General features: G+C 51.0%; 6 protein-coding genes across 7 annotated transcripts; 1 reads left to right on the plus strand and 5 right to left on the minus strand.

Annotated features, from left to right (window-relative positions):
* Positions 1-5,076: 5,076 nt before the first annotated feature.
* Positions 5,077-19,871, plus strand: Iglon5 (IgLON family member 5). The gene is made up of 8 exons (XM_057756564.1): positions 5,077-5,224; positions 14,131-14,209; positions 14,881-15,113; positions 15,789-15,908; positions 17,050-17,184; positions 17,354-17,474; positions 17,988-18,142; positions 19,576-19,871. The coding sequence occupies exons 1-8, from the start codon at positions 5,146-5,148 to the stop codon at positions 19,662-19,664; spliced, it is 1,011 nt and encodes a 336-aa protein (XP_057612547.1). The 5' UTR covers positions 5,077-5,145; the 3' UTR covers positions 19,665-19,871.
* A 2,645-nt stretch (positions 19,872-22,516) lies between these two features.
* Vsig10l (V-set and immunoglobulin domain containing 10 like) lies at positions 22,517-30,348 on the minus strand. 2 transcript variants are annotated; one of them, XM_057756253.1, is made up of 10 exons: positions 30,221-30,348; positions 29,320-30,138; positions 28,541-28,834; positions 28,128-28,412; positions 26,999-27,253; positions 25,946-26,224; positions 25,492-25,788; positions 25,004-25,117; positions 24,648-24,742; positions 22,517-23,152 (listed from the first exon to the last, which is right to left on the minus strand). In XM_057756253.1, the coding sequence occupies exons 1-10, from the start codon at positions 30,258-30,260 to the stop codon at positions 23,081-23,083; spliced, it is 2,550 nt and encodes an 849-aa protein (XP_057612236.1). In that variant the 5' UTR covers positions 30,261-30,348; the 3' UTR covers positions 22,517-23,080. The 2 variants fall into 2 exon arrangements, with proteins under 2 accessions (XP_057612236.1, XP_057612235.1); XM_057756252.1 differs by having other exon boundaries at positions 24,648-24,802.
* An 8,568-nt stretch (positions 30,349-38,916) lies between these two features.
* Positions 38,917-52,355, minus strand: Etfb (electron transfer flavoprotein subunit beta). Its single transcript, XM_057756392.1, has 6 exons — positions 52,236-52,355; positions 44,061-44,219; positions 43,666-43,824; positions 41,925-41,987; positions 39,957-40,115; positions 38,917-39,124 (listed from the first exon to the last, which is right to left on the minus strand). Exons 1-6 carry the CDS (start codon positions 52,290-52,292, stop codon positions 38,954-38,956), a joined length of 768 nt encoding a protein of 255 aa, XP_057612375.1. The 5' UTR covers positions 52,293-52,355; the 3' UTR covers positions 38,917-38,953.
* A 676-nt stretch (positions 52,356-53,031) lies between these two features.
* Positions 53,032-54,732, minus strand: Cldnd2 (claudin domain containing 2). Its single transcript, XM_057756654.1, has 4 exons — positions 54,564-54,732; positions 54,161-54,301; positions 53,357-53,476; positions 53,032-53,105 (listed from the first exon to the last, which is right to left on the minus strand). The coding sequence occupies exons 1-4, from the start codon at positions 54,730-54,732 to the stop codon at positions 53,032-53,034; spliced, it is 504 nt and encodes a 167-aa protein (XP_057612637.1).
* A 4,885-nt stretch (positions 54,733-59,617) lies between these two features.
* On the minus strand, positions 59,618-60,570 carry Nkg7 (natural killer cell granule protein 7). The gene is made up of 4 exons (XM_057756558.1): positions 60,320-60,570; positions 60,097-60,243; positions 59,874-60,008; positions 59,618-59,764 (listed from the first exon to the last, which is right to left on the minus strand). The coding sequence occupies exons 1-4, from the start codon at positions 60,474-60,476 to the stop codon at positions 59,706-59,708; spliced, it is 498 nt and encodes a 165-aa protein (XP_057612541.1). The 5' UTR covers positions 60,477-60,570; the 3' UTR covers positions 59,618-59,705.
* A 1,431-nt stretch (positions 60,571-62,001) lies between these two features.
* Positions 62,002-67,141, minus strand: Lim2 (lens intrinsic membrane protein 2). The gene is made up of 4 exons (XM_057756594.1): positions 66,967-67,141; positions 64,100-64,249; positions 62,259-62,393; positions 62,002-62,063 (listed from the first exon to the last, which is right to left on the minus strand). The coding sequence occupies exons 1-4, from the start codon at positions 67,139-67,141 to the stop codon at positions 62,002-62,004; spliced, it is 522 nt and encodes a 173-aa protein (XP_057612577.1).
* Positions 67,142-67,329: the final 188 nt, after the last annotated feature.

The following is a 67,329-nucleotide window of genomic DNA, read 5'->3' on the forward strand; positions in this document are numbered from 1 at the left end:
CCAGTCCACCCCTGCATGAGTGGGACACTCAGAACAGGCAGTGGACTTTCCACCACCAAGGAGAGGCAGCCTCTGTTTGCTCTGTAGTCCAGGGCCATGGAGAGAGCAAGCAGAGAGTCCATGTGGGAACTGGAGATGGATCATGGCACGTGCCAGACCCCTCTGGCCCCAACAGACCTGCAGAGGAACAAGGCCATCTCCACCTAAGACTCCAGAGCCAGATACCTACAGCCCGGCTCTCACTGTGGCTGGGAAAACCCGCTCCTCTCCAGGCCTCCCCCTTCTTCTCCCCTTATCCCACAGTCTTCCCTTTCTTTCCCCTCTCCTCCTTTTCTCTTCCTCTTCCCTCCCTCTTCCTTCTCTTCTCTCTCCTCCCTCTCCTCCTCCTCCTTTCTTCCCTCCTCTTCTCTTACCCCCAAGTAGTTCCATCCCAGGCGGGTGGTCTGGTCCTTGCTTATGGCAGGTATCAGAGGAGGGAGGGTCTTGGCTGCTGCACCAGAAAGTCGTGTGGGGTTCAGAGTACTCAATCACAGAGACAGCAGCAAGGAATCAGCCAGCTACCTTTGCTGTGTGTGGTGAGACTTCCTAAGGAGAGAACAGTCATGAATACAGCGCCACAGTGGTGGCTACACGCACCTGCTGCGGGTGGGTCCCTTTACCTTACTCCGTTTTTATATCTGTTTTTCTCTTCATTCCCTTTGCCCCCCCACACCCACATTCTGCCCTCTAGTCATAGTCATGCTTTATTATGTTCCCGATACTTAACATTACTTTGGTTGCTTTGTAGGGCCCATGCATTTTGGGTGCACATGGAGCTCTTTTCTGCAGCCCCTCCTCTCTTTGAGATAGGGTTTCATACAGACCAGGCTGGCCTTCAACTTCATCTGTAGCCAAGGATGACCTTAAACTCTTTATTTTCCTACTTTGGCCTGCCTTGTGCAGGGATTGCAAGCATGCATCCCCACGCCTGGGTTATTGGTGCTGGAAAAGATGCCAGGGCCTCATGAGCACCAGGCACACACTCTGCTGACTGAGCACCAGGCACACACTCTGCTGACTGAGCCACACGCCCAGCTGTCTTTCGCCATGTCTCACTTTTCCCTCCCTTCTTCCTCGTTCTCTCATTTATCAAACATTTCCCCAGGGACCCAGGTGACACTCTGCACTGAATGCTGTGAGAGATATTGGGGTTCAGTCTGGAGACCAGAAAAGCAAAGCAATCAAGCCACTAGAGAAGGCTTACCTCTACTGAGGTTGAGCGACCGCAGACTAGGCAGACTAGGCAGACTAAGCAGTCCGAGCCTCTTCTCCCATTTTATATTCCCTCTGGTGCTGGGACTAAAGGCTGTGATTCCCCAGGCCTGGGATTAAAGGTTGTGGGCCACCACCACTTGGGTTTGTTTCTGCATTGATCTTGTATAGCCCAGGGTGGCTCTGAACCCACAAAGATCCATCTGCCTCTGCCTTCCAAATCCTGGGACTAAAGGTGTGTATCACCATTGCCAGACCTCTAGTGGCTTAGCTTTGCCCTTCTGATCTTTAGGCAAGCTTTATTTATTAAAACATAAATAAAAATATCACTGTACACAACAGTCTGATGACCGCCCAGACCAAGATGCAAATTTACCCCATAGGGGTAAAGCAAGGCCAGATACCCATAAAGAAAGATACTTCTGTCCCCATTGAGGCTTGGTCACCTCAGGCTCTTCTGAACTGTCTTTGTGGATCAAAGGATGACTAAGCCCCCAAGGGAATGTCATAGTTCAGGCAGCAGTTGGTGGGTCGATCCTGGAGAGGAGATGACAAGATGTACAAGGAGAAGCGAGTCAGGCAGACAGTTGTGTGTGATTGCCTATTCTTACAGATGCAGGGAGCGGCTGAGGCTGTGGTCTGAGACTTCCTCAGTCCAGCGACCCCCGGGACGTGGTGGGGTCAGCATACCCACTGACGGAGTGGGAAACGGACACAGGCATGGTGAAGGAGTCTTTGGGAAGTAGGGAAGGAAGAAACAGCCTGTGTCTCCTTGCAGAGTTCCTCCAGGTCCTTCTGCTGCCCACAGCAAAGCAGAACTATTTAAAGACTGTGGCTCTGTTTCTGCAGTGCAGGCAATAAAGGGTGATATCTTAGTTACTTTTCGATTGCTGTCATAAAACATCATGGCAACTTACAAAAGGAAGAGTTTGTTGGGGGGCTCACAGTTGCAGAGGTTAGAGCCCAAGGCTGTCACGGTGGGGAGCGGGGCTCACAGTTGCAGAGCCCACGGTGGGGAGCACAACAGCAGGCAGGCGGGCAGGCATAGCACTGGTGTAGTAGGGAGCTCCCATCTTATCACAAGCACAGGCAAAGTCCGTTTATGCACACTAACTGATAATGTCCTAGGCTTTTGAAGCCTCAAAGTCGTCCCCCTCTCCCCGTGACATGACACACCTTCTCCAACATAGCCATATCTACCAATCCTTTCCAGTCTCACCCACTGCAGACCAAACGTTCAGATATATGAACCAGTGCAGGCCATTCTCATCCAAACCACCCAAAGGTAGTTTCTATGGTGGTATATTATTTGCATTTTTATAAATAAATCTTGCCAGATGCAAAAAGACCAGATGCAAACCTAGAGCCACTAGAGGTCAGGCAGAGGTGGCACACACCTTTAATCCCAGGATTTGGGAGACAGAGAGAGGCAGATGGATCTCTGTGAGTTCAAGGCCACCCTGGGCTACACAAAATCAATGCAGAAACAAATCCAGGTGGTGGTGGCTCACACCTTTAATCCTAGTCCTAGGGAATCACCGCCTTTAATCCCAGCACTAGAGGGAATATAAAATGGGAGGAGAGAGGTTTAGCTTGTTTAGTCTGCGGGTGCCCAGCCTTGGTAGAGGTAAGACTTCTCTAGTGACTTGGCTGCTTTGCTTTTCTGGTGTTCGGGTTGAACCCCAATATCTGACTCTGGATTTTTATTATTTGTGCTACAAGCTTCACAGACTCAAGAGGCAAAATCCAAGCACTATGACAGGGTAAGCTTCTCTAATCCAAAAATATGAAATCCAAAATGCATCAGAACCTGAAACATTTTATTTTGTGAAAGGATCTCATGTAGCTCAGGCTAGCCTTGAACTTGACATATAGCCAAGGGTGACCTTGAACCCATGATGCCCCTGCCTTCACTGCTCTAGTGCTGGGATTAGAGGTGGTCAAAACCACAGCAAAATGAATAAAATGTTATTAAAAACTTCAGAATTTAGAGTGATTTGATTTCAGTTTCTCAGATTAGGATGCTGAACTAAAATTGAACCCTTGCTTCCTAAATTGCCAGTGCCAGGCATTTTGTCGTAGCAGTGAAAACAGTATTTAATAAACAGCAAGCCTGAAATACTTGAAGAAACAGGAAATGGTCCACTGTATCACCTGGTGTGTGTGTGTGTGTGTGTGTGTGTGTGTGTGTGTGTGCGCGTGCTGTACCTCTCCTGTCCCTTGCCATTCTGTCACACAGAAGTGGTTGCTGCCCTTTGCTGGGTTTCCAACTCCTTCACCTGCCTACATTGATCCATTAAGGCTGGGGCTGCAGGTCAACAGTAGACTGCCCCCTAGAATCCCCAAGTGAAGAGATGGGGTGTGACCCAGTGAGAGCCTCTGCCTAGAACCCAGTGAGGGGCTTGGGTGTGACTCAGAGGTAGAACATCTGCCTAGAGTCCCCCATTGATTGGGTTTGCTCAGGGGTAATTCTTTTGCCTGGCAAGCCGAAGGCCTTGGGTTCAATTAGGGACTCAGCGAAATCTCCTACAACTTATGCCAGCTGTCCTGAGCCCAAGCAGTGTTACTCCCCCATCACAAACATGAAAAGAGAACATCTATTTCCCCACTGTATAGCTTAGATGACTTAGGCTCAGAGCTGTGGCTCTTACAATAAAAAAAAAAATTATATTTACTTACTTTGTATGGGGAGGGAGATTGGATTCCTGGGTCTGAGGAAGGAAGCTGAGATTGGACCTTGTCTAAGGAGGAGGACTGGGGTCTGGACATCTGGGTGTGAGGGAGGAGGCTGGACACAGGACTCCTAGGGTCTGATGGAGGAGGTTGGAGTTTGTGTATCTGGGCCTGAGGAAGGAGGCTGTGGCTTTGGCACCAGGGTCTTGAGAAGGTTGGGGATGGGCGGGGGGAGGGGGGCAGACCAGGCTCTCATAGTAGCCTGAGAGAGACTAGGCCTTAGTTTTGGTTCACTAAAATGGGACAGAGCTGTTTACAGACAGCCCTCAAGAAAACCACAACTTAGGAGCAACCAATCAGCAGGCGCCCCACAGCCTTCTGCACGCTCAGCAGGCCCCCAAAGCCCCTTTACTGGCTCAGCAGGAGCCCCCCAGTCTCCTGATAACTAATGAGTTTTCCCTACCCTGCTCCTGGAAGGTCTCTAACCACTAGGACCTCCCACCAATCAGCCCCCAGACTAATCTTTCCTCCACCAATCAGCCCCAGATTAATTCCTGCTCCCTGGAATTCCCCCAACTCTGCTTAAAAGGAGCTTGCGACCTTCTTGGGGGGCGGGGGTCACCATGTGCCATCCCAACGTTAGAATTAATAAAGTGTTCTTGTTATTGCATACATGGCTGCTGGTCTTTCCTTGGGGGCTTCTCTCGGACTCTAAGTCTAGGGGAGGAAGACTGGGTCTAGACTCCTGTGACTAAGGGAGGAGGATCTGGGGTCTGCACACCTTGAGTCTGGGAGAGGAGGGACAGGACCTGGTTCTGGGGAGGAGGTTTTGGCTCCTGCAGAAGGAGGTAGCTGGATGAAGTGCATCTCCGGCCAGGATTCTGGAGACCTGGAGGACGCCTGTGGCCCGGGGGAGGGCGGGGGAAGGGCCGGGCCACAGTAACAAAGGCCTCTCCCTCCAACGAGCAATCCCCCCCCGGCCCCGCCTCCGCGGCCCCCCGCTTGCCCTGATTGGCCGGTCTCCCTGCCCGTCAGCGCCACCCCCCCTCCCCGGGTCTGCAGCAGCTCAGGCCGCCTCGTCGCGCCCCCCCAGCCCCCTCCCCCCGCCCCCGCCGCCCCCTGGGCCGGTGCAGCCGCAGGCGGGGTCCCCCTCCCCCTCCCCCTCTCCCCCAGGCTCGCGCGCCCCGACCGCCCCCTCCCCTCCCCTTCCGCGCCGCCGCGATGCCCCCCCCTGCGCCCGGGGCCCGGCTCCGGCTCCTCGCCGCCGCCGCCCTGGCCGGTCTGGCCGTCATCAGCCGAGGTACCGCAGCGCCGGGGGCGGGGGACTCGGCGGGAACGCCGGGGTCCCGGAAGGGGGTACAGGGCCGGGGCGGAGGCGGGCAGGGAGGGACCCCTCGGGGTTGAGGGTATGCGGAGGTCTGGAGCCGGGTACCCGGAGGCAGTCCTTGGCTGGGCAGGGGTCCTTGGGTGCATGGATGCGCGGGGTTTCAGGGGTGCACGTTCCCATCGTCAGCTGTTCCATCACTAGCAAGAGGGTCGCCGACACCTGCTGCCGGCCTGGGGCGGCAGGGATGTACGGCTTTAGGTCAGGGAGGGGCTCAGACATTGGGGTGACAGTTTCCGTCTGGGCAGAGTCTCCAAACTGAGTTGGGGTGCCAGGCTGGAATGATGCCCCGTGTGTGGAGGGGGTCTTGTCTTGCGTTTTGGAGAGGGTCCCCTGCGCAGTCTTTGCCTGGGGACAGGGCACTGCCTCTGCGTCTTTAGGCAGAGGTAGAGGAGGGAGTGTCTTCCAGGGTCAGCAAGCAATGAGGACAGAATGTCCACAGACTGAAAACCCAGACCCAGGGAAATCAGGGAAGGGGCTGGAACTCACTCGCACTGAAAGTGTAGGCATTTGGGGTGCTGCAGTTTATTGGGAGATGATCTTGGGAAGCCAGGAAGTTGGGGTACTGGGCTAAGGATTCTGATCTAGTCTTGGATTGAATGAAATTTGGATGGAGAAATGGACAGGTGAAGGGCGACAGTGGGCTGGAGAAGGTAGGACAGGAGAGCTAATGCCAGTCACAATGGTCTCAACCGGTCCAGTGGGCCTAAAGACCCTCTAACAGCAGCTGTGAGCCGTGCCTTGAGAATGGATGTCTGAACTGCTTTCCCTGCCGGGCCTGTCAAGGAGAGTATGGTCAAGGAAAAGGCTCTGAGGGCACAGAAGGGAGAGGGATGGGGTGAAGACTGAGCTTTCGGTACCTAGGAAGCCAAGAAAGTGTTAACCAGGCGGTTCCACATCACTTCCTCCAGGCTCTGTCCAATCAAGCATCACAGAATCAGGGACACGTTATGCCACCAGGGACCCAACATTGTACCCCAGCAGCCCCCAGGGAAACAGTTACTCTGGGTCTCCAATCAAGTCACCCACAGTCACATAAACATCACAGTATCCTAGCCAAGCCACACCTGCAGACTACAGAGTCACATAAACAACCCTGCCCACGCAGGACGCCCCCACGCAGATCCATCTGGGGAGGGCATTTGTGGACCCCCTTTGACCGTCTCCTTCCATCCCTGCTGTGCTCAGCACAGTGGCACATCTGCCTCTCAGACTGATCTCTGTTGACTGAGTCCCTCTTTGCTTACTCCCTCACTCAGACTGCATCCCTTGCATCCCTTGCTCACTCTGCATCTGTTTCTGCCTCCCCTTCACTGTACCTCCTTGACCCCTGGCCTCCACCCAACTCTCATCTTAAGGTACAGTCCCATTTGCCTCTCAGAAATCATTATGTGCCTCTCTTGGGGTCCTCCCCTGGGGGCGGGGGTGGTGACTCTGGCAAAGCCATATGACCTTGATCAATGAAACCTGAGAGTGAGAGAAAGTGGGACCCAGTGGGTTGGACCAAGATAAATCTACCTGTTAGACAGGTGCCTCATTCATATTCTACTGCTACTTGGGGGTGGGGACACACCTTGTTTTGTAAAGTATGAAAAATAATACCTTCTTTTTTTTTTAACTCAAGTTTTTCATGAAGAGCATGGAAGAACCAAGCCCCCAACCCCAGCTTTCTCACGTGTAGTCACGGATTTTTCTAGTCAGAGTCTCACTATGTAGTACAAGCTGGCCTTGAATTCAAGGTGATTCTCCTGTCTCAGTCTTCCAAGTGCTCAAATGCTGTGATTACAGGCGTGGGCGTCTACCTTCTCCGACAGTTCTCCTCCTCCTCCTCCTCCTCCTCCTCCTCCTCCTCCTCCTCCTCCTCCTCCTCCTCCTCCTCCTCTTCTTCTTCTTCTTCTTCTTCTTCTTCTTTTTTCTTTGAGCAGGGTCTTAATATGTAGCCATGATTGGCCTGGAATATGTAGACCAGGCTGGCTTTGAACTGAAGGCAATCCTCCTGCCTCTTTTTCATAGACTCTGGGATGTGAATGTGGGCTGGCATGCCCAGGTCTCATGCACACCCGAGAGAAGCTGGTGGATCAAGAGCCAGGCAGCAGAGGAGCAAAGTCCCCCAGCTTTCTCTGTCTTTCAGGACAAATTCATTCCACACAACTTTCTTCAATCCAAAGCAAAGAAGGCCTGGTTTGTTCTTGGCAGTGTTTTCTTCTTAAAACAGAAATTAAGTCAGCCTATTTCTTTGGCTTACTTACACTTAGCTATGTATTATATTCCTGGCTATGTAACTATGAATGCACATTTAGTTCCCCACCCCCAAATCCTTTATGCCAACACTGTCCACACATTTATATATTCATTCACAAAGTGAAGCTATACTGGCTGGGGATGTGGCTCAGTTGGTACTGCTTGACTAGCATGCAGGAGGCCCTGGGTTCGATCCCCAGAGCTGTGTAAGCTGAGCGTGGTGGTATGCACCTGTCTCTCTGCATTGGGAGGCAGAGGCAGGAAGATCAGAGGTTCAAGGTGAGTCTTTACTACTGAGCTAGCCTGGGCTATCTGAGACCCTGTCTCAAAACTAACTCCATCAAAAAACTCAACAGTGAGCGAATTGGTGGAGAAAGGGGGATGCCCTTTGCTCCTGGGGGCAGCTGCAGGGGAGAGGGCATGCACACTGCAGCACTGCAGTCAGGACTGAAGCCCATTCCACAGCCTTTGCACCCTGTACCATACTCTGACTCTTGATCCTTTGTTTCCTTGTCATTGTTTTTTTATATATTACATATTTTATGTTGCATTTACTTAATTTTTAGTGGGGGTCAGAGGACAATTTGTGGGAGTCAGTTCTCTGCTTCCACTGTGTGGGTCCAGGGGCTTGTACCAGGTTGTCAGAACTCAGAAGGTATTGTTCTGCCTTGTGGGTAGCGCAGGCTGGCCTCACACACGTCCTCAGCGCCAGGATCACAGCTGTGTCCCGCCACACCTGAGTGTTGTGTACACTGCCATTCTGACACCCGAGAAATGTGCTGTGGGCTGGGATACGGAGCAAGCCACACTAAGCACTCCCTCACAGAGCTTACAATGAAAAGACAAAGATCAAGAATCAGCTGAGAAACAAACCCTGGCAAACAATTCGATAGATCACCTCAGAGAGGGAGGGAAGACGCCCTGGAGGACATGGTGTCCATTTTGGAGGAGGCCGATCCAGGAAGCCACTCCTAGGAAGTTGAGAAGGGGTTAAGGCCTGAAGGAAGAGAGAAGCCAGCCTTGGTTTTCCAGGTCCCAAGAAAAGCAGTGGGCGTAAAGGCCCTGAGCTGTCGACCGCAGAAGGGGCTGCCTGGTGTGCAGCTTGCAGGCCTCACGTGAGTTCAGCAGAGAGGTGGGCTTTCGGTGCCAGTCAAGCCAGAGATTATCACCTCTGCGGCCCTCCTGGGGCAGTCCTCATCCCAGGTTTGCCTGGGGTTCATCCAGGATCCCTAAAGACTCTCACTTCTAATTTCTGAACATAGAGCTTGTTAGAAACCTCTTCCTCCCATGACCTCTGTTTATTGATTTATTCTGTTAGTCTAGACTGGAAATCTCACAAGGGCAGTGGCCTGAGAGAACCCTGTTCTCACAGGATTCAGCTCTCCTCCTCAGCTTGTTATTATATATTTATATAACATATTACACATAAATGAATGAATGAATGTTATTACATAGAACGCCCAGTCTTACTATATTTTTGAAACTGGCCTGAAACTCACTCTAGTCCAGGCTGGCTTGGAACTCTGTAGTCAAGCTGGCCTCAGATTTGGGGAACTCTTCCTGCCTCACCTTCCAAGTGCCAGGGTTCCAGGCATGAGCTACCAGGTCTGATTTTCACGATGTCTCTCTAATCTACCCTATCTCCAGTAAGAGAGGGAGGCTAATCATCGTTTTCATTTGTCAATGGGGAAACTGAGTCCCAGAAAGATGGAGAGACTTTTGTACCTGAGGGACAGAGGTGAGCGTTGATGCTGGGACTCTGCCTTTTCTCGTAGGGGAAACTGAGACAGGGTTGCTAGAACATATATTGAGAAGATGTCAATATTGACAGGAGTGACAGATCTCAGAAATGTCGGCTGACCAGACAGTCCTCTCCTCGCCCCAGTCAGCGAGGCTGACACCAGGCTAGCAAGAGAAGCATGCAGTTCTTTAGAAGGATGCGCTCTGGACACACTCTCAGCCCGTGTTACACGTCAGCTGCTGAGCTCAGCGTGCCGTCTGCTTGTGTCCTCTCAAGGCAGTGTTCAGAAGAAGTTGCACTGAATTCTTATTCTTTGTTTTCTCCAGAAGGGGAAACCGAGGCTCAACCCACGGGAATGTGTAGTCAAGACATGAAAGGGTAGACTCTGGGCTTCCTAGCCTTTGAGGTCTGTTACATGGCTTTAGAACCCTATATTTCCTCTCCAGACCCCTCCCTGACCTAAGCAAGGCACATTTCTGGGTCAGACAGATAAAAATCAAACATGTGGACTGAAGAGACAGCTCAGTAGGAAAGAGCATTTGCTGCTCTTGCAGAAGACCTGGGTTTGGCTCCCAGCACTCTATGGCAGCTCACAGTCCCAGGAAATCCAATACCCTCTTCTGGTTTCTGTGGAGGCTTCTGCATGTACATGGTGCAATAGACTTACACAGGTACACACATGTACACATAAAGTACAAATAAGTGGGTGTTCTTAATCACAGCATCCAGAAATTCCAGATCAGGTGAGGGAGGTGCTATAGACGGCCAAACTGGCCGCCTAGAACAGGGCATGGGGTCTCTTCCCTGAGCAGTCACAGAGCTCTTCCTGAATGGGGTCTTGAGGAAGGAGAAAGAGTTCAAGAGTCAGACGCATCCATTTTTATTTGGACAACAACTGTTTCCAAGAAGACTCCCGGGGGAGCTGGGGGACACTAGGGACATAGATCTGAGTCACAATGAGGCTCTGCCCCCAGAACGCGTCCAGTCTGTAGGAGAGCTGCAGTGTCATGTGTGAGTTTAGTGATAATGGAGAATGCCCAGACTCTGGGAAGGAAGAGCAGGCCTGACAGAATGTGGGAGTGCTCCTAGCTGGGTTTCCACATTGATAATTCAACATCTTCTGAGGCTTTCTGTGGGCCAGGCACTGCACTGTATCATGCTGTAGCCCCAGAGGAGTCCCACACATGGCCACAATCGAGAAACTCAGGCAATATGGAGAGGAATCAGGTTGTGGAGTTTGACTTTGGGGTCAGGTGTGGATTCACGCCTTTAATCCCAGTACTCAGGAGACAGAGGCAGGCAGATCTCTGTGAGTTCAAGACCATGCTGGTCCACATAGTGAATTCCAGGACAGCCAGGACTATGTCTCAAAAAAAAATCTCGAGGCCAGCCTGGGCTACAAGAGCTAGTTCCAGGACGGGCACCAAAGCTACAGAGAAACCCTGTCTCGAAAAACAAAAAAAAAAAAAAAAACTCTCAAACATAGAACCTGTTTCAAAATAGGAAAAAGAAAAGAAAAAGTGAAAAGAAAAAGGGAAGAAAAGAAAGACTTTTTTAAAAAAGATTGTCTTTGGGTAAATGAATGCCTGCCTGCTATGCTCTTTAAATGAAGCCCAGATTGCACAGCACCTGATTCCAGGGTCAGTTTTTAAAAATACATGTATAAAGGTCTGTGGTCTGTGGTATCCATATTCATAGGCAAGGAGCTAAAGGCTCATTAAGGGACAGGCTCATTTATCATGTCTCCTAGGACCGTCCACAAGACCACCTTGATTCAAGATTATGACCTGAGCACAGAGGCTGGAGTTCACGTGTGCTAGAAGAAGGGTTTGAGGTTTAGTGAATGGAGGGCTACACATAGCCCGGGGGCCGGAGGCAGAGAGTGACGCTGACTCTAGGACTTGACCGGAAGCCTTGGTCCCAGGGCTGCTCAGAGCTTCAGAAGTGGCGTGCCAGTCTTGGGAAGAGTTCCATGGCAAGGGGTGCCTCTGTGCGTCCCTCTGTCTGAGAACCTGTGGCTGAGGGCTCCCCTGTGACATGGGCCTCCACTGTTCGCACACTGAGCCTGTGTGAGTGGACATACCAGCTCTGAAGTCTTCCTCTCTTCAGAGCGCTGGGATACCAGCAGTCTCTGTGGGTGTCCTGTGTTGTCACTACCATAGGGTGGGGTATCTAGGTACCCTACAATGCCCCAGAAACTTCAGCCCTTGATGGCCAAGGTTGAGGGCCGTGTCTAGGACACTACAGGAGTTCGGCACGCTGCGGGGTGTATCTGTGTGGGTGAGCTTATGAAGAGATCGTGGTACCAAACATGGCTGTGCTCCTGAACTGGTTTGTCACATTCCCTCACTTCCTTTGGTCTAGGGGTGTGTGTGTGTGTGTGCGCACACTCATGTGCGTGTATGTGTGCATGCATGCGTGTGTCAGAGGTGACAGCATGATTTACTATGTAAGAATTACAGACTCTTAGACAGGGCAGCACCTGTCTGTTGAAGGGGATGTGAGAGTGCAGTGGTCTGTCCCCTTGGACAAGTGGTAGCTTTGTGCAAGAAGGACCCAGAACCTTCCTAAGTGGGTGCAGGGACTGTGCTCTACAACCTGAGAGGACCTTACAGCTGCGTATGGTGTGCAAGGCTGTTGTCAGTGGAACCGTGAAGGAACAGCTGGGTGATTTGATGCACCAGTGTGGTTTGGCCTTTGGCGTTCTGAGTGTGTCTGCTCCTGATTCTGCAAGTGACCTTCTGCCAGACATGTGTCTGGGGCTGTGGGAGCACCTTTGACCTGGGCCATAACCGTGTCTATCACAAGGCTTAGCCTTGGCTTTGGGTTTTTCCTAGTCCCTGGTGGAGCCCATATGTGTGTACACATCCCATTGTTACCTGAGCATATGTGACAAGTTTCCTGCTTGGGCTTCTTACAGAACGACAATGGCTCTGGCCTGGATGACCCCAGGCTGAGAGGCTCCTGGGCTCAGACCCAAACCCCAGGCCTAACCAGCCTGCTACATTGTTTCTGTCCTAGCCCCATCCTGAGGGGCTGTTGATTGAGAGGCCCCCAGGGAGTCATTGGGATACCACGGGCAATTAATTCATTAGATTAATTAGCTCCTTTCCCCAGCTGGGGGCAGGGCAGCCCTCTCAGGGCCCTCCGGCTCCAATCATCCAAGGTCATCCAGCCAGACCTCCTCTTAGTGCAGTCTGCTTTGCCCCCACTCCCTGGCCCTGGTCCAGCTCTGCTGGCCCTAATTTACAGAGACTTGAATGGTGGTGTGACCAGGCCACACTGGTGCATGCAGGCAGGCCTGTGTGTGCCCTGTGAGCACTGGCATGCCAACTGTGTCTGGCAGCTGTGTGTGTATATGTGTGAAGGTCTGTGTTCAGCCACATGGGATATCTAAAGGTGTGGATGCAAGCCCATGTTTAGGATCTGTTACCCTCTGTGTGTCTGCACATGCATGTCTGAATTAATGTATGTTACGTGCATCTTGCTCAATGTACATGTGTATATTTGTTGCAAATATATTTGTTGTGTGCATGAGTGTCAGTGTACTGTATGCTCAACAGTCTGTGTGTGTGACTGTGAACAGTGTGTCTCTGTGTGTGCGTGTGTGTATGCATGTGAGTCTTGAGCACTTGTATGTATGCATGATACCTGTGTCTGTATATACCTCCATACTTGTTTATTATACATGATACCTGTGTCTGTATATACCTCCATACTTGTTTATTATACATGATACCTGTGTCTGTATATACCTCCATACTCGTTTATTATATTTATGCACTGTGTGACTTTACCTGAGGAGACTTGAATAAACATCTATCCATGGGCTGAAGAGATGGCTCAGTAGTGAAGGCAGTTGCTACTCCTGAGGAGGACTGATTCAGTGCCCAGCACCCACATCAAACAGCTAACAGTTGCCTGTAACTCCAACTCCAGGGGATCTGATGCCCTCTCCAAGGGCACCCCTGTGCACATGCACATACCACACAACAACAAAAGGAAATGTCTACTCACCCCAGACAGGGCACAGCAGTACACTGAGGAAATAATTCTGAAATGCAAGTCTAGCTTGGTGGACCAACGAGTTCAAATGGGCTTTCTCACAGGAGTGTGGGACAGAGTGACTCACAGGCATGAGGGGAACATGCAGGCAGCTCCACCGTCAAAGAGTTGCCCCCTGCACATCCGCAGCATAGCTAGCAAGGCTCCTGCTGTGGGGCTTCTCTGTGCTACCTCGTGAGCTGGTGTGACCAGTTCTAATGCTGCCTCCAGTGTTTTGAGAGCACCATTTCCACAAGTGCAGTCCTGCAATGCCTTGTGTGGTCCTCTGCTGTCAAGACAGCAGTCTTGTCATGACCAGGGGACAGTGTTCCATACTGTGTAACTGGGAGTCTCTGAACACTTTACTTTGCATGCGTATGTGGTCTATAGCTGAGTGCTTAGATGTGTCTGTATGTCTGTGGCACTGTGTTTGATATGTGCATACATATGTCTGGGTGTGTAGATGTGTCTGTGTGCACATGCACCAATGTGCATATATTTCTCTGCATGCACATTTGTCTGTATGTATGGATTGAGATTGGGCATCAGCTCTGTAAGTGAGCTGTTCCACAAGAGTTCCATTCTGTTTATGAGTCAGAGCAGACCCAGAGGATGGGACATGGCATATTGGTCTAGTCTGAGTATGTACCTGTGTGTGAATTTCTGAAAACAATACATTCTGTAGCAGTGAATGCAGGTGTCTGTGTAACCAAAACCACGTGTCTATGAACAGAGTATTTGTCACAGCTGGCCCCACTCCAGCTGCCAAGGCTGAACAATCCCCTCCCTTCTGCAGGGCTGCTGTCCCAGAGCCTGGAATTCAGCTCGCCTGCGGACAACTACACAGTGTGTGAAGGTGACAACGCCACCCTCAGGTATATCCCTGTTGGGGCTCCGCTCAGGCAGCCTGAAGCTCCACCCACCCTGTATGCACAAGCCCAGAGTGCCATCAGCTGCATCTGGAGCCAGCTGTGAGGGATGTGGACACTAAGCCCAGCTCCACCTGTGGACCTTACTGTCTTCTTAAAAGTGATGAGATGGGAACTGCTAGGATTCAGAACCCTGCAAACCATGAGTGCTAGGGAAGAGCGAGGATTATCAGTCTCTGGGGTCTTCTCCTCAGTGGGCTCTCTTCCCACCTGGGTCCCTGTCCCTTGCTCTCTCTCTCTCTCTCTCTCTCTCTCGCTCTCTCTCTCTCTCTCTCTCTCTCTCTCTCTCTCTCTCTCTCTCTCTCTCTCTCTCTCTTCTCCCTCCCTCCCTCCCTTCCTTCCTGTCTCCTTTTTTAGGATCTCTGCCCCATCTTTCTTGCTTTCTGTCTATCTCTCCCCACTTGTCTTTGTTTTTCTCTCTCAGGGTCTCTGTCCCCCACCCTTTTCCCACTTCTGAGTCAGTCCTCCCCTCCCTCCCTAACACACAGCAGTCCCTCAGAAGTCTTACTTCCAGGCCTCTTCCCTCTCTGAGGTCTGCCACCCAGGGTCCTGCAGGTGTACTGGCAGTTGATGGGGGAGCCCTTGCCTTCTCTTCTTATTGTCGGCTTCCTCCCCAGCTGCTTCATTGATGAGCATGTGACCAGAGTGGCCTGGCTGAACCGCTCCAACATCCTGTATGCAGGAAATGACCGCTGGACCAGTGACCCCCGGGTGCGGCTGCTCATCAACACCCCTGAAGAGTTCTCAATCCTCATCACCCAGGTGGGGCTTGGTGATGAGGGCCTCTATACCTGCTCCTTCCAGACCCGCCACCAGCCCTACACCACTCAGGTCTACCTCATCGTGCATGGTGAGCCCTGTGTGAAGATGAAGACAAGTGGGGAGGGACAGGAAGGCAGGCCTGCAGAATGGTCAGGGCTAGGAGCCCTGTGTGCACTCATCCCAGTGCTGATCACTGCCCTGGGATATAAGTGAGTGGAGCATGAGCTGCTTCACCCTGCACCACAGCGGCACCACAGCGGCTCTCCAACAAGGTGTGGGAGGGGTACTCAGCTACAGCCCAGAGCATTTGCTGAGCCGTGTGACCGAGACTGCCCATGAGTGGGCACTCTTCTGGAAACACACCAGCCTGCCTGTCTCTCCCTGTTTGCACTCATTTCCCCAAGACAAGAAGAAGGAGGGTTAGGGTGTGCACTCCTGGGTGTGAGGGAGGAGGGCTAAAGTCTGGAGTCCTGGATCAAGGGGGAGCTGAGGTCTGCACCTCAGAGTCTGAAGAAATGAGCTTGCGTCTGAGTATGACTCTTGGGTGGGAGGCAGGGCTGACATCTGGACCCTGGATCTGAGGGTGAAGGGCTGTAGTGTGCAGTCTACACCCATGGTGAGTGGGGAGGGTTTGAGCCCACACCCCTGGGTCTAATGGGGGTGGGATCTGTAATTCTGGGCCTGATCTTGGGTCTGAAACAGTGGAGCTTAGGTCTGGGTGGCTAGGGACGCACGATCACGCCAACTCTCCCTCTGTCTCCAGTCCCTGCCCGCATTGTGAACATCTCCTCACCCGTGGCAGTCAATGAAGGGGGCAATGTGAACCTTCTCTGCCTGGCTGTGGGAAGGCCAGAGCCCACTGTCACCTGGAGACAGCTCCGAGGTGAGGATCCTCCCCTCGTCGTGATCTGGGCCCCTCTATTCTCCCACATCCCTAGCTGGAGTCCCAGACTCCCTCACTCTGAAACCCTGGAGCCCTTCTGGTGACTTGACTCCATTCCACCCTGGCCCTCATGTCTCACCAGGCTAGGCTCTTGTTCCCAGGTCACCTGACACTCCCCGCCCGATTCCCTCCACCTGACAGATTTTTCCTAACTCAGGCCCCAGGCTGGGCTGCATCTAGTGTCCGGCCATTCCACCCCCCTGAAGCAGTTCTAGCCTCTCCTCTTCTGGATGTTTGAACAGTCCCCAGATCTCGGCATTAGCAGCTCCTGGGAATCTTCCAGAAATGCATGTTCTTAGACCCCTGCCATAGATCCAGAGCGACCAGGAGCTCCCCTTCCTACCCACAACATGCTTTATGAGTTCTGAGATCTAGTTTCCCCCGAAGGTGCAGCCAACTTGCCTGACATGTCAGGTCAGGACAACAGCACTTCATCCGCACGCCTAGATAGCCCAGTCCCTTGCTCTTCCTGACTTTATGCAAACCCATAATCACCATCACTGGATCCCATTCCTTCTATGCCCTGAGGGCAGGAAACCCATTCTAGCCTCCTGTTCTTTCATCCTGAACCTTGGTGACTTCGGAACCCTAGATCCTACTTGCCCTAAATTCTATCTAAACGGTCACTTGTGACTCAAGTCTGGTAAAAACAAACAAACAAACAACAAAACAAAAGATCCCAGGTATCTGGATTACCAATCCAATCAACAGGTCTGAATTTCTTGAATCCAAGAGAACTCTGACCCCTCCCTCACTGTCTCCTGTCCACTGCCTTTTCTGGATCCTTGAAAACCAAAAGCCAATATCCTGGCTTTACTCCTTACTCCCAAGTGGGTCCCCTGAGCATGACACAAGATTCCAGATCCCTAGATCTCTTGCGCAAAATTCTAGGTCCCTTCCTACTGGGTTTTGAGATTCCCAGCCCCCCACCTCAGTCCCACCCTGCCCCCATAGGACCTTCCCGGCTCCTACTGACCCGGGCACTCCAGGCCCTGCTGATGTGTGTCTGTGTTGTGCCCGTGTTGTCCCGTGTTAAGTGTTTGTGTCCGGCCCTGCACCCCCTTCCCCGCCTCCCCCACAGACGGCTTCACCTCAGAGGGCGAGATTCTGGAAATCTCCGACATCCAGCGGGGCCAGGCCGGGGAATACGAATGCATTACTCACAACGGGGTGAACTCCGCGCCTGACAGCCGCCGTGTGCTGGTCACAGTGAATTGTGAGCATCAAGGGGAAGAACTGGCCGACCCTGATGATGGGGAGGAGGAGTCTGCCGCATGAAGCTGGCAGCTGGGTGGGAATTCGGATCTGAAGGAGGAGGGTGCTGAAATGGGGCCCTGAAGTCCCCATGCAGCAAGGACGTGCCTCTGTCCCCTATTTCTCTAAAGATCCCCCGACTATCACCGACGTGACCAGCGCGCGAACCGCCCTGGGCCGGGCGGCCCTCCTGCGTTGCGAAGCCATGGCTGTGCCGCCTGCAGATTTCCAGTGGTACAAGGATGACAGGCTGTGAGGACTGCACTGGGCAAGGCCAAGGGAAGAGGGGAGGAGAGGGAGGTCCTAAGTCTCAGATCACAGAGCTAGGATGGAGAAACTGGCAGTGCAAAGGTGCGGAGACCTGGGTCCTGAGAGTCTAGGGTCCACTTTCTAGGTTACTGGGTCTGTAGGCTCCTGGAAGAAAGACTACTTCAGGCACCAGTATAATGGATGCTAGGATTACTCCTCACCTTTACCCCACGTAAGAAGGTCTGGGGTCGAGGGTCGATGCTAAATGTGTAGAAGAGAAATTTAAAGAGACCACCAGGGCTGAGTTTAAGAGCACTGGGGGTTAGGGACGCATGGTGGGAATGTACTAGTGGCCCTGGTGCTTGGAGAAGGGATCCGCGGGGAGGCGTGGGGGTACATGGGTTCCGTAGAGTTCTGAGTCTCTTGGGAGAAGAAAGGAGCCTGGATGTTTGTGGGGGAGCTGGGCACTGCACCCCAAGGGAGGCCGAAACCAACCCTGATTCGGATCCCCGGCAGGCTAAGCAGCGGCTCGGCGGAGGGTCTCAAAGTGCAGACGGAGCGCACCCGCTCCATGCTTCTCTTCGCCAACGTGAGCGCTAGGCACTATGGCAACTACACCTGTCGAGCAGCCAATCGACTTGGAGCGTCCAGCGCCTCCATGCGGCTCCTGCGTGCGTCTGTGCTGGGCGGCGGGGTGGGACAGGGCTGTGGGGGCTGGGCACCGGTGGGGCCCAGATATCAGTGGGTGGGGTAAGGAGGTGGATATATAGGAATAGCCCCAGAATTTAGGAAACCCCAGCGGTGCTGCAGAACGAACAAACTGATTCTCAGAGGGTAGGGTACTTACCTGGCATTCACAAAGTTCTAGACACAAATCCCATTACTATTTAAAGCCAGGACAGTGGTGCACACCTGTGATCCCAGCACCCAGGAAGAGAAGGCAGGAAGTTACATAGTGAGTTCAAGGTCTGGGGACTCACAGGGTCTAGTAGAAAAACACTGAACAAATGGACTGATAGATGCATATCAAAGAAACAGATATGTGCAAAAATATAGACAGAATTGGGGTGGTAGGTTTGAGATAGGATTGCTGGAGAAAGGGGAGCCCTGTGCAAGAAGGAGGGTAGTCTGACAAGGACAGCCTTCAGCTGCTCTTAGAGACAGGGAGCTCAGAGCTTCCCGGCATTGGTGAGAGGCTCTGGACTAACTGCACTACATGCCAAGGCCACTGAAGACTGTTAAACAGTGATTGACACATGACTGACAAGCACTTTTCTGCTTCAGGAATCCAATTCCTGCATCTGAAGCTGTTTGGGGGCACAGCCTGTAGGCTGTTATTGGCTGGGTGCAGAAGTGTGAGCAAAGAAATAAGCTGGGTCAAAAGTGACTCTGAGCCAGGGACTCGTATTGCAGGGTGTTATGGCAGGTGTTGAAGACGCTAAGGAAAGTGCAGGTCCAGCCTAACCAGCTTAGTGAGACCCTGTTGTAAAACAGAAAGTAAAGAGAGGTCTGGGCTATAGCTTAATATTTGCTTAGAATCCCCCAGCGAGGGGCTGGAGTGTGGCTCAGTGGCAGAACTCCTGCCTAGAATCCCCCAGTGAGGGACTGGGGGTAGCTCAGTGGTAGATCCCTGCCTAGAATCCCCCAGTGAGGGACTGGGGGTAGCTCAGTGGTAGATCCCTGCCTAGAATCCCCCAGTGAGGGGCTGGGGTACAGTTCAGCGGTAGAGCATTTCTTTGCATGTGCAAATCAGCACAGTTCATCCCCAGCAAAACAAAAGGTGACTTAAAAAAAAAAACAGTCAAACAAGCATAGGCTTCCTGAAGTTTCTGGTGGGTTTAGAAGGTAGAAATGCTGACAGAATTTTTAACAGGGAAAAACAAACCCCAAGGATCCAGACTAACCAGTAAAAAGGAAATGGGGAAAATCTGGGAGTCTATTGAGACCCAAAACAGTTCTAGAAGAGGCAGACACAGGGACCCCTAACCCTAGACAGTTCTGATCACAGCAGCCCTTGGAGACTGGAGGGAGAGGAGGCACCTAGGAGAGACCTGCAGGGCCTCCCCGTCTCAGCCTCCCTCTGTGACTGTTTCTTTCTTGCCAGGCCCAGGATCCCTGGAGAACTCAGCTCCGAGGCCCCCGGGGCCCCTGACCCTCCTCTCCGCCCTGGGCTGGCTGTGGTGGAGAATGTAGACGCCACCCAGTACAGCGCACCTCCCCCTGCAGGGGGCCTCAGGCCAGGAGCAAGAGAAAGGGGGTGAGCAAGCGCCCTGGGTCTCAAGTGGGACAGAAGAGCTCTCAGCCACAGAGGAAGAAAGAAGAGGAGGAAGGTCTTTTAGAGAACCCATCACTGTGAGGGATAACGCAAAATTATGCATCTTTCTACAGCCATTCTCGCCACCTGTTCACGATTCCAATTGTGACCCACCACCCCCAGCCACTCCACACCCCTCTTAGCTCAGGCTGTCAACTGGCTCGTGTGTGTGTGTGCGCACGTGTGCATGTATATGAGTGAGTCTGCATGTCATGTATGTGTGTATGTGTGTGAAGGTGTGCTGAGGGAGGGAACCACGAGGCCTCCCTCTCTGGACCCGACTCTCCCATGGCCCCTGCCCACTCCTGCTGCCTCTCTTCCTCTGGCTGGAGGTAGGTAAGGGGGCTTCAAGGTGGAAGCTTGGGCAAGAAGCCTGCCAGCTTCCCACCTTCCCATATATGCACGAACCCCTGCCCCTTTCCTCCCTACTCAAGGGGTGGGCGGGCAGGTGGCATCACTCAGCCTTTGTGAATAGGTGGGGATCTTTGTCATGGCTGTTTCTCCCTGCTCTGTCACCTGCAGCTGCCTGCAGCCAGAGGCCCTATCACCGACTCAGTGGCTTGAAACCTCCCTTGCCCTGTTCCTCCCCCACCCTGGACTTTCTGGCCCCCTTCCTGGGCCATTCGGTGCTTCCATTCAACTGACAGGCAGGCTGGTGGCACTTACCACCTGTCTGTCTCAGTGCTTTGTCCCACTCAGACCCCAGACTCCCCTTGGCCACAGTGGCACTCTCCAGTTGCCCTGCAACTGACTCACAAGCATGGGCTCCCTGGCCGCCTGCTTCCTTGCCTCTCAACCCCTAGTACCTCCAAAGGCTGCTGTGACACACACACACACACACACACACACACACACACACACATATACACACACACACACATGCACGCACACATGCACGCACGCACACACACACACCAGCGATTGACCAGCAATAGCTCCTGGCTTCAGCTGCCCCAGAGTTTGTGACTAGCAGTAATTCCCTCAGAGTAGGCCACTATTATCCACAGAGGAAGCTTCCAGGCTCTGTGTGTGGGAACACCCTGCCCTGATCCACCAGGCCTCACAGACTTGAGGAGAGAGGAGACTCGGGCATCCTGAACCCAGGCAGAGGCACCATGCCACCAGCCCTAACTTCAGTAACCACACACCCCAAACCATACCACTCAGAGCCTGGTGAAGACGAGGGCAGAGAGGGGCAAGGAGGCAAGGGGCAGTGACTGTACCTCAGACGGGGGCGTGGGCCCCATCCTACATTGTCTTCCATTCCCAGGGCCTGGGATGGGGTGGGGAGGGGGAGGGCAACTAGGGGAGGTGGGAGGGGGGCCCTGGGAGCCGTGTGTTCCAATTCATGGGGAGTGTTGAGACCACCACACCAATAAACGCCTTTTTCCAAAGTCCCTGCCTGTGGAAACCAATGTCACTGAGGATTTGGGCAAGTGGATGGCAAAGGAGGTGTGGTCATTTGGTAGAAAATCAACAGCACCATTCCGGCCTCTGCCTGTTAGGTAAATGCCAACTGACCTAAGCTGCTCTGAGCCCATTCATGTTTGGCTCAATGGGCACATGACCCAGTGATGCTCAGTAAGGAGAAGGTGCACTGTCTCCAGGAAGGGCCTGAGCATGCAGTGTGGCTTTGTTATGTGGACAGGAGGTTTGTAGGGGTAGCAGTGAGGAAGAGGTAGAGCAGCTGGACTAAAACCTTCCTGAGCACACTCTCCCACACACAAGCAATAAAGCCCATGTTTGTATAAGCTAACGTATCAGGCTTTCTGTTGGCAGTGAAAAATGGGCAGAAAATCTTGATTTTTCTCCTCTTTTGTAATATAGTATTCAGGATTGAAGCCCATATTCAGTCCTCACTGGGATCTAGACAGAAGCTCTACCCCTGAATCACATTCCCACCTCCTCGCTGGGGGATTCTAGGCAGCCGCTCTGCTACTGAGCCATATCCCAAGTCCTTGGTGTTCTGAGACAAGGTCTCCCTATGAAACACTGACTGGCCTCGAGCATGTGATCTTCCTATCTCAAGCTCCCAAGTGTTTGTGTCGCCCTGGACTGGGCTGCCGGACTGCATGCATTGCTACTTGTAGCCATAAGATCCTCACTGCTCAGTCTGGGTTTCCCATGAGAATTCTTGTTGAGAAAGGAAGCATGTCTGGCCAAGGCCAGCAGCGGCGGCGGCAGCCCTTCACAGGCGCTGGACCATCTCGTCAGTCCACACATGTTTACTGAGTGCCTGCTGGTGCCGGGCACTGTTTCTGCTGGGAGAATAGTGTGGTGTGTGCCTCACCGAGCTCTCAGTTCAGAGACACTCGTTGTTGTACACTTACAGGACCAGAGGGAAGCTGGGGACGATGGGACTTCACTCACACTCTAGAGGCAAAGGGCTGGAGAGGGGGAAAGATGGTCGGCAGAAGGCCTATGGAGGAGTCTTGGGAGGAGAAGTCACAGGGGTTGACAGAAGCCAAACCACAGACCTCAAAGGTTAGATAGCAGAGACTTAATGATGTCAAAACACTATGTGCAGTCATAGAAAAATTAGGAAAGAGCGGATAGAGAGAAGCCACGACAGTGTATAGCTGTCGTTTCAACACCCAGGAAGTTGAAGCAGGAAGACTGGGAAAGTGTGAGGCCAGTCAGGTCTGTGTTAGGAGAGAGCCTTGCTCAAACACACACACACACACACACACACACAAACAAAACAAAACAAAAAACAAACAGAAAGGAAGATATGTGAAGTGGCCCATGCCTGCAATTCCAGCACTTGGGAGACTGGGACAGAAGAGTCAGGAGTTCAGGGCCAGCCTGGGCTATCTAACAAGTCTGAAGCCAGCCTGGGCTACATGAGACTGAGTCAAATAAAACAAAGCACAAAGGAAGTCAAGAGATGGGGGAGGAAGTGGGGAATAGGGTATGTGGGAGATCTCCTATGTTGAATGACGGGAGTCTCTGGAAGCTGAAGGGGGTGACCTGGATGAGGCCGGAGAAGGTAGCAGACCTTTGCAGAAGCTGTAGCCAGGCTCCCCTTCTGCTTGGGTCTAAAGAGCAAGCCCTACATGTTAAAGGTTCTGAGTTTGTGCCAACCACATAGGTCCATCTGTAGGTGGCTCTCCTATCCCTAGAGCCACATTGATATTCTCAGATGCAGACGTACAAGTTGAGTCTTCTGAGACAAGAGGGAGATAGGATGTCCACCCTAGGGTCCAATCCTCAATCATAGTAGGCCCCATGTTGCTGGGCCAAAGAGGAAGCTGCACCCCAAAATGCTTCGTGGAGAGTGGGCCAGCAGCTTTTGTCATACCTGGGTGACTGCCCGAACAGTCCACGGGCTGCCACCTGGACAGAAAGCTGAACTGGGGCTGATGACCTGGAAGAGAGGCAGGGCAGGAGGTGACTTTAGGGGGTACCCTGCATACAAAATGACATACCCACCTAACCTTCCAGCTGGAGCCGGAGCCTTTCAGAAACTAGTGAGGGGCTGGAGAGATGGCTCGGTGGTTAAGGACACGTGCTACTTTTGCAAAGGACCTGAGTTTAATTCCTATCATCTATGTGGCAGCTCACAACTGTCTATAACTCCAGTTCTGGGGGATCTGATGCCCTCTCTGGCCTCTGTGAGCATTGCCTGCTTGTGATGCACAGACATACATAAAATAAAAAATAAATCTTAAGGAACCTAGCTGAGTTCCTTTTCCTTCGCCTCCTCATCCCCCTTCCTTCCTTCCTTCCTTTCTTCCTTTCTTCCTTCCTTTCTTTCTTTCTTATTTATTTTGTGTGCATTTTGTTGTTGTTTTTCTTTTCTGTCTGAGACAGGGTCCTGCTATATCACCCAGGATGACCTTGAATTTGCAACAATCCTCCTGCTCAACCTCCCAATTGCTATGATTACAGGTGTGGATCCTCTGTGCGCCAATAAAAACACTGCTCGGCTATCTGTGGGAGAGCTAAGGCACTCAACAGCTCAACTCTTACAGGGAAACACGGACATTCCATCTACCTCAGAGTTTAAAAGTAGAAGTCTGGAGTAATTTTTATGAGAAAAAGAAGTCTCATCTCACTCTCTTTGGAAGATAAACTGTAATTTATATTCTCTTCATATACATAAGAGCTGGGCAGGCAGTCTAATTACCAGTATTCAAAACAAAACAAAACAAAACAGAGAGGCTGAGGCTGTAGCTTAGTTGGTAGAGTGTTGCTGAGAATATATAGGTCCCAGGTCTCATCCTAGATCTACGTAAACAGGTGTGATGTCACTGAACATAAGCGGTAGAGGCAGGAGGATTCCTGGTCATATAGCTGTGATATAGAGCAAGGCCATGTTGCCAATCAATCAAGCAATCATAAATGAAATCAGCTTTGTCAACCTTTGTGTGCTGACTAGTTTTATGTCAACTCGACACAGCCTATAGTTGGTTGAGAGATGGGAACTTCAACTGAGAAAATGCCTCCATAAACTAGGGCTGCGGGCAAACCTATGGGGCAGATTCCCAATTCGTGATTAACTTGGGAAGGCCCAGTCCACTGTGGGTGGGGCCACCCCTGGGCTGGTGGTCCTGGGTTCTATAAGAAAGCAGGTTGAGCAAGCCAGTGAGCAGCATCTCTCTATGGCCGCCAGGTTCCTGCCTTGCTTGACTTCCTGTCCTGACTGACTTCCTGTGAAAGTGTGAGCCCAACAAACCCTTTCCTGTCCACGTTGCTTTGATCATGGTGTTTCATCACAGCAACTGCAACCCTAACTAGGGCCCTTTCTAAGTCGTGAATAAAAACTAGGAGGAAGACATTAGAAAATGGCATTAGAATACCCTCTTCTTTCAGGCAGCTACTTGACCCCCGTGGCAGAAGGAAACGATACCCACACTCACTTGTTGGGCCTTGACTGGGCGAGGGCTCTGCAGCTGGCTTTTGATGGGCAATGGCCGTGGTGTCTGAACGGGGGTCAAAGTCGGCATCTTTTTTCCTGGCGGGGTAAGCACAGGAGCCAAGGTCAGGGGGTGCGGCTTTTTCACAGAGGTTCTTCCTATAAGAAGATGTCAGGAAACACATGATTGATTGCTCCACCATGCCACCTGGTCAGTAGGAAGGGAAGCCGGTCCCAGAGGCTGTTAGGGAGATGGGACTGTTATTTAATGCACTGATTGCCATGTCTAGGCCATGGCTCAGCTTTTGCCTAGGGAAGCTCCCAGTTGGTCCCAATTGTCCCAGGTCCTACCCCCCTCACCTGGAAAATGCCTCAGGCAGCAGATACACAGGAGGAGAAGGCCAGCCAGCAGTGCCAAGCCCAACAGAGAGCCAAGGACAATGCCTGCAATGGCCCCTGGACTCAGGGAAGAATCTGGAAGACACACACCAAAGGGAGATGAGGAAGCAGGCCCCAAGGATGTACTTAAGTTTGTCTGAGCCCCCAACTCATTCTTCTCAGGAAGATCCATGAAATCTGAGTTCAACCCCTGGGACAGAACCAACTCACTCAAGTTCTTCTCTGAACTCCATATATACACATCATGACACATGTACATAAATAAACTAATAATCAAATGAATAAAATTTGAAATAGGTGCTTGTTTTTTCCAAGTCAACCAGGTAGTGGGACATTGTTAGAGGCGCCTCCACAACACTAACAGAAGAGGAGGGTCTGATGGAAAAACCTAAGAAAGACTGCTTAGGTGCTAAGAGGAAGGTAGGAGAAGGTACCACAGCCCAACTTACCTGCTTGATAGACTCGGCTTTGGGATGGGGTCCCTGGCAGAGACCCCAAGATAGGCAGGATGCGAAAGGCCCAGGTCCCAGGATTCCGAGGAGGGAGTGGAACTATGGCTGACCGCTCCTGGGGGCCCAGAATGAGCAGGGAAACCCATTCCCTACTCATGGTGAGTCGATCCAGGTCAGAGCCGTCTGTCCACGCCTGGATGTGAAAGCCAGTGAGGAGGCAGCCTCGCTCCACATCCCAGGTGAGCACCACCGCGTCTTGGGCTCTCTGCAGCCTCCATGAGGAAATGAAGGGCCCTAGGAAGAAAACATGCTAGATGCTGCGGTCTGGCAGGAGACAGTGAGGAGGGCTGGATCTGAAAAGGGGGGGAGGCGGGCGCTACGATCTGAACCCCTGAATCTGGGAAGAGGGAGGAGGGCTGGTTTCTGGTGTCTTGGTTTGGCCGGAGCTCACCAGCAAGGGTGATCTGGTTGCCTCCAGCGCCCAGTGCACCGCTGCATAGCACAGAGTAGTTCCCCAGGTCCCAATCCAGGCTGAAGTTTCTGATGAGGAGCTTTCGGCCGTCCTGGCTAAGCTGCAATCGACCCCCACCTCCTGGAGCCAGGGGCCGTCCTTCCCGAGCCCAGGATGCTCTTGAGGGTGGGGGACAGCCAGTGACCTCCAGTGCTACCAGCACATCCCCTGGCTGTGTCTCCTCTACTACTGGCTGGAGCAGCACTTCCTGGGGGGCTTCTGTTGGTGGAAGAAGCCCAGTTAAAAGAAACAAGACCTTGTGGGATGTGAACAACCAAGTTCTGTGCCCTTTGTTAGAGTAAAAGGTGGCAAATGGCTCCTCCTGCTCTGTACCAGATGAGGTCACATTCTGTGTTCACTTGTTCATTCATTCATTTTTGACAGGTTTTCTTTTACATTTATTTATAGTATGTGTGCCCACCATGGAAAGTATGCAGGTATCAGAGGACAATCGCTGGGACTTGTTCTAGCCTTTCACTCCCAGGCTTGGTGGCAGGTGCCTTTCCCCATTGTGTCATCTCACCCACCCACCCGTTCATTCTCCATTCTTCAGCACACGTTTGTTGAACACATACCTTAGGACCCTAAGCTGGGAAACTCATTGTTAGCTATCCGTTACTTTTTTCTCTCTCTAGGTACCTGGGAAGATGACAGCCCTTTTTCTGAGCCCAGGGGTTCTGGATGGAACACCCTGTTCCTATTGGCTTCCTGCCTTGAAGCGCAGGGTAAAACTTTGTTTCTCCTATAGGTTCAAAGAAAAATGAAGTTTGAGGTTTCAGGAGATGGCTTAGCAGATAAAGGCAACTGCCACCAAGCCTGACGACCTGAGTTCTATCCCTGAACCTTACATGATGAAAGGAGAGACCCAACTCCCAAAGAAAGTGAAGTTTGGTTTACGTAAAATAAGTAAAGTTCTCGCTGGCCCTTTCCTTAAACCCAAAAGGACCTAAGAAAAAGTCACCCACTTCCCTTAAAGAGCTCAGCTCCTCTCACCCGGGATGATTGTGCAGGTGCGGGTCGCCACCAGGTGGCGGGCCAGACAGGTGACTGCAACGCCGCTGAGTTCCGGGCGGGCGGGTACAGCTACCAGGAGCTCAGATGGCACCGGCCCAGCGCGGACGCCTTCTGGGAGACCCTGGAACTGCAGAGAGGCGGCAGGGACCCCGCCGGGCCAGGAGCAGCGAAAGCGGAGGCTTCGGTCCGCGGGACCCCCTTCCACTGAGCACTGTGGGGACTCGGGGGGCAGATCTGCCACGGAGAAGAGACCATCCAGCCTCTGTGCAGGATGCCCCACGCCTCCAGGTTCCTCTCCGCTTCTTTTCCTAGATAGTTCCATCCTCCCACGCGCATTGGACCCTTTATGACCCACCTCCCTCTGCCTTTGTAGGTAACTTCAGCCCTCCCTGATCCTACTTACCAGTTTAAGTGGCTAGTCCCTTCTCTTTCAAATCTAGCTCCATCATTTAACTTCGCAGCTCACTCGATTGAAAATCCTTCTTTCCCAGGACCGCCCACCCTCTCCTCCTGCAGGCTCTTCCCCTTCTCCTTGGCATCCTCACCCCTGCAATCTGCAAACCCATGGACCCCGCCCTAAGCACGGGTGTTCTTATGCACTTTGCCTGTCCCGCCCATTAGCAATTGGTGGGTGTTCTACTCTCAGATCTTCCTCCTCCTACATTCCACGCCCACCTAAATTGTCCCTCCTCCTCCCGCCTGGACTCTCCCTTTGTCCCGCCCCACCATTACGTTTCTGCTCCACCCTGATGATGTCTCTCTTCCGCTGGTGATCCCACCTCACTCACAAAAGTCCCTGTACCTTCCTGAATAACTTTACTTTTTCTCTGGTGGCCATGCTTACTTGAGGTTTTCTCAGAAACTGCTTGGTAGCGCCCCACCTTCCTGGAGGCCACGCCCTCAGCAGCTATTTCCCCATTCCTCTCTGCTAGCTGGGCTTCTTCTCTGGCAGTCGTGCCCACCTGTAACTATAGCTTCTTCTTGTTGGGTCTTCCCTCCCTGAAGGGCACAGTCCCCTTCCCTTTGCTGTCTCCTCACTCCCCTGTTACCCACACCTCCACGTGCTTCCGCTTTCCCTGCTCCTGCTGGATGAACCCATAGCTCTTACCCGCCACAGTGAGATTGAGCACCGAACGCCTGCGGCGGCCGGTGCGGGGATTCGCAGCGATGCAGGCGTAAGCGCCGGAGTGGCCTGGCCCCACGGACGGCAGCAGGAGGCGAGGACCCGCAGGCACTGCGGCTTCTGTGGGGTCCGCCAGACTCCATGCAATGTCTGCAGACGGACGCGAGGGGGCCGAGCAGTGCAAGGTGACATTGCTGCCCGCAGTAACATACAGCTCAGGAACGGCGTCGCGGTTCGAGGTGACCCTGATGATCGGGGCATCCGGGCCGTCTTAGGTGGAGGTGGGGGAGCGAGACAAGGTGGGGAGGATAGGACTGTAAAGGAGCCACAGACATTGGGCCCACCTCTCCCCTGGGACTCAAGACTCGAATCCTCACTGGAGACATTCCCCTACTCACAGAAGACACTGACGTCAGCTGCAGCCTCAGTGTGGCCAAAGGGGCTGCGCACGCGACAGGTGTACCGGGCGTGGTCGCTGCGTAGGGGATGTGAGATGAGCAGCTGGTCCCTTTCCGTGCGGATGTGAGGTGGCTCTGCGCCTTCAGGGTCTGGGGTCTCCAGGACACGTCCATCTCTGCTCCAGCTTAGCTCCCCACTAGCTGGAGTCCACCCTATGCAGCGCAGACTCAGCTCGGCTGCGCCTTCCTCTGTCTCTGGAGCCCTGGGCTGTACCGACAACTGGGGTAAGGGCTCTGGAGATCCAGAACAGGTTCTGGTGAGTCGGAGAGTCCATACACCAGAACTGCCCCCCTGTGCCCCAAGTCAGGAATCTGAACTCTCAGTCTTTCTTCCTCAGATCCAGAGATACAGAGCCCAGGCTTCCTCCCTCCTCCCTAGATATGTAGGCCTCAGACTTAGGTGTGCAAACCCCAATCCTATTCCATTAGTCCCAGGAGTCCAGACTCCAGCCCTCCTTCAGATTCAGAGGTCCAGACCCCAATCTTATTCCCTCAGTCCCAGCGATTCACACTCCAGGCCTGCTCCCTTAGACCCAAGTGTCCAGACCTCAGGCCTCCTCCCTCAGATGAGATGGGGGTCTGGTCCCTGCCTTGGCTCCTATCCCCACTCCCAGGCTCTTTCCTCTAGGAAGCAAGCATATTCACCCAGCACAGATTTGCCCAGATGTCTGTGAGGCGAGCAGACTACAGCTTGTGTTCTGCACACAGAGTCAACTTACCATACACACCTACTGTGAACTCCCGAATCTGTTGGGAGACGCCTCCCCTGATAACCTCAACTGTGTACACCCCTGCATCATCCAGTTGTGCAGAGGTGAGTTCCACACCCCCTCGAATCTGATCAAATCTCAAGCGGGCTTGATGCATGGGATCCAAACTGATCAATGGAGCCTGTGACCCCAGGCCCCCAGCTGCTAATACCTTGGAGCCCTTGCGCCAGACCACCAGAGGAGCAGGGGGCCTGGGGCTGGGGACCGGAGTCAGGGGGAGCTTGATGGTGGTTCCCACTAGCACAGCTAGGGGTCCCCCCATCTGCTGGGGGAAGCTTGCAGCCTGGCGACTCTCCGAAGAATTTTTGAATTCCGGGTTCTGGACGGAAAGTTCAAGATTGTGCTGATCCAGGGATAGCTTTGAACCTGGGGCCTTGCTGGGTACTTTGGTGTCTGGGACTTGAACAGAGAAGAAAGGCCCAGGGTCTTTAGCAGAATCATGAGAATGGAAACCATCAAAACCCATTTGTGAAGTAGGGATTTTAGAGACGGTGACATCAGGGTTCAGATATTGTCCCCCAGAAGACACAGTTGTCCAGAATGACCCAGAAGCATGGCTTGAATTCAGCCCTTGAGGAAACCAGTTGGAATCAGGGATTCTACCAGAGGCTTCTGAACCTGGAGGCTGATCTGCAAAGTGGTTGCTGGGGGGCTGGCTGGAGACTTTTGAAACAGAGCCCTGAGAAGAGCCCACTGAGTCTGAGGAGGAGGCAGAGGGTCGCCCAGGACGAGAAGCTGGCTGGAGGGCAAGGGGCCCTGCTCTGAAGGCTGCAGAGAGGAGGGAGGGGACAGCATTGAAAGAGATTGCCAGGGAGCAAGCTGCTGGGGAGGAGGGTGGCTGGGGACTTACCCAGGAGAAGGGAGAGCATCAGAGCTGACGAGAGGCCCATGATGATGGTCGCACTGTGGACAGGACACTACACTGTGATCCACAGCTTGCATCGTCCTACGTCTGACAAGTCCAGCAGGACTGGTGGCTTAGCTTCCTGGGTGGGGAAGGAGGACAGACCTGTGGGAGGGGCCAGGGTCCCTTGGCGTGATTTAGTGGCTAAGTGACCCACTCCACCCTTCTTGTCTTCATCAGAGGATGTATGGAGAGGCCGAGGCTGATCCTCCACTCCTCACCCCCAGGGGAAGGTGGACTCCCAGCAGGAACTGTGGGCACTGTGCAGGAAGGCTTCCTCCAGGAGTGTCTGAGAAATCAGAGCCCCTCCTGTGAACTCCCTGCCTGGCTTAGGTTTCTTGCTTCCCAGCCCTGATTGCCACTGTGTTTTACCCGCAGCTTCTTCTCTGACCCTGGCCCCTTCTGCAGATCCTTCTGTGACTCCCTGATGTCCCTAGAACCAAGTCTCCTGCTGATGTCTCTATTGAGGCCCTCTCCTCTGAGACCTAGAACTCAGTTTCCATTGGCCACCACCTGCTAAACTCGCATCTCCCGTCTGACCAATGCTTTCGGGATGGCTCCATCACCTATGCAAAGCCTGGGGAACCTTCCTACTCTCTTCCTCTCTGGCACTGTCAGCAATCTCCGATGCTACCTGGATCTCACTCCCAATTTTCTCCTCTTGGTATCTACTGCTCAGACCTTATCTTCTTCACCTGCATCCCCCACCTACTTTCTGCAAACTCCTCCTCTGGCTAAGACCCCACTCTGGCCAGCTGAACCTTCCCTTCATGTCACATCCCTGCCTCCTCCGCAGACACCCACAGGATTCACCAACTTCCCTGCCCTCCATCCTTACCCCCTGAACACGGTGCTTTTCTGATGCCATCTCACCTCCCAGCCTTTGCAGCAGTCTGTTCTCTACCTGGAATGCTCTTTCCCTCTCCAGTCTGGCCGCCTCGTAACTGGTCCTTCAGGTCTCACCTCATTAATAACCACAGTAATAATGACAACTTAAGCTCAGTCGGGAACTGTGCTAAATTCTATCTGTGCACTATCATCAGGCCGATTTCTTCTAAATGTCCTCTGAGCAGGATGTTTGGTCTTCACTTCACAGGCCAAGAGATGAGGATACAGAGAGGCCAAATTTCCTGTGGGAGGTTGCACAGCCAGGAGAAGAGGCTGGACTCGGGTCAAGGCTGGTCAGACTGCTTAGTCCTTCAGAAAACTTTCCTTATCACCCCTTGTAAGGCTTCAGGCCTCTGCTCAGCTCTGAACCCCCAAGACCTAGTATAGTGCTCACAGTGCCGGTGGGAGGCACGGTCTGAATGTACCAAGCACACTGTGTGTATCACATACAGCTCTTAAGTGCTAAGTCAGAAAACTGTTTGAAAAAAGTAATGTTTTGTTGGGCATGGTGGCACATGTCTTTAATCCCAGCACTTGGGAGGCAGAGGCAGGCAGGTCTCTGTGAGTTCAAAGTCATTCTGGTCTACAAAGGGAGTTCTAGGACAGCCAGGACAGTAGAGAGACCCTGCCTCAAAAAAAAAAAAAAACAAACAAACAAAAAAAAAAACAAAAAACAAAACCAAATAATGATAATAATGTTTTAATTTATTCTTTGAGAATATATGTATATGTATATATATATATATATATATATATATATATATATATATATATATATTGGATTTTTGAGACAGGGTTTCTCCGAAGCTTTTGGTTCCTGTCCTGGAACTAGCTCTTCTAGACCAGGCTGGACTCGAACTCACAGAGATCCGCCTGCCTCTGCCTCCCGAGTGCTGGGATTAAAGGCGTGCGCCATCACCGCCCGGCGAATTTAATATATTTTGATCATATCTTTTCCTGTCCCATAATTCCTTCCAGATCTTTTCCAGCCTCCCTACACCCCCATCTTCATATTCTTTTTCTCTCATAAAATAAAGTAAAATGAATAAAGCATGGAGTCCATTTGCGTGGACTGACTGTGCTTGACCACAGGGCCTGCCCGGGATGCAGTTGATCTACTAGCCAGTGTTGGACACTGAAGAACGAATTCCCTCTCCACGGAGTTCCCAGTTTTGAGTAGCTTGTTGACTAGGGCTGAGACTCTGCGTGCATTTCCTGTTGTCCACGCTGGGATTTTGTCTGACTCGAGCCTGGACAGGCTCTGTGCTGCTGCTCACAGTCTCTTGTGAGTTTGTAGTGAGTCAGTCCTGCTGTGTCTGGAAGATGTGTGTCCGTGGAGTCATCCACCACTTCTGACTCTCCCAGTCTTTGCACCCCCTCTTCTGATGGATCCTTGAGCACTAAGAGGAGAGGTGGGATATTCATAATCCCATTTAGGTAAGTGGATAATGAAAACACATTTACACACTGGATGATTGGAAGACAGTTCAGCAGCTTAGAAAAATGGAATTATGAAATTCGTAGGAAAATGAACGTAGCTAGAAACAGTCATCCTGGGTGAGGTAACCCAGAAAGACAAACGGTGCGTGCTTCCTGTCATATGTGGATGCCAGCTTCAGTTGTGTGCTTTTCCATGGGGGCTGCCACTCCACCCAGCACTCAAGAGTCTGAGACAAGAGAACATCCTGCTCCAAGTTCAAAATTCAAAGCCTGCCTGTGCTACAGTGAGTTCAAGGTCAGGATGAGACATTTTAGTGAAACACTCAGAAAGGGCTGGGGTGTGGCCGGGTGATGTAGTGCTGGTCTAGCATGACTTGTTCAGTGAAGGGCTGTGTGTGGCTCAGTGGTAGAGCCCTGCCTAGATTCCTCCAGTGAAGGGCAAGACTGTGGCTCAGTGGTGGAGCCCTGCCTAGAATCCCCCAGTGAGGGGCAGGGGTGTGGCTCAGTGGTGGAGCCCTGCCTAGAATCCCCCAGTGAAGGGCTGGGGCATGGCTGTTCCTAGCTAGTATGAGACTCTGAGTTCAATCCCCAGAACTAAACCCAAACAGATAAACACAATGAAGCTTGCCTGGTAGCACACACCTGAAATTCCAACATTTAGGAAGCAGAGGACAAATCTGGACTACATAGCAAGTTTCAAGTCAGCCTGAAATAATATCAAGGCCCTATCTCACCACCAACAATAATACAAATAAAGGAGGTAAAAGAAAAGAGAAAGAAAGTAGGGTCTCTACTGCATCCTCAGATCTAGTAAATTCTATGATAGCTATACCAAAAAGACTTAGAGAAAGTTCCCGGACCACTTTGTGTCCTCAGACTTGTTGCAGTGCACTTTGCTGTGTGGTAAAACAACCTTTGGAACACAGATGCTATTGCTGTGTGACTTCTGGAGCAGCCCCTTTGGAAGGAACCATAGCTCTTGGCCCACAGCTTGGCTGAGGCCCTAGGCAACGGCTAGCTTGGGTCACGAGCCCCAGCCTGCCAAGTATTTCACTGCATGCCTTTAACTCAGCATCAGAGGAAACTGAGGTAGGAGGAACTCGAGTCTGAAGCAAGCCTTGCTTATATAGGCAGATCCTGACTCCACATGCATGCAGTTTGTGTGTGTGCCGCTTACATGCATGTGTTTGTATGTGTGTCTGTGTGCTACTTACATACATGTGGTTATGTGTCTGTATCGGTGTGTCACGTATGTGTTTGTGCCACTTACATTCATGCAGTTGTATGTTTGTGTGCCACTTACATGTATGTGGTTGTGTGTTTGTATGCCACTTACATACATGAGGTTATATGTGTTTGTCTGTGTGCCACTTACATGCATGTGGTTGTGTGTGTGTGTCTGTGTGCCACATACATATATGAGGTTGTATGTGTGTCCATGTGCCATTTACATGCACGCGGTTGTATGTGTGTGTCTGTATGCTACTTACATGCATACGGTTAGCACAGGCTAGAAGAGAACACTGGATTCCCTGGAACTGGAGTTACAGATGGTTGTGAGCTACCATATGGGTATTGGGAATTGACCCTGGTTCTCTGGAAGAGCAGCCTGTGCTCTTAACCTCTGATTAATCTCTCCATTCCCACCCAACCCACACAGACACATACACACACAACCGCATGCATGTAAGTGGTACACAGACACATGTACACACATAAGATTTAAAAGTAAGGAATCACACTTTCCTTGAGACAGGGTCTCTCTATAGCCCTGGCTGTCCTGGAACTCAATATGCAGACCAGGTTGTGATATGGGATTCCCCTCTGTATGCTGAGAACACCATTGGTTGATAAAGAAATTGGCTTGGCCTGATAGGGTAGAGTAGAGCTAGGTGGGGAAAACTAAACTGAATGCTGGGAGAAAGGACATGGAGTCAGAGAGAGGCCATGTAGCCCTGCCGGAGACAGAAACCTGAACTTTATGTGGTAAATCACTGTCTTGTGGTGATACACAGATTACTAGAAATGGGTTAAAGTAAGATGTAAGAGTTAGCGAATAGAAGATAGGGCTAATGGGCCAAGCAGTGATTTAATTAGTACAGTTTCTGTGTGGTTATTTCAGTTCTGGGCAGCTGGAAACAAATAAGAGGGCCTCCTACAACAAGGCTGGCCTCAAAATCACAGAGATTCGTCTGACTCTGCCTCCTGAGTGCTGGGTTAAAGGTGTGCACCACCATGTCTAGTAATAAATCTGTTTTAGAAGAGCATTTGGCTAAGTTAATGTTGTTCTCACTTGGTCAGAGATGCCTTTGTGCGGTGAGCAGCAACTAAGGAAAAGACTCCTAACTGTCTAAAGTGCTTAGATTAAGTGACTTTTTTCTGACATAATATTTTTTATTATTTGGGAATTTCACACAATACGCCCTGATCACACTTGCTTCCCAATCTTCCCAGGTCCACCCCCAACTTGGACCCTCCCCCAAAAAAAGAAGAGAAAGAAGAAAGAAAAATATACCAAGTCCAATTTATGTTGCCATATACTCATTGGAACATGGTCAAACTCCCAGTTACCAGCCCCTTAATGAAAGCGGGGTCCTTCCACACCCCACCAGATGCCACCAACTGTGAAAAGATCTACTCTAGCATCCCCATCACAGTTTTAAGGGCTCTCTCCAATGGCTTTCTGTATGGACTGTTTCTTTGGGGGTGTCACATAAGCCTTCATTGTCTCTCATCTCAACTGTGTTCTGCAGTCATTAATTCCACTGCAAAAGGAGCGTTTGTTACTTTAGTTAGTTGTAGTTACTTCCACATGGTTTCTGACAACAGCGTGGACCACAGACATCAACATGGCTCTTGGAAAGAGCACAGACCTATTATAGAACATTATTTTAACTGGGGAAATATGTGTTACATTTGTTTATGTTTCATTTATTAATTACAGAAAGATGTGTTGCTGTTTCACCTTGCCTGCCTAAGGCACATGATTGCTCTAATAAAAAGCTGAATAGCTAGGCAGGAGAGGGACAGGCAGGGCTGGTGGGCAGAGAGAATAAGGAGGAGGAGCAATCTAAGGCTTAAGAGAGAAGAAAGAAGAGGAGAAAGAGGGACATACCCAGGGCCAGAAGTCAGGCAGCCACCAGCCAGCCAGACACGCAGGCAGCAGGAAAGTAAGATACACAAAAAGAAAGGTTTAAAAAAAAAGCTCAAGGCAAAATATAGATGAATATTTAATTTAAGTTAAAGGAAAAAAAGCGAGCCAGAAATGAGCATAAGCTAAGGCCGAGCATTTATAACTATTAATAAGTCTCCATGTCATGATTTGGGAGCTGGTGGGTGGCCCAAAAGAAAGCATGGTACACAGGCCTCATACATCACCATGGCCTTTGGACATCAACATGGTCCAGCAGCACACAGACCATGGTCATCGATAGGGCCTTCAGCAGCAACAGGCAACATGGCCTTTGGCAGCAGCATGGCCCACAGACATCAACACGGTACCAGGCAGCAGCACAGACCATGACAACATGGCATCCATGGTAACATGAATCACGGGCCTCCAGCGGCACACAGACCATGAAGGTCTTTCAAGAAGGTCCAATCCAGAAAATGACCTGTTCTCCATCTCTGACATCTTGTCCTTGCTCAGAGTCAGTGCACATTTGGGGCCAGAGCCTGCTGCATACCATCCTGCAGGTCCTACTTGGCAATGACATGCTTCCTGATCTGTAGCACGCTCCCACACCTGCCTCTAGTTCCACCTCTCTTCTGCACACATGCCTATCCATTCGGCCATATTTCCCACCGCTCCATCACACATTTGTTCACGGATGTGACATTGCCCAAACAGCTTTACATGCAAATATTTATCGCAACAAGTCACTGGTTTGGTTCAAGGTTTCTAGTTTCATCATAAACACTGAGAACCATCTCAGATCTCCTGTTGTTGCTCAGAGTCAGGGTGATCTTGGGAGTTTGCAGGGCATCTGGGGACAGGATCCTTAAGAACTTCAGGCTACCGCAGACCTCCCTGCCCTTGGTGCCAGCTACCCTGTGGCTCACTGGTATGACCTTCTGTGCTTATAACCTGTGGGTGATGCCTCAGCCCCGCCATCTCCTCTCCCCAGCAGGGTGAGCAGAATAGACTGCAGCAGCATTGTCTCGATGCTGCGGACCAGCCCACAGGCCTGTGAGCAGCCATATTCAGTAAGGACATGCTTCTGTACCGGTTCCAGGCTGCTGCACACAGTGGCTCCATGATGGCGGTCAGCCTGCTGGCCAAGGACCAGCTCTGTTCAGTAATACATTCTTTGTTCACTACATCCATGAGCCCGTACCATTCCTGCACCCTTCACAGCCGTGTGCACTGCATCTATGCGCCTGTACCATTCCTACACCCTTCACAGCCGTGTGCACTGCAAGCACAGCTCTGCTCCTCATCTTCCCTTCCAGTTTGTGAGAGCACGTTTTAAAAGTGTCTCCCCATAAGGCCTGCCTGTTTTCAGCTGTCTCAGAGATGCCATGGGCTCAGCAGACTACTCCTCTCCCCTCAGAGATGCCGTGGCTCAGCAGACTACTCGTCTCCCCTCAGAGTCTCCGTGGGTCTCTCAGAGGCTGCCAACCATCTTGGTGAGATTAAGTGACTTTTGAGTGCTCAGCCCTAAATGGACATCAGTACCATTCCCTCTGCCACCCGAACACCACAGAAGGGGCAGAAAGAATGTAACCGTTGGAGGAGGGCCAAAGTGCCGTAACACTAGTAACTGTGGTTATCTGCACAAGAATTAGCCAACAAGATCGATCCATATTATAGCGGGCAGGACTGACTGGAATTAGAGGGTTACAAACATTATTTAAAAATATGACGTTGCGAAGATAGGGTGGGGACATACTGGAGGAGACAGGGTCTCACTATGTGGTTCTGGCTGTCCTGGAACTTGGTATATAGACCAAGATGGCCTTGAACTCACAGAGACCTGCCTGCTTCTGCCTCTGACTCCCCAGGGCTGGAATTAAATGTCTGCATCATCATGCCTGACAAGATATATTGTATATATCTATGAAACCTTCAAAAATAAACCAAAGATATTCTAGGGCTGGCGGAAAGACTCAGGCTAAGTGGTCTCTTCCAGTTCCCGTCTGCTCTTGCCAGCACCCGTCGGCGGTTCACAGCCACCTGTGACCCTAACTCCAACAGACCCTTTGCCTCTGGCTCCCAGAGGTGCCTTTAATCATGCACACAAACCCTCCTGCCACACGCACACACACTATACACATAAATAAATAAAAAAATCTCCTCTTAAACAAAAAGCTTTGGGGGGGCTCACGCACCTCGATTACAGTGCAGAGGACCACAGCACAGGTCCAAACTACAGACTCGTGAGCAATCTAAGCCTAACGCGGTTTGAAGCCATGAAGTCATGTCACAAAAAGCAAACTGAATTCACAGCTATTATTATTCTAATCCCACCTGATGAGCTGCAGCCTTGACTCAAAGATCATCTGCCTCAGGATCCTGGAGCTAGAATCAGCCAGAGGTGGGGTCTCCTCACTGTGACACCACGCAGTGCCATGTGCTCTGGTCTGCCGGGGACAGCTTGGCAAGGACTAGTGTGGGCATCTAGAGTCTCTACATCTGATCATAGGGCCCTGGCCTCGTCATCTCACCTGAGAATTCGTCTGTTGTTTGCTCTGTGTGAGGCCCACACTGGCCTCACACTCACAGCATTCCTCCTGCCTCAGCCTGCCGCTGGGATTCTAGTCAACAGCCACCATCTTTGACTTGGCTTGAGTCTTCTGTTGCTGGAGTGGAATGCAGGTGTCTTAATGCTAGACAAGTGCTCTGCCACTGAACCACAGACCCAGGCCACAGGCTTTCAATGTCTTCCTGGCCTATGTGTCCCTCAGAAGACAACAGCCTCTAGCCTCATTCCTTTTTGTGCCAAGTCTCAGTAGGGATCTGTCTAGTCAGATGTCAGACTACCCAAACCCTCTGCAGCTATGAGCCCTTGTCTCCCCGATATTCTTCCAGCACTCATCTGAACACCATCTTCAAGAAGGTTCTGTGATCCCACCAGTCAGGCTAGGTATCCCGAGAAGACCCAAAGGTCAATGTGCATCTCTTGCCCAGCCCTCATCAGTCTGTACTACAGTGGCTTCCACCAGCTTCCATTCCATCACACTGAAGTCCATGGCAGGCTGTGACTCAAAGGCTCGCTCCTCAGCCTCACCCTGCACAGGGCCTGTCACGTTGTTGGATGACTGAATCAACGGATGGACATCCACAGAATGAGGAAACAGAGGCAGTGTCTTGGAAAGGCACAGTTTTATTGCAGAGTACCAGGGAGGGTCTCAGATCCGCCCCACCTCCTTCAACTTGGCCACCAGATCCTCTGTGGTCTCCACCTTGACTCCTGCCAAGCGTTGAGGGGGCTCCTCCACACTGATCACAGAGACCTTGGAGGTCAGGTCCACACCCAGGTCTCCAGGCTTCATCACTTCAATTTTCTTCTTCTTGGCTTTCTGCACACAGGAATTGGTGGCTTACAGGGCTAAGCCCATCCTGACCCTACCTCCTCTCGGTGAGTGGTGCAGACACAGAGGCTAGCTGTCGCCAGCATCCCTCAGGACCTCCCTGCTGGCCAGGGCTATACTTTCTCACAGTTACACTGGAAGTAGTCTATTCCTACAGGCTGGGACGCCCTGGGATGCTCCATTACAGCAGAAGATCTATCTCCCTTAGTGACTCATACTAAGCTTCTCATGGAGCACAGGGAGAAGAGGTTGCAGCTGAGCTGACCTACTGAAGCCTCCACATTGGCTGGCTTGACCCACTGAATCCTCCTAATAGACAAGGTGACCCACTCAACCTTCCGTATTGGCCAAGGTGACTCACCAAACACCATTCTGGTCAAGCAGACTGAAAGAACTTATCTTGTTTGCTGTGAGGACTTAGGATCAATTCCTTTTGACCAAGAGACCTTAGGTCCCACCAAGACACCCTATACAGTGACTGCCGGCTGGCAGATAACCATGAGCCTTCCCTCGTGAGCTAAGGTGACTGGACGAAGCCGTGCAATTTGTCCAGGCTTGTCTAGTGAACTCCCACTGGCTAGGATGACAGGAAGAAACCCCGCTGGGGTCTGCAGAGACCTCTACCAGCTGTGACCCTGACAGGTTCCCCTGTCGCTACGGTAGCCTGTTAACTTTACCACCGGCAGAGAAGAGCCTGGGAACCGTTAGCCAAGATGGCCAGGTGACCACTCCTTCGGATGTTATCCCTTGCGCCATCCAATACTGAGGAGGCACCAGTCCTTCCCATGATCGGCCCCAGCGGCTTGCCCCAACCACTCACCATGATGTTGGGCAGGGTGGCATAGCGAGGCTCATTGAGCCTCAGGTCGGCAGTCACCACAGATGGCAGCTTCAGGCGTATGGTCTCCAGACCCCCATCGATTTCCCGCTCCACTTTTATCTTGTCTCCCTCCAGTGTCAACTGAGAGGCGAATGTGCCCTGGAGGGGACAGCGTCAGAGAAAAGTCAATTCAAAACAGGCGCTGAGCATAAGCAAAGAGGGGCGAAACGAGCAGGTGAGCCTCGAAGACAAGAGTCCGTGTGACACGTAAAATCAGGGGTGACAGACAGCAAGCAAACACGGGTGCGGGCTCATCTCCATGTTTTTATTCAAATGTGGCAATGGGGCCGGAGAGGTGACTCGGTGGTTAAAAGCACTTGTTGATCTTGCAGAGGTCCTGAGTCTGCTTCCCAGCATCCATTTGGGTGCTTACAACTGCCTGTAACTACAGCTCCAGGAATCTGATGCCCTCTTCTGGCCTCTGTAGGCACCTGCACACATAGCACCCCTCCCCCACAACAAAATTAACAATAAAATAAATCTAGGAGCTAGAGAGAAGGTAAGTTAAGAACACTTAGTGCCCTTCCAGAGGATCCAAGTTCAATTCCCAGGCCCCAGTTGTAGGGGATCCAATGCCACCTCTGGTTTCTGAGGGCAACCACACACATTCAGACAGATACACACATATATGTAAATAAAAATAATAAAAAAGTCTTTAAGAGATAGAGGGAGAAAGGGTAGAACACACTAGACACGTCACTTCCTTGACTCTGCTTTGTTTACATTGTCTCAGCTACGGTCACCTTTGCTATTTTAACACTAGCCACATTCATGATTTTTATTATGTGTGTGCACACACATGTGCACATACACACACAGACACATACACAAGAACATTGCCTACAGTGCCCAGAAGGGGGTGTTGAATCCCCTGGAACTGGAGTCACAGGCAGTAAGCTTCCTGACACGGGTACTGGGAACCATGCCATTAACTTTCAAGCCATCTCTCCTGTCCTCAATACTAGCTAAAGATTTCAGCTCTGCTATAGAATCAGGAACTTGGAGGTGGGGGATGTAATTCAGTTGGTACAATGCTTGCCTGCTATGCACAAGGCCTTGCGTTCCATCCCCAGCACCACGTAAACTGGGGCAGGCCTATCACCCCCGTACTCAAGAGGTAGAGGAAGGAAATGAGCAGCTCCTTCTCAGGGATGGCAGTCAGGTGGTCAGACTTGCCACCAAGAGCCTTTACCTGTTGAGTCCTCTCACCATGTCCTCATTAGTTTAAATTTAAAACCTGATATTCGAGGTGCATTATGACTCTGGAAATGAATTCATGGGTAAACCCTGTGTCAAAATGTGCCAGATGGTGAACTTCGTGTGGCTTTGCACCTGTGTGGGTGTACAGGTGCGTGTGGAGTCCAGGGGACAACAGCTGATGTCTTCCTCAGCCATGCTCCATCTTATTACTCTTAAAATTTACATCTATTTTTTATTTAATTTTTTTAGTGTGTGTGTGTGTGTGTGTGTGTGTGTGTGTATGTTGGGGGAGTTTGTTTTTTTCCTACCGTGGGTCTAGGGGATCAAATTCAGCTCAGCAGGCTGGGTGGTAGGCACCTTTATCACTGAGTCCTCATGCCAGCCCTCCACCTTATATTTTGAGACAAAGTCTCTCATTGTAAATCATATGCTTTAGGTGCACAGCTTACTGTAGGTCCCTGATTTCTCAGTAAAGTTGTTACAAAAAATCCTGATAGTCTAGTAACTGGTAAAGTTGTCTCTTCAGAACATTGCCTCATCCAGTGAGGGCAAGAAAGATCCTCTGAGCAGAGATGTGAAGCAGGGCATTGAGAGAACCAGAAAGCCATGGAAGACAGCACAGCAGGAGGCGAAGACGGAAGGTGCAAAGGTCCCAGGGAGGGGTTGGGCTTGGAGGATGAGGTCAGGTGCTCCTTACCCCAGCCTCACCTGCGGCCAGTCCAGAAGTCCAGCTGTCATCTGACCTGTCTGGTTACAGTCGTCATCAATGGCCTGGTAGGCAGAGAGAGGAAGGACTTCATGATGATGCCTGGGCTTGTTCCAGCCCGTTTAGACTTCTTATCAGTAAGAGTGCTCAGCAGGCAAGGCGGGAAGTACTTAGGCTTTGCAAGCTGTACAAGCAGATCGCATAGCACCCTGGCTACAGGAAGTATGTAAATAAACAAGTATGGCTGTACCAATAAAACTTTATTGGCAAAGCAGATGTTTCCTGGAGCCATAGATTGTTAATTCCTATTCTACAATGACTTCTTCCCTGGGACCAAGGGAATAAGCAGTCACTTGTGCAGGGATATGGAGGCACTGGGCATCCCTTTTGACCTCTGTGCGGTCGGTCGTTCATTCACCTAACTTCCACAAGGCAGCCAGGATCTGTGCCTGCCACAGTGGAAACAGGAAGGAGCAAAGGCAGTAAGAATATTCTATCCACCCTTCCCTTCACACTCACTGATTGGTGGTGGTGGGGGCACAGGACTCAAGATGGATCATGAAATCGTGATATTCCTGGGGCTGCTAAATGCCAGCTGCCAACACCTAGTACCAGGGAGCCCTGGACGCCAACCCCACCAGGTCCTTGTCTTTTTGGTTTGTTCCCTGATTTAGCACTTGGCCTCAGTTTATGGATTCTGCTGTGATTCCCTAGCTTTTGGTAATGTCTTCCATTATCTGACTTTACCATGCTGGCAGGATTCCCATGACCTGCACTTATACCCTCTTCCCAAGGCTAGCCCTGGAGCCCCTTCTCCCATCCCTAGGACCCCAGCTGCCTCTTTGGCTTCCTGCATTCTCTGCGTCTATGCCTCATTGATCTCCCACATTCTCAGTACCCATTCATAACCTCATCATCCCCCTCCTCCCCACTGCCTGTGGCTGTTCCCACATCCCCCTTCTTCTGCCCTCCTCCCGTGACACCATGAAGTGTATCCTTTTTAAAAAGTATTTCCTTATTTTATGTATGAGTGCTTTATCTGTATGTATGACTTTACACCATAAGAGGCCATCAGATCCCACTATAGATGGTTGTGAGCCACCATGTGGTTGCTGGGACTGAACTCAGTGTTCTTAACTGCTGAGTCCTCTCTCTAGCCTGGAAGCTTATCTTTGTGAGACGGGTGGAGGAGGCAGCTCCCACAGGAAGGGCAGTGTCCCTGAGTCTCCAGAGGGGACAGGTGAAATAGGGACAAGACTGCCTCAGCAAGCCCAGTGCAGCTTTGGGCTACCTTCCCCCAACTCCGGCCATTCATCCTGGCCCCAGAGGAGACCCTGTCTCCTGCTCACAGACTGGCCAGTGCTCTACAACAAACACACTCAAGTCTGCTTCAAGGCCAGGCCAGTCTCCCGAATTCCTACCCACCCCCACCTCCCATGTCTTAGCCCTCACACCCCAGGGTCTGACCCCCCACTCAGCACATTCTTCGGTTGTTCACACTCCTGTCCCAAACACAGACACAGCTATCGAGCCAGACTCAGCATGTCCTACACTGCCCCTGGCTTGTGCCAGGCCTGTCTCACCCATGTGAGCCCAAACCACAGCTTGCTGAACTCCGAACTTGACCAAAAGCATCTTTCTGACGCTCACAGTGGCCTGTGCTGCCAGCCTGAGCCTGCTGCAGTGGTCTCAACCCCAAGCAGTGCGAGGAGGGGTGGGCAACTGAAGGACTGGCACACCAACCTGCTTGCCCAGGAACAGAAGGTCCACCTTCTCCTTCTCGGCCAGCTTGGCGAGGACCCGGGCCACCTGTAAAGGGCCCAAGCTTTCTGCCTGTGCCGCTGGCACCTCCACATGAATGCCTCTGTCTGCACCCATAGCCAGAGCAGTGCGGATGGTCTCCTGAAGAGGGCAGAGCAGTTAACTAGACATCTTCAACATGCTCCTGACCAAGAGTCCCCAGACCCCGTCTCCTCTCAGACCTAGGGTCTAGGCCCTATCCCTCCTCCCTCAGACCCAGGATCCAGTCCCCAGCCTCCTCCCTCAGACCCAGGATCCAGTCCCCAGCCTCCTCCCTCAGACCTGAGTCTAGGCCCTCGGTCCCAGCCTCCTCACTCCCACTCAGGGTCCCTGGGTACCTGGCATTGGGCGGGGCCACAGCTGACAGCAATGACCTCCTTTACCAGCTTCTTCTCTTTGAGCCGCACAGCCTCCTCCACCGCGATCTCACAGAAAGGGTTCATGGAATGCTTCACGCCATCGGTGACCACTCCTGACTTGTCAGGCTTTACCCGGATCTGTGTGGCAGACAGGCAAGGCACAGTGTCAGAGAGTGCTGACCCTTGAACAGCGAGATGGAGACCGCAGAGGTCCACAAAGGGCCACGACCTTGCCTAGGGTCATGGGTTCTGAACCCGTAGAACTCGCAGGTGATGCCAGGCCACCCTCTCATCTCACTCAGATTTTACTCAGCAGAGAGTCATTTGACATGGTTGTCTGGACTCTGTCTCTAGCCTTGGCATATGCACGTGTGTGTTTGTGTGTGTGTGTGTGTGTGTATACACACACGTGTGTATTTATGGGAAAAAGTTTTGTATACTTTAGCCCCAGTGAACAACACCTACCAGGAAATCCAAACACAAGGGTGGCTGAGGCAAGAGGTTCAGGAGCTTGAGGGCAGGCTGTGCAGTGAGATCAGCTGAAAACAAACAGCCAAATTTAGTTCCATAAACCCGAACTCAGGATGTGGGCAGAGCACCCTCTTAAGAGGTCCAGCGGAGAATTGGTTTAGTAAAGGCTGTATACTTTTTAAAGACTCGCTGCTCTTCCAGAGGACTGGAGTACCACATCTGCCTATAACCCTAGCTCTAGGGGGTCTGACACCCTCTTCTGGCATCGTTATGTACTGTATTCACATGTGCACATACAACACACAATTAGTATATAATATAATTTGTGTGCATTTGTCTGTGCCTTTATGTGTTATGGGTTGCACACAGAGATCAAAGGATTTCCTTCAGCGCTAGCGCCAGGCTTACAGGTGCATGTCATTAGCGGTACTCGGTACTGCTACCCACCACAAATGAAAAGTCCCTGGCTTATCCTCACGCAGTGATCTAGCCTCAGAGGCCAGCTCTCATCATGCCATGCACAGAGGAGGGAGCAGGCTTTGAGCTGCATGCCTAGTTGAAGGCATCCCAGTCTGGCAGCCCCTGAGGCACCACCTGATGATTTCCAGGACTTTCTGAAGCTGTTGAGGGGTGGCAACAGGGGCCTGAGGAAGCTGTTAGGCAAGAGCTCCACGGGATAGTAGCCCTCAGGCTAAGATCTGAAAGAGGACCGAGGTCAACCCAGTAAAGTGTGAGGAACAGTATTCCAGGGAAGTTTGCAGCAGCCTGCCGCAGAAAGGAGTTGGGAGAGTGGACAGAGTTAAGGGAAGCCAGTGCAGTCCAGGGTGGCTTCATGGTAGAGAGACCAGCAGCACTGACTTCTGTGATAGGCACCTATGGCCTTTCAAAGGCATGCAAGGCAGAGGTTCTACCTCTGAGCCACACTGGAGGGATTCTAGGTGGGATTCTCCCACTGAGTCACACCCCAATCCCTCACTGGGAGACGTTAATGGGGGTTCTAACACTGAGGCAGGACCCCAGCTCCTCATTGGTAGATTTTAGGCAGGCATTCCACCAGTTGGCTCTTTTTATGTTGAAATAGGGTCTTACAAATTTACCCATGCTGGCCTTAAACTTGCTCTGTGGCCCAGGCTAGCTCTAGAGTTGTGATCCTCATGAATTCTAGGTTAACAGCCCTAGTTCTGAATTGTCCTATACATCACTACCTGTTGTAAGAGGCTGCTTGTTCATCCCAGCCACCCAGAACCAAAATAACCACACAGAAACTGTATTAATTAAATCAGTGCTTGGTCCATTAGTTCTAGCTTCATATTGGCTAACTCTTACATCTTAATTTAACCCATTTCTAGTAATCTGTGTATTGCTATGTGGCTGTGGCTTCCCAGGTAAAGTTCCAGCGTCTGTCTCTGGTGGGGCTACATGGGTTCTCTCTGACTCCATGTTCTTTCTCCCAGCATTCAGTTTAGTTTTCCCCACCTAGCTCTACTCTACCCTATCAGGCCAAGCCAATTTCTTTATTAACCAATGGTATTCACAGCATACAGAGGGGAATCCCACATCAACTACCTGTGAAGCAAATCCTGGCCAACAAACTGGTGAGAACTGCCTGCCTTACAAGGTCACAACTAAGGTCCCAAAGCACCTCCCCATGCACTTAGACATGCCAGCAAGGAAAATAAAAACAAAAACCTTTACCTTAAAAAACAAAGTTCAAGATAGGGCTGGGGATGTAGCCTAGTTTGCAGAGTGCTTGCGTGGCATGCAAGCAGCCCTGGGCTCCACCCCCAGGACCAGATAAATCAAGTATGGTGATATGGGCCTGTAACTCCAGAATTTCGGACAGAAGAAATGGAAGAATCTGAAGTGCAAGCTTATCTTTGGCTACAAAACTTGAGACCAACTTGGGTTGAGACCCTATCTTTTTAAAAAAAATGTCATATATGAGTTTCCTCTTTTAAGACAGGGAGGAAAACCCCCTCCGCAGGAAAAGCTTGTGCTGGTTAAGTTGGGGAAGGCCCAGGGCTGATCTCACTGTGGACCCCTTGGATACAAAAAGGGGTCAAGGTAATCTGCCAACTTGCCTGCTCAGTGAGCCCCCTTTAAAGGCACCCAACATGTTTCCAGCTACCGGGAGGGACCGAGCCAGCAAACGACAGCTGGCTTGACACATCTACAGAACTGAGGGTCAGCCTAGCACGACAGCAAGCACCCCGCCACTGAGGGGCATCTCCAGCCCTCTCTTGCTGGTCCTTCAGACATGAATTCAGATGACTCAGCAGCCTAAGCTTTGGCCCATGGAGGCAGCCCTGCTTCAAGGGTCTAATTCATGCTAGCAGCCTTAATTCTTGAAGCTTGTCCTAACAGTCAGGGAACTTGGTCACTGCTATTGCCACGTTGGGGTAACTGAGGCACGAGAAACCAAGTGCTGATCCAAGATCACCCAGGGAGGAAGTGGGAGCAGAGGGAGGGGGTCTAACTTAAGACTGTCTTAGTAGCAGGAGGCTCTATGGTGTTAGCAGTTGTGTCTACTACATCCAAGAGGGTTTTTTTTGTTTGTTTGTTTAGAAAAGTCCTGAAAAGAAACTGTGTCTGCAGATTTCAACTGATGAGAATGGGGCTGTGGAAAGATTGGAATGCTGACCGTCAGAGGCTAATCACCTTATCGTGGGCTAGTTCTAGCTTAGTCTTGGCCCTCCTGTGCATCTGAACTAACATCTTGGGACTAATAGATAAAAACTTTTAGAATCTATTAACTTAGCAGACCACTAGCTCCCACCAATCCAAAGGCTAAGAATGCTACCATGTAGCATTTTAGGCCTATAGAAAAGCCTCCCCCATCTCAATGAACCTGCCTCTCTGCACACCACTAGTGTATTTTAAACTTGCCTTGATCTATGACTTTCTTTGTTCTGAAAAACTATGAAAACTTCATGAAACCGCTTCCACATTGGAAGATGTAATTTGGTAACCTTAATCTGTGTTGCTGGGCCATAGTCACTCAAAATGGCTCTAAAATAAACTATTTCTTATTCCCTTGAAGAGACACAACCCAGAGATTGCCTTGTTCTAGGTAAACACTGGATCGCTGAACTACATCATCAGCAATGTGCCCCCCCTTTAATTTTGAGATGGGGTATTATTATTACATTGCTCAGAATGCCTTGGATCCATGGTAGCTTGGGCTGGCCTTGAACTTCTAGTGTTCAAGAGGAGGCTTCCTGGGTAGATAAGATTACAAGGAAAGGGGTTTCTATGCGCAGAGTGTAAGGGTGCACACCTATAATCCCAGTATTTGGGAGGCAGAAGCAGGAGAATTAGGAGTTCAAGGCCAGGATAGGACACATGAAAAAAAAACAAAAACAAATGAAGATAAAGGAAATAGAGGTCCAGTGAGCAGGCTCAGTGTGCACAGGTGCCTGCTGCCAAGCCTGACAACCTGCCTTTGATTCCCAGGACCACACGGTGAAAGGAGAGAACCTCTGACTTAGGCCCATGGCACATACACGTAAGCCTGCTTGTGCATGTATGTGCACACACACACACACACACACTTGCTTTTAAAGAGGGAGTTTTAAAATGCAGCTCCTGGCAGCCTTTCCGGGGCCTTTGACACAGTGCACAGGCTTCTGTTTGGGTGTGTGCCAGACTTTTCTTAATGCAGCTCAATGGGAAAGGGCACTGGTAGGAACAGGACAAGCAGAGCAGCAAGGCCTGATGGGAGGTCACACGGGTGGCACCTGAGGCTGGGAGGCGCAAGTGTGTAGGTCGTAAAGGGAAGGTGTGGGGAGTCTCACTGAAGGGGTGGGGCGGCCTCAAATTACCCAGCCTCTCCTGTGTAACTCAAAGAGAGTTAACCCTTATGGAAAATGTGCCCCTGACCATAACCAAACATCAGAGAGTTGCCAAATACCTATTAATACCACCTTTTCCATTTCTGCAGGCACTGGCTATATTTTAAGGTTGCTAAAGAGGCTCCCATCAATCATTCTCAGTTCAAACAGTTAGCAGCACTCACTGAAGAAGGCGCTGTTTCAAGGACTATTCTCCCAACTCAGGAATCCACAGTGGCGGCCCTTCCAGCAGGATACGCTGAAGAGGCACATGTGCGAGGGGGATGTTTCAGATTAGCCTGAGCTACCCTTTTGGGCCACTGAGATGGTTCAGTAGATAAGGGTACTTGCTGCCAAGCCTGACAACCTGAATTTGATCTCGAAAACCCACACAGTCAAGGCGGGTTGGCTTCTGGCCTCCACAGCAGGACTGTGACATGTGCACGACCCGCCCCCACAAAAATAAACAAATGCAATAAAAAGTAATTGACCCCCATAAAGTAGGTTCCACTGCCAAGAGGGGGGAGAACAGGCTCAGCGTGGCTCATTACCTTTCTCAGAGTCACAGAGACAAGAGTGGCCCAGACAGGCGGCTTTGGAGTCCAGGCCATTCTCTCTGGATCTGGAGAGAGGACTCAGCGGTGAAGAACACTGGCTGTACTTGCAGGGGATTGGGAATCAGTTCCCAGCACTCACATGGTGACTCACAACCATCTATAAATTCAGTTCTAGGGGATCAGATGCCTTCTCCTGGCCTCCAAGAGCAGTGCATGCAAATACTGCACACAACATATTTACAGACAAATATTCTTATACATTAAAAAAAAACATGTTAAAGGCCATTTTATCAGTGGGATGAACCTTTGTGATAGCCTGCCTGCAGCCTGAGACTGTTCCTACTGCAAACACATCAGACACTCTTTCCCCAGCAGATTTCAAATTCCAGAATGGCAACAAGAAGTGACGTTGCTTACACGGTAGGAGTCTGGAGTGGCAGGGCCCCTGAGCACTGTAACCTTTGCCAAGGGATCATGGCAGGCCTCAGAAAAGGTGATCTTTGTGTAAACACTATGAGGGACTGGGTGACAGTGGAAACAAAGGTGAGATAGACCTGGTCTAGCTGCCAATCTGGAAATGGGGGTGCAGGTGGCACACTGGGGGGAACAGAGGACCACCATATACTATGGAAAGTGATTACAGAACAGGACCAGGGTTCTGTGGAGAAAGGAGGTTGGGTCAAAGTTGACACAATCAACTTGTCACAATTGTCAAGACAGGAAGAAGACACTGGAAAATGTGGCAGAGGCAAAGGAATCGGTTTACATGGGGCACAGGCTGGAGGCATGGAAGCAGAAATGGCAAGGGGGGCCCCAGGAGGGACATAGATGGTGGCACCAAATAACAAGGGGTCCCCAAAGCCAGTCCAAGGAACTGGGACTCTGTATGGAAAGTGCTGGGGACCACAGAACCCTGAGAATGACAAGATACATTTACAGTCCTGCATGTAAAAAACCCCCAAGGCTATGAGAAAGAGCTGAAGGGGAGAGTCCAAGATCTGGGGGCAGGCTGGAGCTAGGGTTCAGGTGAAACAGGGGCTAATGGGCTCAGACTTGGAGCCTGGGGCCTGGGGCTGGAAAGGAAACCATGGTGTTTTAGGAATGGGGCTGGGAACTGACAGTCCAAAGGAGGTTTGGGGTTAGGAGAAAGAATGGTGCCTAAGTCTGGCCCAAGTGATTAGGCAGCAAGCAAGGACTGACTCCCTGACTGCCTTAGGGGAGTGAGCCAGCAGATGTTGGATAGGAAGTAGGAAGCCCAGCATAGTTTGGGAGGGAAGTGCCACTGACCCGGAGGAAAGGAATGTGGTAGACACCATGATGGGTTCGCTTTTAGCTTGCAGCTCTCACTGGACAGACCACAAATGACCATGGCCCATGTTCTGCGCTAGCAGGTGCTGGGATCAGAGCTGATTCAAGATGGTGAGATGCTGGGTGAGGTGCTACAGGCCAAGCATCAAAGCGAGACTGGGGATGGGGCGTCTAAGGCCAGCTGGGCTAGTAAACACCTCGGAATAAAACACAGAGACCCAGGCATGGTAGTACACACCTGTAATCCCAGCACTTAGGATGTGGAGATAGGACCATCAGGGGTTCAAGGTCATCCTCAACATCATTGTGAGTTCCAGGCTAACCTAGACTAAATAAGACTATCTCTAAGGGCTGGGAAGATAGCTTAGCAGTTAAGAACACTTGGTGTGTTTCTAAAGGACCCAGGTTTAGTTCCCAACACCCCATCAGGCAGCTCATAATCACCTGTAACTCCGGCTTCAGGAGCTCGGATGCCCTATTCTGGCTTTTAAGGCCCCTATACTTATGTGTGCATATCTACACACATAGACATAATTAAAAAATAAACTTAGGGACTAGAGAAATGGCTCAGTGGTTAAGAGCACTGGCTGCGCTTCCAAAGGACACGGGCTATCCACATGGTATCTCACAACTGTCTGCAAACCCCAGCTCCAGGGTATTCAACATCCTCACACATGCATGCAAACAGGCAAAACACCATGCACATAAAATAAAGAAATCATTTTTAAAAATTGAATAAAAAGGCCCTGATAATAAAAATAATAAAATAATAACTATTATTTTAAAAATAAAACAGATGAAAGATTGGAGCTATAGCTCAATGGTACAGCACTTGCCTGGTCTAGCATTTGAAAGGTTTTGATCTGATTCCCCACCAACACGCACACAGACAAAACAAACAAACAAATAATAAATGGTGGTTGAGTCGGATCCCAGGAACCCATGTGTGTATCTTTAAGTCTGGAAGTATCATCTCTGTCATGGGCTGTGAGAAGCATCCTTAAGCCAACCTGTTTTCTCTATAGCAAACAGGCCAAGAGCCCCACTTGCCTGGACTTCTGGCTCTGGCTGCTTCCCCAGCTGGGGGATCCCACAGGCCTCAGTTCCCTCATCCACTCTATGGGGTTAAGAGGGCAGAAGATGTACAAATGGGTGAGACTCTGTGCAGGACCTGTGTGTCTGCTGGTACTTTGTGCCCACTTCAGTGTCTGCTGTTAGAGTCGTGGCCATTTCATGCCTAAGTCTGTCTTCTGTATCATTCCTCAGTGGGGGTATGGGGACGGTGGTATCACTGTCACGGTTGTAGCCAGTTTTCACCTGTATTGGGTACACAGTTCTAAGCTAGGAAAGCTAGGAAATGTGAAGGACACAGAAGGGACACCCCAAGATGATGGGGAACTGTCACCATCTTTTTCCCTTCAGGATAGGCCAAGCATTGAGACTGGCCTGGAACCCAGTCTGATTCAATGCTGCCTCTGCCAACTTGTTTTTGGGGACTTCAGGGGTCCAGTCCTCAAACCGCTTCTCCAGCAAACACAAGTCTCCTTCCCTTTCTAGCAAAAGAGTGTCCTCGAGCAACCCGTGGTTATGTGCATGAGGCAGTTTCTGAGTCCCAAGGATGCAGATGGCGGGGTACTTACAGAGTAGGTAATGCAGCCAGAAAGTGACTGAACCGCAGGCCCCACACACAAGTTCTGCTTCTCCCTTGCTAAGTGACTTTGAGCCTCAGTTTCCCCGTGTGTTAAATAGGAACTATGACTCCTCCAGCCCACAGTTACCAAGGGACTGGGAAAGAGGGAAGCACGGTCGTGACCCCACAGGGATCTGATTGTCAGAAACTCACAGCCCTTGATCTTTGCTCCAGGTATGACTGGTCAAAGGGCAATAGAAATTGAGAAGGATCTCCCATGCGGGGTACGCTCCTGATCCTGGAAGCTCACAGCTGCGGTCTCAAGGTGCTGGGACAGAGTCAGGGTGGGGAAAGTCACCTTCACAGCGAAGTCGATGACCCTCTTGACAGCCACAAGCGCGCGCAGCTCCGCCATCTTCCTGCAGCAGTCACTGGCCGGGTCGGGTTGCGGCTTATGCAGACTTTCGGTCAATCCGCCCCCGGGTCTGCCTCTGCGCCTGCGCGCCGCGCCACCAACCAATCAATCGCTGCACAGCCCAGAGGAAGCCAATGGAAAGCGGAACTCGGAGAGAGGCGGAATCCAGGGCGGGCCGATTGGAAAAGGGGGCGTGGCGCCGAAGTAGGGGAAAGGGCACGCCTGGGAGTGAATTGGCTGGGAGCTTGCTTGTCCTCTCCCCTCCCCCTCGTACTTCTGTAGTCCCCAGCTCTGCAGTTCACATCCCTCTCTTCACCGTTTCAGGTCGCCGTGTCTGTGTTCCCACGCGCACCCTGTGCCTTTTTTCCCCCTCGCTTGCTCGCCTCCGCGTTCTCCCTTTAGATTTCCTCCACATCTATGCGTCTACACTTTCCTTCCCTGTGACTCTCCCGTGTCTTCTCGTCCCCCGTTCCCTACGACTCCCCCGTGTCGGCTAATCCCCATACCCTCTCCCTACGTCCAAATCTCCTGCGACCCCACCTCTTCACCCCGAGTCCACTCCAAGCTCCAGGTTCCATGTCTCCGCTTCCACCGGCCCACATTCCTCCTGACCTCCTTCGCTCTCTACAAGCCCCGGTAATCGTTTTCCCGCAGTCTTCAAGCCTAACTAGTTCCGCAGAAAAGCACGCAGGACCGGCGCTAAAAGCCATTCCTTTATTCTGCCTCAGTCAGGCCGCATTCACAGGCACACTGGGAACCCGCTGATAGCTTCGGTGCTCTGCATGATCATGTCCGCCAGCAGAAAGCAGAAGCCTGGCAGGAGGGGAGTGCAGAGCCGGGGGAGAAAGGTGGGCCCTAGGGCGGATGACCTGGCCTGCCTGGGGACTAGGGATGGGGGCTCCAAGGGCGTCTCCACCGGGTATGCTGGAATCTGGAGTGCAGGTGTTGGGGAATCCCTGGACGTCACTGTGGGCCTTCCAGGGAGAACAGGAGACTGGGAGTTTTCTGGGCCGGGGAACCCTCTAGAGGGGTAGTCTCCACCCTTTCCCCCTTGTGCTGGTTACCCGCAAGAAATGAGAAGGGTAAAGCCAGCCATCCGAAAAAGTAGGACCAGGAGAAGAAGACTTCTGGCTTCCAGGCATTCTTTGCAGTGTATCCAATCAGTGCAATCATCAGCAGCAGCCCTGAGCCATGGACACCGTCAGGTGGGGGGACCAGTGGTGGCTGCACCCAAGCCTGTCCCTATTGCCCAGGCCACGCCCTTCAGAACAGCCTCTGGCTACCCTTTGGCCTTTGTGGATCCCTTTCCCTCCCCTCCCCTCTCCTCCCCTGCCCTCCCCTTCCTTTCCCTCCCCTGCCTTCCCCTTCCTTTCCCTCCCCTTCCTTTCCCTCCCCTGCCCTCCCCTTCCTTTCCCTTTCCTTTCCTTTCCATTTCTATTTTTACCTTTTATTAAAAATAGAGTCTCCCCTTAAACAATACACCTGCCTAGTTTTCTCTCTCCACGCCTCCCATCTTCTCTATTATCTCCTCCCTCCCACAGATCCACTTCTTCCCTTCTGTTTCCTTTTCAGAAAAGAACTGACCTCCAAGAAACCACAGCCAAACAGGACAAACAAGATACAAAAGGACAAGGCAAAAGCCTTCTTATCTGGCTGGACAAGGCAACCAGTGGAAAGAAAAGAGTCCCAAGAGCAGGCAAAAGAAACAGAGATACACCTGCTCCTACTGTTAAGAGGCTGTCTCTCCAGTATGGACTCCAGCCACGCCCCTCCACTTCTAACCCTATCAGTCAACCCCTCTTGACCCAGCTCTTTCGGGGTTGCCATCACCACCACCCATTCCCATGTGAGTGTAGCTGCCATCTCACCACTGAGAAAAAGTAAGACAATGGCATTCTGGCTACGCAGTGACTCGCCCTCATGACACCAAATCCTCATCCCCATCCCCAAAGATACGATACTGAAGGTCGCTGCCAACACCATGCATGCTGCAGTCACCGCCAGGGTGTCTAGAAAGACAGGGTAGCATCAGGGGGGCACCCTGTCGCCATGAAAGAGCAGCCTTGAGCTCTCCTAGTCACCCTGACCCCTCCCCCACACACACACAGCCATTTCCCAGTGTTTATATGGGGACCAAGCAAGACAGGTCTGGGGAGGAAAAGCCTTGGTGGTGGAGGACAGCTGGATCTGAGCCTGGGGTGGGAGGGATCATCTGAAGCTGGGGACAGGGATGGGCTTTGGAATGTGGTCTGATATAGGGGCAGGTCTCACTCTGGCAGGGAATGTTGGAGCAGACGCCATTGGTACATTCCTGCCACAGACCACTGTGGCCCCCCTGCTGTCGTATCCAGTAGTTGGTAGCAGTGGACAGTACTGTGAGGATGCTGGTCAAGAGATTAAGCAAATTGCCTCCCGTCTGAAGGCTCCTCTTCACCCCCATGCCAAGGGGGCAGCTGCCAAGGACATCAAGGTAGGACTGGCTCACACCCTTGGTTCAGGGGAGGCTCCTCCACTTCCCTCCCCAAGCACCCTGCCTGGTGACCTCACGATCCCCAACACTAAGTATGGTGATTCAAACCTGTAATCCTAGCGCCGAGGAGGCTGAGGCAAGAGATTGAAAGTTCAAGGCAGTCCTGGGCCACATAAGTGGGCCAGCTGGACTCCAGTGTGAGACCCTATCTCAATTCAAACAAAGAAATAGAACAAAACAGGAGCTAAAAGGTAGTTCAGTGGTGGAGTGCTTGCCCGGCATGCACAAGGTCCTAGGTTCCATCCCCTAGTACAGTATAAACCAAGCGTGGCGGGGCACACCTGTCATCCCAGCACTTGGGGGAAGGGGGCAGGAGGACCAGAAGTTCAAGGTCATTTTTCACTACATAGTGAACTTACAACCAACCTGGGCTACATGAGACTATCTCAAACAAAACAAAAGATTCTCCATCTCCTATCACCCCATGCTCCTATCCCCTTCCCGGACCACCTTCCTTAAGAACTTATGGCTCCCTCTAAGAAACTTAGTTCTCCCCACCTAGCGGACTTTAAGACATCCTCACTGGAAGCTACCCCCTTCCCCACCCCACCTGCATCTTCACTTCAGGCCGCACAGCTCAGTGACTATCTTCCAGGGACTTCCTACCTCAGTTGAATGTCTCTATGTAGGCCTCTATTGGCCCAGTGCCCTCTCCACCCTTACCCTTATACATATACACCCCAGAAAATGACTCACCGCCAGGTCCCCTGGGACAGACAGCCCACAGGGTGGGGGGATGGGTCTCTATGAGGCAGCAGAGATTCCAGAACCCTCCTCTAGTGGCTATTTAAAGGGATACCCTCTCCCAGAGCTTATTCATTTTCTGGTCTCTGTTCTGGAATATTTTGTCTTTGTTTGTTTGTTTGATTCTGGGACAGGGTCTTACCCTGTAGCCCTGGCTGTCCTGAAACTCACTCTGTAGATCATTCTCACCTCCTACTCACAGAGGTCTGCCTGCCTCTGCCTCCTAAGTGCTGGGATCAAAGGCAGGTATCACTATACCCAGCAAAATTGTGGTTTTGAGACAGAGTCTTTTAACTACGTAGCCCATGGTGCCTTAAAACCTGCTGAGCAACCCAGGTCTGACCTTGAACTTCTGATTCTTCTGTCTCTACCTCCTCAGTGCTCGGATTATAGTCTTGAACTGCCATTTCTAGTTCTTAGCTGTCCTAGACTTACCATGTTGGCCAGGCCAACCTCAGACTTTCAGCAGTCCTCCAGCCTCAGGCTCCCAAGGGCAGGGAGTGCACCACCAAGCCCAACTTTCAGCAGCTTTCTCTTTTTAAAAATAAGATTTTTTTTTAATTTTTAAAAGTGAATTATTTTAAATTATGTGTATGCATGTGTCTGTGTGGTTCTGTGTGTGCATGTGTCTGTGTGTGGTTCTGTGTATGCATGTGTCTGTGTGTGGTTCTGTGTGTGCATGTGTCTGTGTGTGCATGTGTCTGTGTGTGGTTCTGTGTCTGTGTGTGGTTCTGTGTGTGCATGTGTCTGTGTGTGGTTCTGTGTGTGCATGTGTCTGTGTGTGGTTCTGTGTGTGCATGTGTCTGTGTGTGGTTCTGTGTATGCATGTGTCTGTCTGTGGTTCTGTGTGTGCATGTGTCTGTGTGTGCATGTGTCTGTGTATGTTTCTGTGTATGCATGTGTCTGTGTGTGGTTCTGTGTGTGCATGTGTCTGTGTGTGGTTCTGTGTATGCATGTGTCTGTGTGTGGTTCTGTGTGTGCATGTGTCTGTGTGTGGTTCTGTGTGTGCATGTGTCTGTGTGTGGTTCTGTGTCTGTGTGTGGTTCTTTTTTATTTAAATGTTTGTTTATTATGTATACAATATTCTGTCTGCATGTATGCAGACCAGAAGAAGGCACCAGACCTCATTACAGATGGTTGTGAGCCACCATGTGGTTGCTGGGAATTGAACTCAGGACCTTTGGAAGAGCAGGCAATGCTCCTAACCGCTGAGCCATCTCTCCAGCCCTGTGTGTGGTTCTGTGTGTGCATGTGTCTGTGTGTGGTTCTGTGTTTGTGTGGTTCTGTGTGTGCATGTGTCTGTGTGTGGTTCTGTGTGTGCATGTGTCTGTGTGTGGTTCTGTGTGTGCATGTGTCTGTGTATGCATGTGTCTGTGTGTGGTTTTGTGCATGTGAGTGCAGTGCCCAGTGGAGGCAGAGGCACTGAATCCCTTGGAACTGAAGTTCCTTGGCTTTGAGTCACCATGCTGTGGGTGTTGGGAACTGAACTCAACTTCTGAGCCTCGTTTCTGAGGCTCTCTTAACCGACAGCTCAGAAAGCAGGCCTGGGAACAGGCTTGGTTGCTCCTGCCTGTAATCCTAGAAGGAAACTGGAGGATTACCTTCAGTTTTGAGGCTAGCTTGATCTACATGTGAGTTTCAGACCCGCTAAGCTCCTGTCTCAAAAAAGAAAAGGAAGAGGGGAGGCGTAGAGGAAGGGAGGAAGGGTAAGAAGGAGGAAGGGTAAGAAGGAGGAAGGGTAAGAAGGAGGAAGGGTAAGAAGAAGGAAGGGTAAGAAGGAGGAAGGGTAAGAAGAAGGAAGGGTAAGAAGGAGGAAGGGTAAGAAGAAGGAAGGGTAAGAAGAAGGAAGGGTAAGAAGGAGGAAGGGTAAGAAGGAGGAAGGGTAAGAAGAAGGAAGGGTAAGAAGGAGGAAGGGTAAGAAGGAGGAAGGGTAAGAAGAAGGAAGGGTAAGAAGAAGGAAGGGTAAGAAGAAGGAAGGGTAAGAAGGAGGAAGGGTAAGAAGGAGGAAGGGTAAGAAGGAGGAAGGGTAAGAAGGAGGAAGGGTAAGAAGGAGGAAGGGTAAGAAGGAGGAAGGGTAAGAAGAAGGAAGGGTAAGAAGAAGGAAGGGTAAGAAGAAGGAAGGGTAAGAAGGAGGAAGGGTAAGAAGGAGGAAGGGTAAGAAGAAGGAAGGGTAAGAAGAAGGAAGGGTAAGAAGGAGGAAGGGTAAGAAGGAGGAAGGATAAGAAGGAGGAAGGGTAAGAAGGAGGAAGGGTAAGAAGGAGGAAGGGTAAGAAGGAGGAAGGGTAAGAAGGAGGAAGGGTAAGAAGGAGGAAGGGTAAGAAGGAGGAAGGGTAAGAAGAAGGAAGGGTAAGAAGGAGGAAGGGTAAGAAGGAGGAAGGGTAAGAAGGAGGAAGGGTAAGAAGGAGGAAGGGTAAGAAGGAGGAAGGGTAAGAAGAAGGAAGGGCTCCCAAGCTACAGCTATTGTTTGGCTGATGAAGCTGTTCTAAAGCTGCTCTTCCTTTAACTATCGTGATACCCCATAAGCTCTCCTGGCCCCCACTTCTCAGTCTGTGCCCTCTCTGACCCTCTCCTCTACTCCTCTGGTAATGGTGATCTCCTCTGGGTGCCGTCATAACTCTCTCTCTAGGAGAGCCATCCTCTCCTTAAGGATAGTGACCCTGAAGATCTGAGAGAGCAACCAAAATGTCACCTCTAGCCCCAGGTTCCTCACCTGATCCCCAGATAACCTCACCGGCTCCCACCATTCCTCTGTGGCCACTCAACCACATTGCTAAAAAAATCACTGGCATGGACTCAAAGTTGTTGCAGCTCTGCTGTCTCTCTCATTTTGTCAGGGCAGCTCCCCTTGCTTCCATTGTGCCTTTGACCCCAAGCTCTGTCCCTTCCTACCGACTTTCCAACCTTCCAGTCTCACTCCCTGGTCACTGGAGGGAGGCCTGTCTCTCTCACACACTTGGGACAGCTTCTCCTCTGTTCACAGTTATTGCACAATTTGCCACCATTCTCAGGAGAAAACTAGTTTTGGCAATAGAGGCCCTGGCTCCCATCTGCCTGTCATAATTTCCCACTGCCACCACATTCTACAGTCTAGACACAAATCACCCCCTTTCATATCCTTTCCATGTCTCCATCTTTGGGCACCTCTGCCTGGATTGCATAATTCCTGTGCTCATGAATATTTGTAATCCTAATTCTTCAGAGTCTGTAGCAGGAGAATTGCTGTGAATTCAAGGACTGCCTGGACAGTTAGTGAGACATTGTCTCCAAAGGTACAAGGGAGTTGGGCATGTAGCTTAGTGGTCGAAAGCTTGCCTTAGCTTCAAGGAGGCCCTGTGGTCCATCTTCTATGTTAAACCTAAAGAATGATTGCTAAATATCATCTCTGGTTAAAAAAAAATAAAAGATATGCCTGGGTTTAGTTTTCTTCCCACATCCTCAGGCTGTGGCTGTTGTCTGGCCCACGTCAAATGCTAGTGGTTACAGCCTTTTGTGATGCATATCAGTGGTCTCAGAGTGGCCTCACAGAGAGAAAAGGAAATACCTAGTAAAAATGGGGGCCACTTGGGGAAGAAAAGAGAAAGATAGAAAATGGGAAAAAGAAAAGCATTGAAGATGGGAGAAAAACACAGGGAATTTATGTCCACACAGGGTAGAATCTACTTCTGGTGTGCAGCTGATGGCTCTCCCTCTCCTGAGGGCTCTTCTCTTACCCACCATAAGGCTCAGGTATGGTTGACTTAGGTGCTGTGGAAAGAACTCGGACCTCATTCATGCTCAGCAAATGTCTTCCACTGAGCCACAATCCCTGCCCATGTTTTAGTTTCTGCCTTGAGGCAGGATCTCACAAAGTCACCCAGGCCAGCCTTGAACTCACTGTGTAGCCCAAACAGGCTTGGAAGTTGTGACATCCTTGCTCCAGCCTCCATAGCAACTGGGAGATACGCCTGGCTTGGCTTATTTCTTGACTGAATTGATCTTGGAACAATTAGATCTCCGTATGTTTTTATTGGATGTGTGAAGAAACCAATGAAGGGTAAAGCAAGGTGGGAGGGACAGAGTCAGAATCCTGCATTTTCTCTGTGGCTCCTGTGAGGACCAGGCTCCAGGCATCCTGCTGACCCTGCTGTCTTGCCTTCTGTTCATAAGGTTTCGTACCCAGCCCGGGGGGTTTTGCAGTGAGCACCCAGGCTCAGGCAGCCTGGTATGGAGACAGAGATGGGAGGAGAGATTGAGTATTTGAGTGTCCTGCACTGCCCCTCCCCACACCCCAGCAGGGTCCTCCCTGGGGAGGTGGGCTGAGTAGTCACCTGCACAGAGGAACAGGATAGAGGAGGCCCAGCCCAGGTAAAAGGACCACGAGAAGAATGTCTGGACCTGCGGAAATGGAGTCTGGCTCCATCTGTTACTGGTGTACACTGCCATGGCCACTATTATGGAGAGAGCTGGAGACAAGAACAAGAGAGAGCTGGGTTGACCACTGCAGGACTCACCAGCCCTGGCCTCCCAGTGCAGCCCAGATTCCATTCATACCTGCAGCAGAAGCCATGACAGTTGACACCAGAGGACCACGGCCTGGGAGGGATAGGGCTGGACTGTAAGACAAAATCAGGAAGCCCACGGACACCAGGCTCCACAGGGCAGCCAGGATACAGAAGCTCTGTGTCACATGGATATAACCTAATGCAGGATGAGACTTGTGGGTGTCTGCTCCCCACTGGCCATTCCCACCACCAGGGAGCCCACGGCACTTTACCTGCTACCTGGATCTCATGTGTCCTCGGCCAGAGGCCGCTGTGGGAAGAGGAGTTGGGGCCTGTGGCCACTATCCAGAAGTCGGTGCTCAGAGCAATCAGAGAAGAAGTCAGGCCCAGGAGGCCAGCAAGCAGAGCCAGGGACCGGCAGGGCTCCATGGGCACAGCTCTGGCTTTCTACTTCTTATGACACAGATAACCCAGACTATCGGGTCTCAGAGAAAGGAGAAGGTCATGCACCCAGACTCCCTGGTCCTCCGAGCTGAAGAAGCAGCCAGCAGTCAGTCACTTTGGCTGTAGCTTCAGGCCTGGCATCTGACTCTTCTCACGCCCTCCCTTCCTGCGGTTTCCCCTCCCCTCCTCTCCTCCTGCCTGGTGAGGGTGGGCCTGCCGATGTCTTCACTCACTGGCTGCTCTGGGGGTGTCCACCTTCCGTGGTCTAGGTAGTGGTTTACACTGTTGTCATGGGTTCTGTGCCTCCACAGTTGGAGACAACAGAGAGGGCTTCCGGGAAGACCTTAGGGAGGGCTTTGGGGGGCAGAGGTGGGAAGTAGACTAGTCATACTAGGGTGTGAATTAACTCACAGGGGAGATGTGGCTGAGGGGGCAGTTATTTCACATTTTCCTGTGGTTTTTACACTCTGCTCCTAGACTAGAGTTTCCAATAGTAGAAGAGTAGTGGGGTCAAAATACCAGTTCCAAGGGAGGGAGGACTCAGCGGGAAGAGAGATTCCATGTTCCTAGTTAAAGCCTCCGTCCAGGACAGAGGATTCCATAAAACTTAAGGACAGGAAGGCCTTCCACCATCCTCATCTCACAATACAGTGAGAATTCACCCCACCTGGCTGGGCCCTCCAGCTTGGGTGTCTTAACACCAAGATGGGGCTGTCTGGGGAGTAGCAATTCAGGGTCTTCTGCCTCAGTCTTCCAGTGGTCAACACCTTCTCTCCAGGGAAACAGAATGTGTCTGTCATCCCTTACTGTCTTCCCAGCACTCAAGAGATCTGAGACAGGAGGATCACAAGTTTAAGGCCAGCCTTGGCTACCTGAGCCTCTGTCCTTCCAGAAACATAAACTAAAATGGACAGGGAGCGGAGCCTCCCCTCCCTTCCCTGGGTGGTCCTAGCCGAGAGGGCGTCCAGGGAAGGAAGCAGAGGGAAGGAAGGCGCTGCCTGGAGCGGGTGGGGAGCAGGGAAGCTTTATCTCCTGAGATCAGTTTGTTCATCCTATTACCCCACACATCCATTTCTAGACATTAAACCATGGCCGTCTCCAGGGTAGGCACCCATTTATCTTGTTCCCATCCCTGCAGAACTGAGGAAGAGAGGACACCATGTCAGAATACCCCTGTCCCCCATCCACCACCCTAGCCCGTTTCTCCAAACCAGCACTGTGAGGACTCACACTTTGATAGTTTCACATCAGTTTTATTAGATCACAAAATGCCTCTCTAAAAGAGTTTCCATTTTTCTACCACCCTTCGGGCCAGGTAGGGGTTCATGTCTTCTCAACTCCTTCCCACCTGACCCATACAGGACAGAGGGATCAGGGACTCCCCTATCTAGAATCCAGGACTGAGCCCCCTCATTCCCTCAGGAGCCAAGACTTCCTCCAGCTCCTAGGTCCTCCCCTTCCTCTTCAGTGCCTTCATCGTAACTTCTATCTGCAAGGTTTGTCCCGGGTCTCAGCGTGGGGTGGAAAGACGCCGGCACTCATGCATCCGGTAGGCACACATGTAGAAAATGCCTGTGTGGACACAACCCGTTGATACCCAAACCCTTTGGCTCTGCCTTTCCGTTTCAAGAGACTCTTCATTCATTTCCTCCCTCCCTGGGACCCAGAGTCTGCCATCAGATGTGTGTAGGGTGTCTTGTCACCTCACCCTCTGAGGTCGCTTGCCTTGCCCCAGACTTCCACCTTCCCATCACTCTGCCTCAGTACCTGCAAAGAAGGTCATGAGCAGGGCCACCCAGCCCAGGATGTAAGACCATGAAAAGCGCCAGTCCCCAAAGCGGCGGCCGAGGAAGCTGACAGTGACTCCAGTGTAAATGGCCAAGGCCAACAGGACGAAAAGAGCTGGAGAGAGAGCATGGGGTGGCGTGACGTTGGATAAGAGAATAGGAGATAAGGAAGAGGGGAGGTTGATGATGGTGGCAACAGTGGAAGGTGGTATGGGGGATGGGATTGGATGAGGACAGGGCAGGGAAGCACAATAAAGCATTAGACAGTTCCTGTCTCTGTGTTCTGGGAGGGGAAACAAACCTTTGTAGTGTCCTGAGTTACGGAGTGTCTTAATTACTCCAAAGACCTCCTTGGATCACACTAGAGTCTATGTGAACTAACAGGTGGCTCGGGGTGCCTATCACAAATACCCACTCCCAGAGGCTCATATTTTTAAACGTTTAGTCACCACAAGTGGCACTAGTTGAAAGGATTAGAAGGATCGGAAGGTGTGGCCTTGTTGGAGGAAATGTATTACTGGAGGTGGCCTTTGAGGTTTCAGAAGTCCATGCCGAGCCCAGACTATCTCTCTCTCTTGACCAGTCTGTAGCTCTCAGATATTCTCCAGCACTGTGAATCCTCCCTTCTATGAAGATAATACACCAAATCTCTGGAACTGTAAGCAAGCCGCAGTGAAGTGCTTTCATTTGTAGTAGCTGCTGTGGTCTTGGTGTCACTTCTCAGCGATGACTAAAACAGAAGCGTATGAGGACCCTGAGCCTGAGAGTGCTGCCTCTGGGACAGCGGAAGCTGGAGGCTAAATGTAGTCCACCTGTGGTGGCTGGTCTTCAGAGTCAGCTCTGCTGGATCTAGGACCCCCAGGACACGTGCATTGTGCGAGTGTGTGTGTCTCCAGAGAAGAAGTTATTTACTTATTATTTGATTTATGTGTGTGTGTGCTATGGCACTTGAGAGAAGGTCAGAGGACATTCTGTAGGAATTTGTTCTCTCTTTCCAATGTGTAGGTTCTGGGGACATAAACACCAGGCTTGAAAGCAAGTTTCTTTAGCTACTGAGTCATCTCACCAGCCCCTCCAAAGCATTTTAATTAAGTAGAATATACACCCTAAATGTGGACAACAGTATCTCATGGATTAGGGTCCTACACAGAATAAAAAAATATAAAAGTGAGCCTAGTACTGGCTGTTATCTCTCTGTTTCCTGATTGTGGGTGCAATATGACCAGCTGCCCCATGCTTCTGCCTTCATGACTTCTGTGCCGTGATGGTCTGTGCCCTCCAACTGTGAGCTAAATAGACCTTCCTACCTTTCTGAAGTTGTTTCTGGTTAAATATTTGGTCATAGCAACGAGAAATGACACTAATGCACCCGTGTGACGAAATTCTGGTAGGATTCACTGTATATGTCTCTTCATCAGCTGGTCCTGGGCTGAATGTGTATCAAGACTGTCACTGTAAGTGTGAATATTTTTAAAGTTCTATGAGGTGGTTAGTATTAGAATCCCTGCCTAGAATCCCCTAGTGAAGGGCTAAGCCGTGATTCAGTGGTAGAGTTGCCATGCCTATCATGCCCCCGTGGGGGGCTGGGTATGGCTCAGTGGTAGAACCTCTGCCTAGAATTCTCCAGTGAGAGGCTAAGAGTGGTAGGATGTCTTCCTAGTGCATGTAAGTTCCAGAGATTTTATTCTCATTACTAGGACAAAAGAAAGAAAGGAAAGAAGGGAGGGGAGGAGGTGACTGCCTCTAATTACAAAGTGGGTGTTGGCGTGGGGTTGAGGAGCTGGGAAATTTGGGTGGGGAAGGAAGGATAGGCTCACTCACTGGAGGCAAAAAACATGATGCCAGCGGAGAAGGGCCTGGAGAGGCGGGTGAAGGCAGACTGTTGCGCAAAGGCTAGGACACCCATGATGATGCCCGAGGTGGCACACAGGGCAGACAGGATCATGAAAGCCCGGGTGGCATTCCAGTATGCTGTGGAGACATCACAGTTACTCCGTGTCCCTGTTTCCTTCATGATCTGACTTGGCTCTTCCCTCCTTTGACCTAGCAGACTCATCCTCCAAAGCCCCAGTTCTCGCGGCCTTTTCTGGGGACTGATCATGGCCACCATCCTGGCTCTCTGCTTTCCATTCTAACTGTCTCTCCTATTTCATCCCCTCCAGCCTGACTTCTCCCTGAAGACAGGGACTGGCTTGGTTCTTGATGTGAGCATCCCAGCATGGGTGTGGCTTACACTTAGGCCTTGTGAAGTGTTTATTGGATGAATGTTTCCCCATATGCTCTTGACAATAATCTCTATCTCACTGATCCTTTCCTTTTCATCCATTATACTTTGCTCCATCTGAAAAGTCCTAATCTTTTAACTGTATCTGTGGTGACTGAAAAGACCAGGGCTGGCTCCTTCTCTCTCGGTTGCATACCCAGCCCCTGACACCTGTCAGGCACATGATAGATGTAACAAGTTTTGAGACTGGGTCTCTTATAGCCCAATCTTCTTGTCCTTGAAGTTAATATAGCTAAGGTTGACCTTGAATTCCTGACTCTGCTGTCTCTACATTCCAAGCGCTGGAATTACACTTGAGATACCATGCTTTCCTCAGTCCTGATGTGGCTCTGCCTGGGCCTCCTGAGTTCTAGAACTGCAGGTGTGCACCACTAACTGAATGGCCCCAGAGCATTCCTGGGAGATGGAAGGAGGCTGACCTATGAAAAGTGCTTGGGCTAGGTTTAACTTATTTTTGTTGTTTTCAGGAATAACACTCAATAATTATTAATTAAAATACTGTAGAAAATCTTGTGGAGTGTAGCATGATGTATTTTGATGTATTAGCTTATCATATACTGTATTGTATGATACATTAAACCAAACATTAAATATTACTAATTTCCCTTGCTATATAGAGTATATTATGTAGACTACAGCATATTATTCATTAGTATTATATATTCATACCGAATATATACTATGTAATATATTTTTCCATGTAACGCTTCTTCCATCGTGTGTGTATGTTGAGTACATGCCTGGCTGTTTATGTGGAAACATGTATGTATGTGCATATTGAGACCCAAGGTCGACCTTGGGTGTTGTTCCTCAGGAGCTGTCTACCTTGTCTTTTGAAATAAGGTCTCTCCCTTGCTCACCAAGTAGCTAAGCTGGCTGGCCAGGAGAACTCAGGGATCTGCATCTCTCTCTGGTGTTTCAGCGTTAGAACTGTTATTTGTTTGTTTGTTTGGGTGACAGGCAATCCTCTTGCCTCAGCCTCCTGGTTCCAAAATTATAGATGTAAGCCACCATGTTTGGCCAGCTGACCAGTCAGCCTGCTTGCTTGTCTGTTTGCCTGTCTGCTTACATACCTCTGGTTATTTGAATGAGAATAGATCCCATAGGCTTATGTATTTGAATGTTTGGTCCCCAGTTGGTGGAACTGTTTGGGAAGAATTAGGAGGTGAGGCCTTGCTGGAAGGAGGTGTGTTATTGGGGGTGGACTCTTGAGGTTTCTAAAGTCCACGCCAGGCCTAGTCTCTCTCTCTCCCTCTCTCTCCCCCTCTCTTTGCCTCCTGTTTGTGAATTAAGAGGTATCACTCAGCTGCAGCACCACCGCTGCCAGCCTGCCTGCCACCATGCTCCCCATCATGATGGTCATGGACTCTAACACAGGGAAACTGTAAGCCCCAATAAACTCTTTCTTCTATAAGTTTCCTTGGTCATGGTGTTTTGTCATGCCAATAGAAGAGTAACTAAGAGACGTCCTACTTATCCATCTATCCATCAGCCATCCTATCTATCATCTAGCTTGTCCTATGCTTTCTATCAGTCTATCCACCTATCTATTCTATCCATGATCTCTGCATTATTTATACACTTATCCATCCTGCCCATCATATTTCTATCTTATCTATCCATGTATCCATCATATCTCTATCTTATTTATCCATACATCCATCCTATCTATCATTCTATCTATCTATCTATCTATCTATCTATCTATCTATCTATCTACCATCTATCTATTCTTTTTGTTTGTTTTTTTTATCTATCTAGTCTTCATTCACCCATCTAACCATCATCTTTCTATTATATACATCAGTCAATCAATCAGTATCAGTCAGTCAGTCAATCACCTATTCATGTATCCATCCATTCGTAAGTACCTGACCTGATACACAGTAGATGGATAGCAAAGGTCTTTCATCTGGCATGCAGTCCATCAACAGTCTCCGTGGTCCCTGTCCCTAACACTGATGATTGGCTCATAGCACTTGTTTGTTTGTTTGTTGTATTTTGAGACAGGGTCAAACTATGTAGCCTAAAACTCACAATCCTCCTGTTGCCACATCCCAAATGCCGAGATTACAGGCACATGCTACCACACCCAGCTCATCACAGATATTTATAAAATATTTTTCTGGCAACCCCAGCCTCTTTGCTGCATCTGACACCATTTTGTGCGGGAAAATGCCACCCCGTTAACCTAACTACAAAACCTTACACCCTGTCCCTGCAACTAGAAAACAATCCATAGATCACAAGTCTGTTCCACCCCCCGTTGAGCATCCTAGTCCAGTGCCTCTACCTCTCTGAGCCACCATGCTTTCTCTTAGAGTGCTGGGGTGATGGCCGTAGGGCTGTGCTCTGGGCAAGGGCTAGACCTCAGTACCACTCAAACCCTGGCCTCAAGGCTCACCAATGCTCTCCGTCTGTAGGAAGCACTTGCTGCCCAGGCAGTAACGCCACAGGCCCTGGTGTGCGAAGGACCCCGACAGCCGGTACTGCATCCAGTGGTCTGTTGCTGTGGCTACCACCAACAGGATGGTCCCCACCCAGGCACAGAAGAGGCCGCCACCCATGAAGCTGTACATGGTGATCTGTGGAGAGGGGAGGGTGGTTTGTGAGTGAGTGTCCTGGGCCTGAGACAGGAGGGTTGGGGTCTGGACCCCCCTGGGTTTGCGAAGAAGGCTGGAGAATGGGCTTAAGGGGCCAAAGGACAAGAGTAGACTCCTGGGTCTGAGGGGGGAAAGCAAGTGCCTGGACCCCTGGCTCTGAGGGA

This window comes from Chionomys nivalis, chromosome 23, assembly GCF_950005125.1.
Source record: "Chionomys nivalis chromosome 23, mChiNiv1.1, whole genome shotgun sequence".
NCBI classification, from domain to species: domain Eukaryota; kingdom Metazoa; phylum Chordata; class Mammalia; order Rodentia; family Cricetidae; genus Chionomys; species Chionomys nivalis.

Excerpts from the sequence above, each read along its gene's own strand:
- Vsig10l (XM_057756252.1), bottom strand. The coding sequence starts at position 30,260 with ATGGGCCTCTCGTCAGCTCTGATGCTCTCCCTTCTCCTGG. Across the intron at positions 28,413-28,540 it reads AGCTGACGTCAGTGTCTTCT|ACGGCCCGGATGCCCCGATC; the intron begins GTGAGTAGGGGA and ends CCTCCACCTAAG. Across the intron at positions 25,789-25,945 it reads CAACCAGATCACCCTTGCTG|GGCCCTTCATTTCCTCATGG; the intron begins GTGAGCTCCGGC and ends TTTTCTTCCTAG.
- Nkg7 (XM_057756558.1), bottom strand. The coding sequence starts at position 60,476 with ATGGAGCCCTGCCGGTCCCTGGCTCTGCTTGCTGGCCTCCTGGGCCTG. Across the intron at positions 60,009-60,096 it reads TGTCATGGCTTCTGCTGCAG|CTCTCTCCATAATAGTGGCC; the intron begins GTATGAATGGAA and ends TCTTGTCTCCAG. Across the intron at positions 59,765-59,873 it reads TATCCTGTTCCTCTGTGCAG|GCTGCCTGAGCCTGGGTGCT; the intron begins GTGACTACTCAG and ends TCTCCATACCAG.
- Iglon5 (XM_057756564.1), top strand. The coding sequence starts at position 5,146 with ATGCCCCCCCCTGCGCCCGGGGCCCGGCTCCGGCTCCTCGCCGCCGCC. Across the intron at positions 15,909-17,049 it reads CACCTGGAGACAGCTCCGAG|ACGGCTTCACCTCAGAGGGC; the intron begins GTGAGGATCCTC and ends CCTCCCCCACAG. Across the intron at positions 17,475-17,987 it reads TGGTACAAGGATGACAGGCT|GCTAAGCAGCGGCTCGGCGG; the intron begins GTGAGGACTGCA and ends GATCCCCGGCAG.
- Etfb (XM_057756392.1), bottom strand. The coding sequence starts at position 52,292 with ATGGCGGAGCTGCGCGCGCTTGTGGCTGTCAAGAGGGTCATCGACTTC. Across the intron at positions 43,825-44,060 it reads GTGGCCCCGCCCAATGCCAG|GAGACCATCCGCACTGCTCT; the intron begins GTACCCAGGGAC and ends TGCCCTCTTCAG. Across the intron at positions 39,125-39,956 it reads CCACCCTGCCCAACATCATG|AAAGCCAAGAAGAAGAAAAT; the intron begins GTGAGTGGTTGG and ends TCCTGTGTGCAG.
- Cldnd2 (XM_057756654.1), bottom strand. The coding sequence starts at position 54,732 with ATGGGGGTGAAGAGGAGCCTTCAGACGGGAGGCAATTTGCTTAATCTC. Across the intron at positions 54,302-54,563 it reads CTCCAACATTCCCTGCCAGA|ACACCCTGGCGGTGACTGCA; the intron begins GTGAGACCTGCC and ends CTGTCTTTCTAG. Across the intron at positions 53,106-53,356 it reads ACCCTTCTCATTTCTTGCGG|GCTTCTGCTTTCTGCTGGCG; the intron begins GTAACCAGCACA and ends CCCTCCTGCCAG.
- Lim2 (XM_057756594.1), bottom strand. The coding sequence starts at position 67,141 with ATGTACAGCTTCATGGGTGGCGGCCTCTTCTGTGCCTGGGTGGGGACC. Across the intron at positions 64,250-66,966 it reads CCTACAGACGGAGAGCATTG|CATACTGGAATGCCACCCGG; the intron begins GTGAGCCTTGAG and ends ATGTCTCCACAG. Across the intron at positions 62,394-64,099 it reads CATCATGTTTTTTGCCTCCA|CTCTTTTCGTCCTGTTGGCC; the intron begins GTGAGTGAGCCT and ends CTCTCTCTCCAG.